Source organism: Rutidosis leptorrhynchoides, chromosome 1 (assembly GCF_046630445.1).
Source record: "Rutidosis leptorrhynchoides isolate AG116_Rl617_1_P2 chromosome 1, CSIRO_AGI_Rlap_v1, whole genome shotgun sequence".
NCBI lineage: Eukaryota > Viridiplantae > Streptophyta > Magnoliopsida > Asterales > Asteraceae > Rutidosis > Rutidosis leptorrhynchoides.
This window is the reverse complement of record NC_092333.1, coordinates 171,959,492-172,031,580: the sequence shown is the minus strand read 5'-3', so window position 1 is coordinate 172,031,580 and position 72,089 is coordinate 171,959,492. Positions and strand designations below refer to the sequence as shown.

General features: G+C 33.5%; 5 protein-coding genes across 5 annotated transcripts; 3 read left to right on the top strand and 2 right to left on the bottom strand.

The window, feature by feature from the left end:
- Positions 1 to 20,789: 20,789 nt before the first annotated feature.
- LOC139867027 (vacuolar protein sorting-associated protein 41 homolog) lies at positions 20,790 to 35,316 on the top strand. Its single transcript, XM_071855342.1, has 19 exons — positions 20,790 to 21,147; positions 22,256 to 22,525; positions 27,217 to 27,396; positions 27,484 to 27,744; positions 28,500 to 28,632; positions 28,702 to 28,792; positions 29,018 to 29,120; positions 29,623 to 29,726; positions 29,828 to 29,921; positions 30,026 to 30,181; positions 30,268 to 30,330; positions 30,835 to 30,900; positions 31,063 to 31,263; positions 32,896 to 32,973; positions 33,411 to 33,530; positions 33,620 to 33,700; positions 33,934 to 34,019; positions 34,173 to 34,254; positions 34,641 to 35,316. Exons 1-19 carry the CDS (start codon positions 20,875 to 20,877, stop codon positions 35,055 to 35,057), a joined length of 2,859 nt encoding a protein of 952 aa, XP_071711443.1. The 5' UTR covers positions 20,790 to 20,874; the 3' UTR covers positions 35,058 to 35,316.
- Positions 23,552 to 25,854, bottom strand: LOC139886414 (uncharacterized). The gene is made up of 2 exons (XM_071870230.1): positions 24,174 to 25,854; positions 23,552 to 23,880 (listed from the first exon to the last, which is right to left on the bottom strand). Exons 1-2 carry the CDS (start codon positions 25,852 to 25,854, stop codon positions 23,552 to 23,554), a joined length of 2,010 nt encoding a protein of 669 aa, XP_071726331.1.
- Positions 35,317 to 35,697: 381 nt separating the features above from the next.
- On the top strand, positions 35,698 to 38,819 carry LOC139891734 (uncharacterized). Its single transcript, XM_071874722.1, has 9 exons — positions 35,698 to 36,081; positions 36,171 to 36,357; positions 36,464 to 36,597; positions 36,671 to 36,783; positions 36,856 to 37,087; positions 38,080 to 38,235; positions 38,337 to 38,416; positions 38,513 to 38,562; positions 38,707 to 38,819. The coding sequence occupies exons 1-9, from the start codon at positions 35,698 to 35,700 to the stop codon at positions 38,817 to 38,819; spliced, it is 1,449 nt and encodes a 482-aa protein (XP_071730823.1).
- A 992-nt stretch (positions 38,820 to 39,811) lies between these two features.
- LOC139891723 (aspartic proteinase 36-like) lies at positions 39,812 to 42,916 on the top strand. Its single transcript, XM_071874713.1, has 10 exons — positions 39,812 to 40,071; positions 40,542 to 40,671; positions 40,760 to 40,995; positions 41,321 to 41,548; positions 41,666 to 41,831; positions 41,975 to 42,048; positions 42,145 to 42,241; positions 42,359 to 42,425; positions 42,560 to 42,631; positions 42,753 to 42,916. The coding sequence occupies exons 1-10, from the start codon at positions 39,812 to 39,814 to the stop codon at positions 42,914 to 42,916; spliced, it is 1,494 nt and encodes a 497-aa protein (XP_071730814.1).
- A 1,256-nt stretch (positions 42,917 to 44,172) lies between these two features.
- LOC139891716 (protein argonaute MEL1-like) lies at positions 44,173 to 50,460 on the bottom strand. The gene is made up of 21 exons (XM_071874702.1): positions 49,963 to 50,460; positions 49,018 to 49,211; positions 48,758 to 48,907; positions 48,540 to 48,670; positions 48,349 to 48,455; positions 48,140 to 48,246; positions 47,387 to 47,522; positions 47,164 to 47,280; positions 46,953 to 47,063; positions 46,785 to 46,856; positions 46,575 to 46,694; positions 46,190 to 46,480; positions 45,979 to 46,104; positions 45,738 to 45,880; positions 45,554 to 45,616; positions 45,392 to 45,455; positions 45,176 to 45,311; positions 45,015 to 45,088; positions 44,829 to 44,923; positions 44,707 to 44,738; positions 44,173 to 44,587 (listed from the first exon to the last, which is right to left on the bottom strand). Exons 1-21 carry the CDS (start codon positions 50,458 to 50,460, stop codon positions 44,415 to 44,417), a joined length of 2,940 nt encoding a protein of 979 aa, XP_071730803.1. The 3' UTR covers positions 44,173 to 44,414.
- Between the last annotated feature and the right edge of the window lie 21,629 nt (positions 50,461 to 72,089).

Below are 72,089 nucleotides of genomic sequence, written 5' to 3'. Positions count from 1 at the left end.
TGTTGGGATGATTGTTATAGTTGCTGTTGTTGTTGTTGTTGTTGTTGTTGTTGTTGTTGTTGTTGTTGTTGGGCCGTTTGTTGTAGTTGCGATTGATGTTGCGATTGTTGGGATAATTGTTGCGATTATTGTTGTAATTGCTGTTGTTGTTGTATTGGTGATTCTTATCACCGTTTTCCTCCCACTTTCTTTTGACTTGCTTCACATTGGCCTCTTCAGCAGTCTGTTCTTTAATTCTTTCTTCAATCTGGTTCACTAGTTTGTGAGCCATTCTACATGCCTGTTGTATGGAGGCGGGCTCGTGTGAACTTATATCTTCTTGGATTCTTTCCGGTAATCCTTTCACAAACGCGTCGATCTTCTCTTCCTCATCTTCGAATGCTCCCGGACTCAATAGGCACAATTCTGTGAATCGTCTTTCGTACGTGGTAATATCAAATCCTTGGGTTCGTAACCCTCTAAGTTCTGTCTTGAGCTTATTGACCTCGGTTCTGGGACGGTACTTCTCGTTCATCAAGTGCTTGAATGATGACCACGGTAGTGCGTACGCATCATCTTGTCCCACTTGCTCTAGATAGGTATTCCACCATGTTAACGCAGAACCTGTGAAGGTATGCGTAGCGTACTTCACTTTGTCCTCTTCAGTACACTTACTTATGGCAAACACCGATTCAACCTTCTCGGTCCACCGTTTCAATCCGATCGGTCCTTCGGTTCCATCAAATTCCAAAGGTTTGCAGGCAGTGAATTCTTTGTAGGTGCATCCTACACGATTTCCTGTACTGCTAGATCCAAGGTTATTGTTGGTATGTAGCGCAGCCTGTACTGCGGCTATGTTTGAAGCTAGAAAAGTACGGAATTCCTCTTCATTCATATTCACGGTGTGTCGAGTAGTCGGTGCCATTTCCTTCAAAATAGTTAAATGGAACAAGTTAATCATACAGAATATTAAGAGTAGTTAATAGTATTTCGTAGCATAATATGAACTCATTTATAAAAGCTTTTTCTTCATATTAGCGTTTTATAAGTTTAAATTCGGGTAGTACCTACCCGTTAAGTTCATACTTAGTAGCTAATATACAATTCAACTACTACAATTCTATATGAAAAACTGATTGTAATAATATTTCGCGTTCAAACTTTTATACAATATTTTACAAACTTACAATACCGCTTATTTTACATAAAGCATGAAATATAGCACACAATAACTTTGATACAAGATAGTTGTGAAGACAATTCTAGCTAGTACACAAGTCGTTCGGCAAAGGCAATAAAGACACGTAATTCATACGTCCAGAAACAAGTCATGCATTCTGGTTTTACTAGGACTACTTCCCATCCTTGGTCTTGTGCAACATAACCGTTATGGCCGTTGATAAGACAGCGTGTTGTAACGTCATCAAAGGGACGAGGGTTATGTAATGTCCAACAGTCCCGTAATAATCTAAAAACCTCATTTCTTACCCCAATTACCGACTCCGTCACTTGTGGAAACGTTTTGTTTAATAGTTGTAGCCCGATGTTCTTGTTCTCACTTTGGTGAGAAGCGAACATTACTAATCCGTAAGCATAACATGCTTCTTTATGTTGCATGTTAGCCGTTTTTTCTAAATCACGAAGTCCAATATTCGGATATATTGAGTCAAAATAATTTCTTAACCCGTTGCGTAAAATAGCATTTGGGTTCCCCGCAATATATGCGTCAAAGTAAACACATCGTAACTTATGGGTTTCCCAATGTGATATCCCCCATCTTTCAAACGAAAGTCTCTTATAAACCAAGACATTCTTGGAACGTTCTTCGAATGTCTTACAAACTGATCTCGCCTTAAATAGTTGTGCCGAAGAATTCTGGCCGACTCTAGACAAGATTTCATCAATCATGTCTCCGGGTAGGTCTCTTAAAATATTGGGTTGTCTATCCATTTTGTGTTTTTAAACTGTAAAATAGACAAGAGTTAGTTTCATAAAAAAATACTTATTAATACAAGCAATTTTTACATATATCATAAAGCATAAGAACACTATATTACATATATTACACCACACGAATACAACTATCTTATTCCGACTCGCTCGTTTCTTCTTCTTCGGTTTTGGTTCGTTTTGCCAAGTTTCTAGGGATATATGATGTTCCCCTAATATGAGCCGTCGTTGTCCACATTGGTTTAGAAAAACCTGGTGGTTTAGAGGTTCCCGGGTCATTGTTACAACTTAAGGACTTCGGGGGTTGACGATACATATAAAGTTCATCGGGGTTGGAATTAGATTTCTCTATTTTTATGCCCTTTCCCTTATTATTTTCTTTTGCCTTTTTAAATTCAGTTGGGGTAATTTCTATAACATCATCGGAATTCTCGTCGGAATCCGATTCATCGGAGAATTGGTAATCCTCCCAATATTTTGCTTCCTTGGCGGAAACACCATTGGTCATAATTAACCTTGGTCGGTTGGTTGAGGATTTTCTTTTACTTAACCGTTTTATTATTTCCCCCACCGGTTCTATTTCTTCATCCGGTTCCGATTCTTCTTCCGGTTCCGATTCTTCTTCCGGTTCCGACTCTTCTTCCGGTTCCTCTTCGGGAACTTGTGAATCAGTCCACGAATCATTCCAATTTGCATTTGACTCTTCATTATTATTAGGTGAGTCAATGGGACTTGTTCTAGAGGTAGACATCTATCACATAATATCAAACACGTTAAGAGATTAATATATCACATAATATTCACATGTTAAAAATATATAGTTTCCAACAAAATTTGTTAAGCAATCATTTTTCAACTAAACACGGTCGAAGTCCAGACTCACTAATGCATCCTAACAAACTCGATAAGACACACTAATGCAAAATTCTGGTTCTCTAAGACCAACGCTCGGATACCAACTGAAATGTCCCGTTCTTATTGATTAAAAACGTTCCATATTAATTGATTTCGTTGCGAGGTTTTGACCTCTATATGAGACGTTTTTCAAAGACTGCATTCATTTTTAAAACAAACCATAACCTTTATTTCATAAATAAAGGTTTAAAAAGCTTTACGTAGATTATCAAATAATGATAATCTAAAATATCCTGTTTACACACGACCATTACATAATGGTTTACAATACAAATATGTTACATCGAAATCAGTTTCTTGAATGCAGTTTTTACACAATATCATACAAACATGGACTCCAAATCTTGTCCTTATTTTAGTATGCAACAGCGGAAGCTCTTAATATTCACCTGAGAATAAACATGCTTTAAACGTCAACAAAAATGTTGGTGAGTTATAGGTTTAACCTATATATATTAAATCGTAACAATAGACCACAAGATTTCATATTTCAATACACATCCCATACATAGAGATAAAAATCATTCATATGGTGAACACCTGGTAACCGACAATAACAAGATGCATATATATAAGAATATCCCCATCATTCCGGGACACCCTTCGGATATGATATAAATTTCGAAGTACTAAAGCATCCGGTACTTTGGATGGGGTTTGTTAGGCCCAATAGATCTATCTTTAGGATTCGCGTCAATTAGGGTGTCTGTTCCCTAATTCTTAGATTACCAGACTTAATAAAAAGGGGCATATTCGATTTCGATAATTCAACCATAGAATGTAGTTTCACGTACTTGTGTCTATTTTGTAAATCATTTATAAAACCTGCATGTATTCTCATCCCAAAAATATTAGATTTTAAAAGTGGGACTATAACTCACTTTCACAGATTTTTACTTCGTTGGGAAGTAAGACTTGGCCACTGTTGATTCACGAACCTATAACAATATATACATATATATTAAAGTATGTTCAAAATATATTTACAACACTTTTAATATATTTTGATGTTTTAAGTTTATTAAGTCAGCTGTCCTCGTTAGTAACCTATAACTAGTTGTCCACAGTTAGATGTACAGAAATAAATCGATAAATATTATCTTGAATCAATCCACGACCCAGTGTATACGTATCTCAGTATTGATCACAACTCAAACTATATATATTTTGGAATCAACCTCAACCCTGTATAGCTAACTCCAACATTCACATATAGAGTGTCTATGGTTGTTCCGAAATATATATAGATGTGTCGACATGATAGGTCGAAACATTGTATACGTGTCTATGGTATCTCAAGATTACATAATATACAATACAAGTTGATTAAGTTATGGTTGGAATAGATTTGTTACCAATTTTCACGTAGCTAAAATGAGAAAAATTATCCAATCTTGTTTTACCCATAACTTCTTCATTTTAAATCCGTTTTGAGTGAATCAAATTGCTATGGTTTCATATTGAACTCTATTTTATGAATCTAAACAGAAAAAGGATAGGTTTATAGTCGGAAAAATAAGTTACAAGTCGTTTTTGTAAAGGTAGTCATTTCAGTCGAAAGAACGACGTCTAGATGACCATTTTAGAAAACATACTTCCACTTTGAGTTTAACCATAATTTTTGGATATAGTTTCATGTTCATAATAAAAATCATTTTCTCAGAATAACAACTTTTAAATCAAAGTTTATCATAGTTTTTAATTAACTAACCCAAAACAGCCCGCGGTGTTACTACGACGGCGTAAATCCGGTTTTACGGTGTTTTTCGTGTTTTCAGGTTTTAAGTCATTAAGTTAGCATATCATATAGATATAGAACATGTGTTTAGTTGATTTTAAAAGTCAAGTTAGAAGGATTAACTTTTGTTTGCGAACAAGTTTAGAATTAACTAAACTATGTTCTAGTGATTACAAGTTTAAACCTTCGAATACGATAGCTTTATATGTATGAATCGAATGATGTTATGAACATCATTACTACCTTAATTTCCTTGGATAAACCTACTGGAAAAGAGAAAAATGGATCTAGCTTCAATGGATCCTTGGATGGCTCGAAGTTCTTGAAGCAGAATCATGACACGAAAACAAGTTCAAGTAAGATCATCACTTGAAATAAGATTGTTATAGTTATAGAAATTGAACCAAAGTTTGAATATGATTATTACCTTGTATTAGAATGATAACCTACTGTAAGAAACAAAGATTTCTTGAGGTTGGATGATCACCTTACAAGATTGGAAGTGAGCTAGCAAACTTGAAAGTATTCTTGATTTTATGAAACTAGAACTTTTGGAATTTATGAAGAACACTTAGAACTTGAAGATAGAACTTGAGAGAGATCAATTAGATGAAGAAAATTGAAGAATGAAAGTGTTTGTAGGTGTTTTTGGTCATTGGTGTATGGATTAGATATAAAGGATATGTAATTTTGTTTTCATGTAAATAAGTCATGAATGATTACTCATATTTTTGTAATTTTATGAGATATTTCATGCTAGTTGCCAAATGATGGTTCCCACATGTGTTAGGTGACTCACATGGGCTGCTAAGAGCTGATCATTGGAGTGTATATACCAATAGTACATACATCTAAAAGCTGTGTATTGTACGAGTACGAATACGGGTGCGTACGAGTAGAATTGTTGATGAAACTGAACGAGGATGTAATTGTAAGCATTTTTGTTAAGTAGAAGTATTTTGATAAGTGTATTGAAGTCTTTCAAAAGTGTATAAATACATATTAAAACACTACATGTATATACATTTTAACTGAGTCGTTAAGTCATCGTTAGTCGTTACATGTAAGTGTTGTTTTGAAACCTTTAGGTTAACGATCTTGTTAAATGTTGTTAACCCAATGTTTATAATATCAAATGAGATTTTAAATTATTATATTATCATGATATTATCATGTATGAATATCTCTTAATATGATATATATACATTAAATGTCTTTACAACGATAATCGTTACATATATGTCTCGTTTAAAAATCATTAATTTAGTAGTCTTGTTTTTACATATGTAGTTCATTGTTAATATACTTTATGATATGTTTTCTTATCATAGTATCATGTTAACTATATATATATATCCATATATATGTCATCATATAGTTTTTACAAGTTTTAACGTTCGTGAATCACCGATCAACTTGGGTGGTCAATTATATATATGAAACATATTTCAATTAATCAAGTCTTAACAAGTTTGATTGCTTAACATGTTGGAAACATTTAATCATGTAAATATCAATCTCAATTAATATAAATAAACATGGAAAAGTTCGGGTCACTACATCGTTGGCGTTGCACATACGTTTTATGACCTTCTTCCATAAGGATTTTATGTGTGCAATACGAAGGACTTATTCCTTTAATATCATGAATTTTTCATGCAATAGCTGGTTTATGAGCTTTTAGCACAGAAATGAGTTGTGATTTTTCATTTTCAGTAATAGAAGACGATATTATTACAGGTAATTCAGACTCACCATGTAAATAAGCATATTCCAAATGGTTTGGAAGTGGCTTTAACTCTAATGTCGGTGGTTCTTCTATCGATGATTTGTATCGATATCTGTCTTATTCTTTTAGCATTTGAATTTCTTCTGTTGTTAGTTCATATCCATTAGCCATAAGTGTAGCTAACATTTCAGTTTCATCAATTGGTTCAGTTCCTTCTCCTAAAGAACATTCTCCTGTTCCTTGTAATTCTGGAAATTCTTCTAATAATTCTGCATGTGAATCTATAGTTTGAATATAATAACATGTATCATCTGCAGATTGCGGTTGTTGCATGGCTCTATCAACAGAAAAGGTAACACTCTCGTCCTCTATACTTAGGGTCAGCTTCTTACCAAACACGTCTATTATTGCTTTGGCCGTGTTTAAGAATGGTCTTCCTAATATAAGAGGTACTCGAGAATCTTCTTCCATATCCAGAATAACAAAATCTACTGGAAATACTAAAGTACCAACTTTAACTAGCATGTTTTCCATTATCCCTCTAGGATATTTTACTGATCGATCGGCTAGTTGTATGCTTATTCGTGTTGGTTTCAATTCTCCAAGGTCTAGTTTAGTGTATAGTGAATACGACATTAAATTTATACTAGCACCTAAATCTGCCAATGCTTTTATTGAACTAAGACTACCCAGAAAACATGGAATTGTGAAACTTCCTGGATCAGATAATTTTTCTGGTATCTTATTCAACAGCATTGCAGAACAATTAGCATTCATTGTAAGAGCCGAGAGTTCTTCCATTTTCTTTCTATTTGTGATTGGATCTTTCAAGAATTTAGCATATCTAGGCATTCCTGAAATCACATCAATGAAAGGAAGATTTACATTTATCTGTTTAAACATATCCAAGAATTTGGATTGCTCGGCTTCAAGTCTCTTTTTTTTCATTTTACTCGGGTAAGGAAGTGGTGGTTGGTATGGTTTAACATAAGGTTTAGCCTTAACTGTGTTATCTTCATTAACCTTTTCAACTACCGGTTCTTTTTCCTTATCTTGTTCAGATTGTGGTTCTTGTGGAGTAGGAATAGCATTATCAGAAATTACAGGTATTTCAGGTGGTTTAAGTGTGATACCACTTCTTGTGGTAATGGGTTTAGCTGTTTCATTCCGGGGGTTAGCATTAGTATCACTAGGTAGATTTCCCGGTTTTCTTTCACCTATCAACCTTGCTAGGTTGCTCACTTCTTGTTCCAGATTTTGAATAGAAGCTTATTGATTTCTAAATGCTTGAGCATTTTGTTCATTAGTTTGTTTCTGAGATGTGAAAAATTGAGTTTGAGATTCAACTAGCTTCGACATCATGTCTTTTAAATTTGGCTTTTTATCATCGGTTTGTGGTGGTTTGTTTTGAAAATTAGGTCTTTGCTGGTTGTAAGTATTATTGGATACTTGTTGATTACTTGGACCTTGTTGGTTGTTGTATGGACATTTCGGTTATAATTCTGATTTTGATTGTAGATTGGTCTTGGCGGTTGATAATTATTCTGATAATTATTTCCAGGCCTTTGGTTTATGTATGAAACATTCTCTCTTTGTTCTATTGTTAGTTCAATACTGAGACAATCTTTTGTCAAATGTGGTCCTCCACACTGCTCACAACTAATTCGTATTGAGTGAATATCTTTAGTCATCTTTTCCATTCGTCTCTCAACAGCATCTATCTTTGCCGAAATGGAATCTAAGTCATGGCTAGAATCAGCTCTAGCTGCTTTAGATGATCTAACGATATCTTTTTCTTGGCGCCACTCATGTGAGTGGGAAGCAGTGTTATCAATAATTTTATAAGCGTCAGTTGCTGTTTTCTTCATAATGGAACCACCAGCTGCTATGTCTATGTCTTTTCGTGTAGTGATGTCGCATCCTTGGTAGAATATTTGTACTATTTGACAAGTGTCTAAACCATGTTGCGGACATCCTCTTAATAACTTTCCAAATCTGGTCCACGCCTCATATAGAGTTTCATTTGGCTTCTGTGCGAACGTAACAATTTCTCCTTGAAGTCTTACGGCTTTAGATGCCGGAAAGAATTGTTTAAGAAATTTTTCAACTAAAACGTCCCATGTATCAATCGCCCCTTCAGGTAACGATTCTAACCAATCTTTGGCTTCTCCCTTTAAAGTCCAGGGAAATAACATGAGATATATCTGTTCATCCTCCACTTCTCTGATTTTAAATAGAGTGCAGATCCTATTAAAGGTACGAAGATGTTCATTTGGATCTTCCTTCGGCGCACCACTAAATTGGCATTGATTTGTTACCATGTGTAGGATTTATCCTTTGATTTCATAATCTGGTGCATTAATGTCAGGTTGAGTAATTGCGTGACCTTGGCCAGTGTGTTTAGCTCGCATTCGGTCTTCCATACTTAGAGGTTCGAGATTCTCCATGATTGAATTTGTTGAATCTGAATCACTATAGGATTCTGATTTAATGGTTGGTTCCTCAACAATCTCTGTTTGAATGATTGGTGGTTCCGGAGGAAAGATTAATGGTTCAGGATCTATGAATTGTCCCTGAACATTCTCCGGATTCTCAATTGTGAGGTCGGGTTCAAAAATGGATTATCGGAAATTTGAATTGGAGTATTTGGTCGACTGGATGACGATTCTAAAGAAAAATCAACGGCGACAATATTTGCTAGATGTCTTGATCGAGTTACAGGCGGTGAACGTATAAAAGGTGGTGATCGTTTTGCTCGGTGCATTCACTGAATATCCTATTAGTTATAAAAATAAGAAAAATTATATAAGTTATCAAATTAATAGACTTTTCTGATTTTGCCCACGTTTCGAATAGCCAAAAGATGCAGCAGAGGGGAAGGATTCGTTTGGTCTCAATATAATTGAGTACTATTTGGCTCCAATAACCCGGTCCACGTACAAATCCAACTATTACTACGAACCAGAAAATTTTGATGTCTATCAATTTAACCACTTAAAATAATTTTTCGTTTAAATTTAAAGAAATTTTAAATAAGAAATAAAAAAAAATCTAAGTCCTAAAAACTAGAGCGTCGAGAAATAAGAAAGAAAAAGAGTGCGTCGAAAAACGTCGAAAAATAAAAAGTCGAAAAATAAAAATAAGAATGTAGCGCGTCGAAACTTAAAAAGGAACTAAAAACTAAAAATTAAAAGTTGCGTCTAAAAATATTAAAGTTTAAAAGAAATTCTATATCCCAAATGGCAATAACTTAAAAAGGTACTAAAATATAAAAACGGCGTCGCAAAACTCTAAAGCACCTAAATCTTAGTCTAAAGAAAAAGTACTTAAGGGATTTTACGGCAAAGCCTAAAAATCTATAAATAAAAATAACTATGGCAAAAACTATGATTTAAAACTAAATACGAGTGAAAAATACAAATATTATGCTAAAACGAATACAAAGATACAAAATATAAAAATAAACTTAAAGTTGTAAAAAGTACAATTTTTATAAAAAATATTATTTTTATATTATTTATTTAATAAAACTATTAATTTTGTAATTTTAATTAAACTAATTAAACTTAAAATACAAATTAATAATAACTAATACTAAATAATTAAATAACTAAACCTAATTAGGGTTATAATAATAAATATTTATAATATACTCCGTAATTAATGCTGTTTTAGGGTTTACTGTGGCGTGTCAGACAGCTTCTTGCGATCGCATGAAGTTTTACCTTCAGGCTCATGCGATCGCATGAGCTAGAGTTTCGGGCCTGATATTGGGCTGCTACAATACGGGCCTCGAGTGTTTTTATTATTTTTTTTCTATTTTAATTTTCTGTTTTATATTAATACAAAATATTTAAATAAAATTTATATTTTTACAAACTAAAAATAAAAATACTTTACAGTTTTATACATATATATTTAACAAACTATTAAAAATATTTATATTTTTCTTTTTCTTTTTATATTTTCGTACATTTAAAACGTATTTTTACAAAAGCGTATTTTTATAAAAGGAAACTAAAAATTAATAAAAATCTTTTTTTTATAGCGTTGCGCTTCCAGCGTTTAAGCAAAAATTTCCCCGGCAGCGGCGCCAAAAATACTTGATGTATGCGAGGTGTACTAGGAAATAGTATTATTTTTATAACGAAATACTATTAAATATGATACAATTTTACACAAGATATTTATTTATTTATAGAATGGATATACCTAAACCTTGATACAACACTTATAGACAAGAATATTTATGAAAATATCCTCAGAAATATCGAGGATATTTATGATGATATTTTTGGAATTTCTAAGTTCGAAGATTGATGAAGAAAAGTTTTCCTCAAGATTTTAACATGACTTCGGAGAAAGATATTCTCTAAAGATTTCTGCGGATCCAAAATTACCTGGATTCTTTGAATATAGGGTTTGGTCCTTGTATTTGTCCTTGCCTCCTTGGTCTCCTTCATGGTTAGCTCAATCCGTTTTTCAGTACCAAATTTTTAATCGAGCGTTCCCAACACTCCATTCTTTATCATCAACCTCTTGGCTATTTAGACCATCTACAATTTTACTGTTTCCTCTGCATTTAATGCAGCTATATCTGAATCGTCAGTTATCAATCCGAGGTGGTTTCAAGAGAATTGTGTTTTTAGATGATTAAACGCTGATGGTAATACGGTGAAATATAAAAGGTTTCCCGATAACAATAAAAGAGTACGCATATATAACAAGATTATAATATGTTTGTTTCGAACGAAAAGTCGAAGTTGACTTGCTGGAGCTGTGACAAAATTTGCTACCTTGAAAGGGATTACCAAGTTATTTTGGGTAATAATAACACTAAAGGAATTAGCACAGCTACGTGTTAAACGTTTACTCAGTTTCCGAGAATTTTTCAGGTGCATAACTATATGCATAAATCTTTCCTTCCGTAGATGAAGTGCGGTTGGTCCATCCTCTCGATTGAGGTGTTTTTAAGAATCATGAAAAGTTTGAACGCAGATTGTAATCGTCAAGATACAAACGAGGTTTAAGATGAAATCAAGTGGCAAACTTAAAGAATTGTTTAGTTTCATATGTTATAATCAATATTTTTATTCATTTTAATTGTTCAATATTGGTAGTCCACAGTTAGCAGTCCACAATTAGTAATTCAATAATTCATATATAGTTTAATATATAATATTCGAATTAATTAATACGTATCGTGACCCGTGTACATGTCTCAGACTCGATCACAACTCAAACTATATATATTATTATATAATCAACCTCAACCCTGTATAGCTAACTCCAGCATTACTTCATATAGAGTGAGTAACATCCTCAATCGGGCCTAGATGTAAGATTACTAGATTGCCCTTAAGTTAGTATTGTGCTACTATATGCTTTTATTTTTATTCAATATTTATTATTATTATTATTTGATGATGTGGTTAGGACCAGTTTGTGACAAGGGTCACAGAACAGGTTTGATTATTTAATTTGGACTCCGTTTGGGTTGCCAAATGACGTACGAAAGATATCAGATAACTGATAAATACCCGTGTGTTGCACAGTGTGGGAAATTAACCTAAATTAAGTAACTAGTGCTGTCTCTCTCTTGCATTTTTTCCAGATCCTTCCCAAAACACTCCCGTACCTTCACTTCCATTACCTACCAAACCCTAATTCCCCATTGTTGATCTTGAGCTCGAATTGGTCTTGAAATCACGTTCTTTACACTCTACTGATTCTTTTAAGGTATGAATCATGAGCCTTCATAATCAATTTAGTGTTAAAATGGTGTTTTTAAGTGTATTTATTCAAAAGCTTGATTTTGTGTCAAAATCCATGGATTTGATGTTGTTATGGTCCAAACTTTGTGAGTTTACAGTCTATAACATGTAGTAATTGAGTTGTGGTAAGTTTTGGTTTCGAAAACGAGCTCTAGATCGAGTTTTGGTGAATTTAGCTTGAAGTCCGTAGGTTGTGTTCAGAATCTGCAGATGATGAACACAGTCGGTCGACTGTCGGTTGACAGTCGACCGACTGATGTAGTGGACTGACCGACTGACAGACAACCGACCGACTGGCGAGTGAACCGACCGATTGAGTTTGACTTTCGGCCGACTGTGGAAATACCAAATAAGTCGACCGACAGGGAAGGTCAGTTGACCGATTGTATAGACAGTCGACCGACTGTAAGAGTCAGTCGACCGACTGATTGTCCAGGGCAGAATATTTTACCTAAGTGTTGATTTTTTAGCCGTTATGCTGCCCGTTTGTATTTTGATGTTTATGATGTAAATTTTGAAAGTGCACAAGTGTTAAGGAGAAAATTTTTAGCGGACAGTTTTCTGACAAAATTTTCTGTATTGTGTTATTTGGCGTTTATGGACATAAACTAACTCGTGTATATGTATTTCTCAGGAGAAAAGGAGAAAGAGAAGGTTCAGTGATTAGATAGCTGAACACCTTCTCGTTTGCTGGTAATCGGTGAGTGGGACTAACTGAAGAATATAGTATATAGAAGCATGTTATATTATGATTGCCATGCTTGTTAGATATACTTATTGTTGTAGATAGTTAGTACATTGTGATGACTGCATGTTGGTTGATGCTTGTCTGCTGGAGCCCAGTGCGTCCCTATTGTGTGGTGGCCTCGGTAGGAGAGATCAACCTGCGGGTTGGGTTCCTCACGTGGTGGCCTAGACAGCCGTGGTGTATATATATGTGAATGACGCGTCCGTTGCGTGTAGATTATGTATATACATACGGTGGTGGAGGAACTTCTGGTAAGCCCCAGTCCGATCAGCTGGTGGTTAATGGTTTGGCCGAGCCGCCAGAGTCTCTGTAGACGGCACTTGGGTGATGTTTGTGTGTTAGACTATTGTGACATGATTAGTATAACACTTATGTATGCTATGGTCTGTAGTTAGTTGTACTCACTTAGCTTCGTGCTAATTCCCCTCCATCTCCTCCCTGCAGGTTGATAGCTTTTGTAGATAGTGCTTTTTGGGAGAAGACGGGCATGGTGATGTTATGTTTGACAGGGTTAACTCTGATGTGGTCTTTTAGAATATGAACCATGTACTTTTGAAAACAGAATGTATTTACGTCTCTTCCTGCTAATATGTAAATTGTTTTAATGACACGTGACATCGGTTTGTACAAATGTCGATATCGTATTTAATTAATATTATGCTTCCGCCACGTATGTAAAAAAAAAAAAAAATTTAGCGGTGTCACAGAGTGTCTATGGTTATTCCAAATAATATATATATATAGATGCGTCGATATGATATGTCAAAACCTTGTATACGTGTCCTGATATTTAAAGTGCGTAAAATAAATAACAGAAATTAAATGACGATAAATAAAATTGCGAGAATTAAAATTGCGATAAATTAAATTGCGATAAATAAATTGCGATAAATAAAAGGTAATACGGAATTAACAGTTAGCTAGGAACAGTTAGCTAGGAACAGTTAGCGTGGATTCTTAACAAAATTTCTCATAGTTAATTTGTTTGTTTCTAACAAATTTTATTTTGTCCAATGTTTTCTTCATTATGCCACTTGTTGGATTCTGATAAATCAAAATCCAAATATGAAATTGGATGAAAATAGTTATTCTGCGGTGAACGGATTCGTATATCTGTGTATGTAGGTAGAATAGTAAATGACTGTTGAATCGGAATTGAAAGAATGTACAGTGTAACTTATTAATGTGAAATCTAAATATTCCTCGGGTATTACCTACCCGTTAAAATATTTTCACCATTATTAGTTTGTATGAAAGAATTTTTAATTACAATCTTTATGAAAACATATATACATATATATATTTTCTTCAGATGTAATCATGGATTTTAATGAGTCAATATGATATTAATCTCATTTGATTTATCATTAGAACTAGAATACATAATCTCTGAAGTATTAGAGATTACATAATCATCATGAAGAACGAAGATAACCGATGTAAAACAAGATGTAGAACGAAGATTGTGTTCGAGGTATATATTGCGATGTTGAGGCGTGTGATGTTGAGGCTTATGTTATTGGTAGTACTGGTGTTGCCGGTGTTGTTGCTGAAGCTGGTAGGGTTTGCACTATATTTCCAAGGCTACAACTCGGTCACGAAGCTCGTTGACTTCTTCTATTATACCGGGGTGATTGTCGGTTCGGACGAGTGGATGAATAAGATTTAGAATTTTAGATAGAATATAATCGTGGCGAGATACTCTGGAAATGAGTGTGAAAATGGTGTTTCGGATAGGTTCGCCGATAAGTGCATCAGGTTCTTCACCAAGAGGTGAAGTTGGTTGGTGGAAAGGACCGCCTTCTTCTCGTCTCCATCGGTTAAGTCGACTACGAACCCATCAGATGAATTGGTTGATTCATTCTGGTGACACTGCTTTCGGAGCTTAGGTGAAACACCATATCGAAATAGCTGTCGGAATCCGAGGAATTCGAACTGGTTGAGGGATCCATCTCGTACGATCAGATGGAGGATTTTCGATAAGAAATAGATTATAGGACGTAGATTAGTACCCTGCAATACATAATTTACATATGCATATATAATACTAAAATCCCATACGTTACAGAGGAATCTACGAAAGCTGTCAGGCAAAGGTAACAATAACAGATACACTAAGATATGAATTTATCTATACACTGTCTATGCAATAGAGGCAGTAAGATGTGTCTAGACTTTAAGGATGATAAGCAAATAATTTTTGACACTAAATGATAAGCAAAACTTTTGACATGCAGACACGGTCAAAGTCAAGACTCACTAATGCATCTTAACAACTATCAGTTAGATACACTAATGCAAAATCTGGTTCGCTAAGACCACCGCTCTGATACCAACTGAAAGGACCCGTCCTAATCCATCCGGACGAATACATTACATTTGGTTACATCGCGAGGTACTTGACCTCTATATGATACATTTTACAAACATTGCATTCGTTTTTAAAAGACAAACTTTCATTACATCAAAAGTTGACGGCATGCATACCATTTCCTAATATATCCAACTATGAATGACTTGATAATAATCTTGATGAACTCAATGACTCTAATGCAACGTCTTTTGAAATATGTCATGAATGACTCCAAGTAATCTCTCTAAAATGAGCAAATGCACAGCGGAGGATTTCTTTCAGACCCGAGAATAAACATGCTTTCAAGTGTCAACCAAAAGGTTGGTGAGTTCATAAGTTTATCGTAAACAATAAAATTCATCATTTTGATAGACCACAAGATTTAAATGCTGCATGGTACAAATGGGCCCGAATCCTATGCCCGCCTGTAATGTACATGCGATATCTTTTAAATACAGTACACCTTTCTTGTGTACGAAATCATCTTTCATAAATCTTAGCAACCGTACACATATCTTGTGCACAAAAATAACATACACATAACCTGTGTATAAAATCATTCTCTCGATACATAACATTCACTTTTCATTTCTTTCATAGCTTGGATTGGTAACCGACCTTAACATATAATGCGCATAATAATATCCCCAAAACAGAACATCTCGTCTGTAGAATAATCATATAAACTTTGAAGTACTAAACACCATGCCCACTAGCCCTTCCGTCTAGTGAACATTCTGGGTGGGGGTGTTAAACCCGGTAGCTACCTTTAGGATTCGCGTCAATTAGGCGTGCACTAATTCTCAAAATTAGTGATGCTCCCGAATTCTTAGGTTACCAAGCAATAATAATCAGGGAAAAAATATTCATATCAATTGTGGCAATTATCACGTCCACATAATTCGATGGTGGCAATTATCACGTCCACATAATTCATTCGAGGAATGTTTTGCTTGTGTCTATCTCGTCAAACATTTATAAAAGCATTTCATGTATTCGTAGTTCAAAATGTATTTCAAAAGCATTTAATAAAGCAGTTGTAAAAGTAGCGCATGTATTCTCAGTCCCAAAAATGTAAAGAGTAAAAGGGAATCAAATGAACTCACGCATATAAATATTGTAAAACAGTTATTAAAACATTGCATGTATTCTCAGCCCAAAAATGTAATGAGTAAAATGGAGCAAATGAACTCACCGTAATGTATTTTGTAGTAAAAATACACATGACAATATTGAACAATTGAACAATGCAGGGTTGGCCTCGGATTCACGAACCTATATCATTTGTATATTTTATTAGTATTCATAGTTGTAATTTTTGAACACACACACACACAGATATATATATATATATATATATATATGTTTTATATGCTCATTTTGTATATAAAAATATTAAATTTGGTGATGTTATATATATATATATATATATATATATATATATATATATATATATATATATATATATATATATATTTATGTATTTCATTTGGTTATCAAAACAGTAGTTCTAATTATACTAAGTTAATATTAGCAAAAATAATGATAATACATTAATAATATACTTATGTTAATAATAACTTTATTAGTGATAGTAACATTGATATTAATGATAATACTTGTAAAAATATTAATTTTACAGTCGATGATAGTTATGATGGTAATTTTAATGATAACAGTAATAATAATAATAATTATAATATCTATAATAATAATCCTTTCATTATTAGCTGTAATAATAATATTAACAATAATAACAATACTTATGTTGATCATAATCTTAATCTTCATGTTTAATCTCTAAACTACTAACTAAAGCTGTTATAATCTCGATTTGCGATTCTGGTCATAACAATACTTATAATAGTAATAATTATAATACTACTTAAATTGATAAAATTAATAATAGTAATTATATTAATGATACTTATAATAATATTCTAATAAAATTAAAAATAAGGAAAATATAAATCATGATAATACATAATTATGATACTAAAATTAATAATAATCTTAGTAATAATCATGTTAAGGATAATTATAATAACAATAATAATAATATTTATTTATATTCATAATAATAATAAAACTAATAATAATAATAATAGTATTAATATTAGATTGATATGTGACTACCTTTAAAGGCTAAAAAAAAACAATGGTAAACTGTCCAGGCAAGGACTCGAACCCTCGACCTCTCGCATACCCGACACACAATCAAACCACTCAGCTGTAGTTGTTTATATGATTTTAAACCGATCCAAATATATAAAAACCCGTATAACTCCTGTCTCCTTTATCTTCTTCTTCATCCTATTTCACGACCAGGAATCCAATCAAACTCGAAACACCTAATTACCTAGTTTGGTCTATAACTTGAATTAAGACAGAAAGAATCGTTTGTTACTGAACTGATTAAGCAAAACAATTAATTTAAAAGAAACAGACTGCACAGCAGTCGTGAACACGAAAGGGAAAAAAAATAAATATGGTTTTTGAGTTCAAGATCATTTTAGACAAATATTATAAAACGAAATAGTTTTCAATTCATTCGTTGAAACTATTGGAATCATGAATTCAACTTAATTCTTCTCAGAAAATTCAAATTTGAGTGATGAACACAGGTTTGACTTTTTGTTTTTAAAACTTTGACTTCAAAATTCTTGCTCGTTTCTTCGAATTAGCTTTTGTAATTTTGAGGAAAGTTTCAAGTAATGAATTAAAAGGCTTCTGCATTTCCACTTTCGTTCAATTTGTTTTGAATCAATAATACCATCAAATGGGTTTCGGATTGTTTTGACAGAATGAAGAAAGAAAAGAAAAAAAAATATAAAGAACTGAAAGATAAATTAGCTGTGGAGGATTGGATGGTACGGTTTGTATGTTATCTTCCAAAGTATATAAACGATCAAAGTTGTTATGGCAGGGTAGATGAATTCGACAAAAGGTCACAGGTAGATAGTAATACCAAATAATGGAGTAGATATTTGATATCATTTAATATGTGTACGAATCTGTTTTTATATATAAGCTGTATCCGTAGCTTTATTTATTTATCTATATCTGTATGTAATTTTGTATATAAATCTGTATTTTATGTATGTATATATGTATATATATATATATATCTATCTATAATTATATATCTGGTTTATATATCTGTGTGTATATAAATATATTAAATTCTTAATTTTTAAAACTAGCCATTATAAATATATCAATACTGTTAATAGTTAATATTTTTAATAATAATATTATTAATAATATTATTATTGATGAAGACTAATAATGAATAATGATAAATAATAATATAATAATATAATAATATAATAATGTTAATACTATAACAATGATAATCAACAATAATGATATTAATACATAAATGATAATAATAATCTTATTAGTTATAATAATATTAATAATAATATTACTAATACTAATAATAATGTTAATATTAATAATATGAATAAGAGTAATACTAATATTATTGATGTAACAAATTATGCTTATCAAATCTTATTTATATATTTTATATTTAAATTAATAATACTGGTATCAATATTAATAATGAAAGTAATATAATAACTATATTTTAACTTGTAATTAAGTTTAATATATTAATATTACATATATTAATTATATTTTTTTTATAATAACATTTTTGGATATTTAATATTTATATGTATTATATATATTATAACATACGTATATTGTTAATTGTATACAGAATTCATATATACATTTATATATATATTTATTTTAAATAACATCTTACTTATTTTGCATTCAACTCTACATATTTAATTCAAATGATTAAATGATATTACATTAGTTCAAATTATTATATACATTTATATTTATATTTATATTTATATACATATTTATTTACAACAATTGTTCGTGAATCGTCGGGCATAGATAAAGGTCAAATGATTACATGAACACAGTTCAAAGTTTTTGAGACTTCAATATTACAGACTTTGCTTATTGTTTCGAAATCACATTAAGATTAAGTTTAAATTTGATCGGAAATTTTCGGGTTGTCACAGGACATGTCGACCCGATAGCTTATGTGTGGTTAATTTGAGCCCGTACGCTATTTTCAATACGTTATAGTTGGTACTATTTGAAACTGTAGATAAAATGGTAATGAGTTTGATTAGTTGACCAGATCAAAAGGGTTAAAATTTACCCATTTTGTTATTGATTCATTAAAATATTCTAAACGTGTCTTTCAAATAATTTGTTACATTATATTTTGACCACCACAAATAACAGAGAAGAATCAATAAGGTGTAAAATTGGGTTTTGTAAAATATTTTAAATAAATAGGTACATATAGTAGTTTTAGTATTTAAATTGGATATATATGATATTATAGGATTTACGTGGGTAAATATGTGATTTAAAAGGTTGATAATGGTATATATGAATAATTGTGACATGTGGAAATTACATTTGGCTTAATATGCAATATTTAAGGAGCTAATGACATGTAATCAAATAAAATCTTTCTTTTATATAAATATATAGATAGATTGTTATTATTTATCACGGTGTATTTATTATTTATGTTTAATAGTAATTTATAACCCAAAACATCACAGATTGATAAGTAATTAATATTTATTATTAATAATTAATTAGAAGATAAATTAACTAATTTGAAGGAAGAGTATAACTAACTGAAAGGACGTCTATCTAATTTATGAGACAAATAATGTTTTGAATAAAACTCAATTTTTTGGGAAAAAAAAACCAAGAACTTATATAAAAACTCGTGGACTTTCATCGAAAAGATGAAGTCACGAAACAATTACAATCAAAGGCACCAACGCCGCACCACGAAACTAACACAAGCAACAAAAATCACTACACTAAACCAAACACCAAACGGGACCTACGCCAACATAAAGAGCAAAACATTCGGAAACTTATGATAAAAAAAATACCACTACCATACGATTCAAAGACGCAACATGAACAAAGCAAAAAACACCCACAACAATCCAATGATTGAAATCCAAATCAATGGTTTAAGAATAAGAGAAAAACAAATATGATATCATCACTCAAATCATTGGTGAAATGATAATTTAAAATGATGATCTAACGGTTGTAATTGAGTACGCTTAGTAAATTACCACTTTCTTTTTATATACAAGTTAGAAGTTAGAAGTTAGAAGTTAGATTAAAAGCTAAAATCAGATTAGATTGGTTATCAAAAATCTCCATTTAGCTGATTGGTTATCAACAATCTCCATTTAATTGATTGGTTCGCCCTTTTGAATGTTCGTGAAGTCGAAGCATCGCTGTCTCAGTATGTCTTATGATAGTTGTTCAAAGGTGCTTACTAAGAGTGACTACACACATAACATGTTCTATGATATTTGTTCGGTCTTAACATATGGAACGAACATGATCACGTAGTGATGATCGGGTATTGATAACTCCTTTAATGGTAAATGTGGCTGTTCAAAAAAGATTAGATCGGTTATCTCGCTCTTTAATTTAAGCTAGCCTTCTAAACATACGATTAAAGTGAAATTGTTTTTGAAAAGATCTCACTGCTGACCCTCAAAAACACCCCAATTTGTTCCCTAAAAACATAAACACAAACCCGTAGTCAATCGATCATCACACACAAAATCACACTTTATATCCATTTCTAATTCGGAGCTCCGATCAATGTCTCCGAAACCATCAGAAAACGGAACCGAAGGCGACGATGAACGTGAAGAAGACGACGAACAAGACACCGAAGAAGAAGACACAAACAACGAAGAAGCTGAAGATGAAGAAGAAGAAGATGAGCCACGTCTTAAATACCAACGAATGGGAGGTACTGTACCTTCTCTATTATCAAACGACGCCGCTTCGTGTGTTGCCGTTGCGGAACGTATGATCGCTCTCGGTACTCATTCCGGTTCCGTTCATATTCTCGATTTCCTCGGTAATCAGGTATGATTGTTCCATATGATCATATATGTTATTGTTACTGAATTGTATGTGTATTGTTTGTATGTATATCTAGGTTATGAAATTGATTACGTGTTAGGTTAAATTAGGGAATTGAATTGGCGAATTGAGTTGTTTGTGGATTGATATGAGATATTAAGATCTGAAGCTGAATTTGTTGTGTTGTTTTTAGTACTGTTATCACATTTCAGTTTTGAAGAATGTGAAGAGTACTAGTTGACTTTATCGAATCCAGTTGTATGGATTAGGAAATTTTATTGGATGATTCGGTTTTGTGAGTTTGTTTAGGGCATTAGGTTATATTTTGTTTATATATGTATTATTATTAGTGGAGGTGTTAGAGTTAGGTTCGAATTTCTGTACGTGTTAGGTTAAACTAAGATTTTGAAGCTGGAATGTTTTGGCTTTTCTGCTTTTGGCTATCTGAATGTGGTAGAGTTCACATGTAGATACTTTTTGGAGTAACGAGCTGTTTTTATATCTGGATATTCAGATTTGGTTGAATATGAGTTATGAGAATGGTATTATTGAATCCTGGGAATTATAAAAGTATCAGCATCACTTGTGTAGGTTATTTCGGGGTCTTCGATTTATATGTAGTGATGCTTGTTTTGATCATGTGCATTTGATTTCATTCAGTTCTCAGTTGGTGTAGCTTGGATGAATGACTTTGAGTAACATGAAAACCTGATCCTTAATAAGCTAGTTCAGGTCAGAAAACTTATGCACAAAGCCCTCGAGCCACAGCAATAATTTCTAAAGAACTTAGTTGATCACGGGCTATGGTTCATTTTTTGTCCTCTACAGACATGGCTACTTCAGACTTTAAAAGATAGTCAACTTATAGGATGGCCTGACTGAGTCACTGACATTGTGAATTTGATGGCTTTTAATCTAAATGTACAATGTCTGCAAGTTATCAATCTATCTTCTCGTATGAGTTCTCTTTCCGTGGAATATAACAAGTGTTCACATTTATAGTACTGTTTTTTTATTTCACTTGAATAGCTATAAAGCAAGTAAAAGTCCTGATTTAGTAGGAATAACAATATTGATATTTGAACGATTATATTTCTAATATACATGACAGGTTAAGGAATTTAAAGCTCATACTGCTGCTGTCAATGATCTCTGCTTTGACATAGAGGGTGAATTCATTGGAAGCTGTTCAGATGATGGGTCTGTGGTAATTATCAGTCTTTTTACAGATGAGAAACTCAAGTTTGAATATCATCGTCCTATGAAGGCCATTGCAATAGATCCAGATTATGCAAGGAAATCATCTAGAAGATTTGTTGCTGGTGGTTTGGCTGGAAATTTATATTTTAATGTAAAGAAATGGTTAGGCTACCGTGATCAGGTATTTTGTCATGCTTTTTGTCATTTATTACTCTTTCCTTTTTCACGAGGGTTAGAAAAAGGTTAAGGGTACGTTTGATTAACTCTTAACTGAATGGTTCAACGCTGAATGTTAAACCATTAAACATTCAACGCGTTTGTTTCTGACCTCTAAATGACATATGGTGTGAACCATTTACTCTCTTAGCCATTAAGCACTTAAATTTTATGTAATATACTCTTCAAATTATATCATGGACATTTATTAAAGAACTATAATGTTTTTTAATTCATGCAAAAGGCTAATAAGATAATTTTATATCATTCACATTGTTCATTCAAAAATATTATCAAACGGGTTATTGTCATTTAGAACAAACTTCATTGAGAACCTTTGAATCATTCAGATCATGAACCATTGAGCGCTTAATCATTCAGTTTTATCAAACGCTCTCTAAGGGTGCGTTTGATAAAACTTAATGATTTAGTGCTGAATGGTTCAGAATCTGAATGATTCAAAGCCTCTGAATAAAGTTTGTTCTGAATGAATATAAGCTGTTTGATAATCATTCATAGTGAACGATATAAACTGAGCAAAATTATCTTTTTAACTTGTAACATGAATAAAAAATTCAATATACTTGTTGGCAAGGTTTAAAAAAACGGAAACGTGCCTCGAGGCGTTTTCCATTTGTGAGGCGAGGCGTATGCCTCGAGGCGAAGCGAGGCGTACGTTCGAGGCGGAGTTAAAAAAAATACATAGGAAATTATAAGTTCATTACAAGTTTCAACCGTTTCAAATATAAGTTCATTACATCAACAAATACTCATAAAAACACAAAACAAAGATTATAATCAAGCTCAAAAAACATAAGGATAATCATCAACATCATTCGGGACATCATGATCTCCCACATTCAAATTCACTTCGTCATCATCCTCATCATCCTCATCAATCAAATTAAGTTGAACGGCTTTTCTTTTCCTGGATGATGAGCAACCAACTTCCTCCCTAATTGCACCGCTACTTCCGTCTCCACCAACAATGTTATCTTCCCCCCCCATCTTCTTCGGCATGAGTTTCACTTGACTCACCAATTAACCACTCATCATCAGACATGACATTTTCAATGCATAAAGGATCTTCTTCTTCATTTTTCTTCTTCATGAATTTTTGCTTCAACTTTCTATTGTACATGATGTACACCAAGTCATTCATTCTTTTAGTACCCAAACGGTTTCTTCTTTTTGTATGCACTTGGTTGAAAGTACTCCAATTACGCTCACAAGCTGAAGCCGAACATGTAAGACCTATAACTTTTAGTGCAAAGGCCTTGAGTTCCGGTGTATCATCTCCATATTGGTCCCACCATTGAACTATATATTAAGTTTTTAAAGAAATGTTAGTAAAAACACCTAAAAGGCCAAATCTAAATGATAAGTAGCATACAAGTGACCCAATTAGTATATAATTTCTAACAATTAGTATATAAATTTCTAATCAGTAGCATAGAAGTAGCATAATTTCTAACAATTATTATATAATCAGTAGTATATAAATTTCTAACAAGTACCCAATTTGATCAGTAGGCAATTGGGCATTCACCATACTTTCTAACATACAAGTCAGCATACAAGTAGCATACAAGTGAGCAATAACAATAGCATACCCGGTGGACGTGTCTTGTACGATAGCAAAGATCCTTTATAGCCAAACAACCCTTGTTTCTCTTTGTATTCAATCAATTGATCTTCAATCTTCATGAAGACATTCGTATCCTTGACGAGTCTATTCAAGACACCGTACAACCCTCTCTTTATCTCCGCATGCTCGGATACATTGGGACTCCATCGATATCGTGGATTCAAGTAGTACGCAGCCGCATGCAAGTCACGATGCATTTGAAAATCCCACTTGTTATCAATGATTTCCCATATCTCTTTATAAAATGAGACGTCGCTATTAAAGTTTTTTGCAATCTTTTCTTTGCACTCATCCATGGCTCCATATATAAACCCCATTGCCGGTGTTTTCTCCCCATCAACAAGTCTTAAAACCTCAACAAGTGGCATTGTGGTTTTAATAGAATAAACCACCGAAGGCCAAAAATATGTATCATCCATCACTATCTTCTTTACCTCTTTCCCATCACTTTTCTTAGACCAATCACAATCCCTCCATTCATTTGACACAAACATTTGTTGCAAACGAGCCTTTAATTCATAAACACTTTGGACGGTTAAAAATGCCGTGGCGAATCTTGTGGCGGCGGGTCGAAGAAGATCTTTTTTTAGCATCTTTCGGGCTAAACTCAATACCCATTGATGATTATAAATGAAGTTGCTAATTTTTTTGGCCTTAAGCAAAGCATTCTTGTGTTGAGGCAACTCTCCAATTTTTTCAAGCATTAAATCAATGCAATGGGCCGCACACGGGGTCCAATACAAGCTTGGTCTCTTTTTCATTAACAAGTTTCCCGCGGCCTTGTATGCACTAGCATTATCGGTCACCACTTGCACGACAATGTCTTCACCAATCTCTTCAACAACTTCATCAAGTAGCTCAAAAATTTTTTGAGCATTTTTTATACAATCTGATGCATCAACAGTCTTCAAAAAAACAGTCCCATATTGATTGTTGACTAAAAAGTTGATCAAGCTTCGATTTCTCATGTCCGACCAACCATCAGATAACAATGAAACTCCGGTTTTTTTCCAAGTAGCCTTAATGTCATCGACCATTGCGTTTGTTGTTTTAACTTCTTCATCAAGGATCCATGTCCTTAACTCATGCATAGAAGGGGGCTTGAATCCACGACCAAAATTTCCGACCGAACGTAGCATATTTGTAAAAGAAGGACTAGTTGCTACGTTGAATGGGATTCCATTCTCAAAAAAGAACCTGCCGATATCCATGCACACTTGTTTTCGTTGCTCTTTAGCATTCGGCGATGTCGCTTCCGGTCCATTATCGTTGGGCTCATTTACAAACCGGTCCATTGGTCCTCTCATGCCTCTAGAACCGGTACCACTATTGTTAGTAGGGTTGTAATATGCCCCACTTCCCACATTCTCTTCAAAGTATGATTGTGAAGAAATTTTATTATCCTTGAATTGCTTCAAGTACAAAGTTATTTCATCTTTCACCTTTTGAGGAACATGTTCACATGGTGCAACATCTTTGTGTGTACACGCAAGGTGTTCTTTCATTCTTTTCACTCCCCCTTTGATGGTTTTACCACAAAAATTGCATTGGATATATTTGTAACCTTTTTTCCCAACACCTTCGGGTACATTATGTTCTATTTCTACCCCGTACTTCCATGCGGGATCTTTCTTTTTACTAGCCATTTACCTAGCAAAAGCCAAATAGAGCATTAAACCATTAACCATTTACCATTCACAAACTATTTCATAGCATGTTCATGATCAGTCAACTGTTTCATGTGAGCAAGTGAGCAACTATATTTAATCAAAATATCAAATAACATTACAAGAAAGTGTACACACAATAATCATAGCATAAATAAGTAGCATAAATCATAAATAAGTATAAATCAGTAACATAAAGCATAACAAGTTAACAAACTGTTTCATAGCATAAATTAGTAGCAAGACAAGTTATTAAACCATTAACAAGTTAACAATTGACTGATCAGCAAGCATTAAGCAGCAGCATTAAACCATTATTAGCATAAATCATCACAATTTATTAGCATAAATCAGTAGCATAAACAGTTGACTGATCAGCACAATTGACTGATTGATCAACAAGCATTAAGCAGTAGCATTAAACCATCAGCACAAGTTATCAGCACAATTTATTAGATAAAAGATTGATTTTTGAAGAAGAATAACAGCCATGGAAGAAGAAAAAAAAAGTATCAGAATAAAAGAAGAGAAACAGTGAGCAACAGTTTAGATAACACATAAAAATTCAGGATCAATCTTTTACTTTATACAAAAATTAAATAAAAGAAGAAATTACCTGGACACAGATAGTGATGTTGAAGAAAAGAAACAGCCATGGAAGAAGAGAAACGGCCATGAAACAGAAGAAAAAGAAAATATTATTAGAAGAAAGTCAAGAAACAGAAGAAAAAGATATAAGCCAATCGATGTTGAAATTGAGATTACCTGAAGAGTGATTTTTGAAATTGATGTTTGCTGAAGGCCAATCGATGTTTGCTTAATGCCAATTGATGATTTGTGGAGGCAAAAATAACTTTAATAAGCCGCCATGGTTTTTAGCGGCCCTAATTTAGCCGCCACTTTTTTCCCGCTATTTTTTCTCTGAGGCGTACGTTTTTTATAAAACATTGAGGCGTACGTTTTTTGTAGTGAGGCGGAAGTGTAAGGCGTACGTTTTTTCCCAGCAATGAGGCGTTCGTTTCGAAACGGTGAATTACAATTTCGTAGTGAGGCGCGCCTCGAGGCGTATGAGGCGTACGTTTTTTTAAACCATGCTTGTTGGTTAAGTGTTCAGGATATGATTTGAGGAGAATATTACATAAAATTTAGGCTCTTAATGGTTTAGAATGTTTCATCTCTGAATGGTTCAGCACTGAATTCTGAACCATTCAGCAACATATGTCATTTAGAGGTAAAAAACAAACGCGCTGAATGCTGAATGGTTCAGCATCCAGCGCTGAACTATTCCATTAAGAGGTAAACAAATGCACCCTAAATCTCATGGGTCATCTTCTTGTGAAGGTTTTGCATTCCGGGGAAGGTCCTATTCATGCAGTGAAATGGAGAACAAGCCTAATTGTGTGGGCTAACGACGCCGGCGTTAAAGTTTACGATGCTGCTAATGATCAACGTGTTACTTTTATTGAACGACCTAGAGGTAGCCCACGGCCCGAGATTCTACTTCCTCACTTAGTTTGGCAGGTAACTTGTGTGTCTTCCATAAATGACAATAAGTCAGTTTCTTTTTTGGTACAATGAAACATCTAAACCATGTTTTGTGATGTTTAGGATGATGCTCTCCTTGTTATTGGTTGGGGAACGACTATAAAAATTGCATCGATAAAAACAAATCAGGCTGGAGGTGTGAATGGCTCGTATAGGCAAATTACGTCTTCTAACATGAACCAAGTTGACATAGTGGCTTCTTTTCAAACCAGTTACTTTATATCGGGAGTTGCTCCCTTTGGTGACTCGTTGGTTGTTCTAGCTTATATACCCGGGGAAGAAGATGGAGACAAGGAATTCAGCAGCAGTGTTCCTTCACGACAGGTATTTTAATTCCTCGTGCTATAGCGAGTTTAATTTTGATATTTTATATTCTTTATTTGTTGTTTTTCTATCTATACCTTTTTCACATTGAAGCATTTGAGAATTAGGTGTATTCCTTAGTGTGACAAATAGTTACAACTTACAAGTGTAAAGTGATTTAATGTTTTTTTTTTTAATTTCCATCACCTACTCTTGGTAGGTCTAGTCGTTTTGGGGTAGCTATGAGTTATTGTTCTACCATTGACTCTGTTAAGAAGTTTCTAGAATCTGTTGTTCATGATCTCAGATAATTATACACAAGCCATGTAAATATGTATGTGGTAGTGTGTTAAGATAATGCTGGTATTTATTGTTATATATATTCCAAAAGTAGATGAGGATGTCATTATGTCAGCTATTATCACTGGGCACTAAATATCATGTTCTGTCATGAGATTAAAGAATTATCACAATTCACAAGTAACATTTCCCACATAATATCACATGTTTAGATTGTAGTAATTTCATTATTTTGATACTCTATTATCAGACACGTGACATGTTAATTGTACTACACTCTTAAATATAGTCCATCAGTGCTGGTTTTTATCAGTCCCCTGATACACATCCATATCAGTTTCTAGAATTTTGGATCTCAATGTACTTATCAAATTATTTCTTCAAATATAATATATCATAATATCATATTGGAAGTTTTTGGTAGTACGAAAATTTTCGGGGAAATGGACTAAGATGTTTAAGTCTACTGTAAGCAGGGGAATGCACAAAGACCAGAAGTGCATGTAGTGACATGGAACAATGATGAGCTGGCAACAGATGCATTACCCGTACTTGGCTTTGAACATTACAAAGCAAAAGATTATTCACTTGCCCATGTTCCTTTCTCAGGTACATGTTCATGATCATCTCTAATTATTTGCATAATATAGCAAAAGACACTTACAAATTTCAGTGTAGGTAGCAGCTATGCAGGGGGTCAATGGGCTGCTGGTGATGAACCATTATATTATGTTGTCTCCCCAAAAGATGTAGTTATTGCCAAACCTAGGTAAGTAACAGCTCCTTGATTAAATGTGCATATTAATACATGGTTACGTGTGATGTCTAATCCTTATTAATTTGTAAATCAGTCATCTTGCTTGATATATAAGTGTGTTCTTAACCTTGTGCACACATTTCTTGCTACTAGCTACAAATTATACATGAGATATATCTATTTATATTTAATATATATTGCTAAAAAAGTGCTAGTTAATATGGGACTCTCTGCCAGGGATGCAGAAGATCATATTAATTGGCTTTTACAGCATGGATGGCACGAGAAAGCTTTAGCAGCAGTTGAAGCTGGGCAGGGGCGTAGTGAGCTTCTTGATGAGGTCTTTTTTTTATTAAATTTACTTGATTTCATATTCATAATGTTGAGAGCAAGTTTTGTGATCGTTTTTCATGATAAAATTTATGTGAACCTTGTGACCAACATAGTTGGTGGAATACGTAATTAATTTGCATAGCAAGGATGTAAAAGTCGCTAGTCTGTGACTAGTTGGTCGGGACCTTGTAAGGACTAATTGGCCACGTCGGAGACTTGTTGGGACTAGCTCGCGCTGACCAACTTTGACCGAATAATTTTGACTTGAACTACTTAGGCTGAACTTGACTGATTAAATTGACCTTTTGACAACTTTGACCAAAAATATTTGGTGAAGTCGGAGAATAGTCGGGGACTAATCAGACTACTTCAAATTCCCGACCAGTCGGAGGACTTCTACAACCATGTTGCCTAGTCAGCACTGAATATAATAAAAAACTGACTGCATTATTCTGCGTACTGGTAATAATCATCTTAAATATTAACTTAACTTCAAACTATTTTATTAGGTGGGATCAAGATATCTGGATCATTTGATTGTAGAAAGGAAATATGCTGAAGCAGCTTCTTTATGTCCAAAAGTGTTACGAGGCTCTGCATCAGCATGGGAGAGGTAACTAATGCCGTTTATTCTGAATCAGAAGTTAACTTCTATTCTAGTAATAAAGTTAAAAAACAGGAAGAAGAAAGGTTAAAATATCTAACTTTTCACAGATGGGTTTTCCACTTTGCTCATCTCCGCCAGCTTCCTGTGTTAGTTCCATACATCCCAACAGAAAACCCGGTACTACGAGATACTGCTTATGAGGTACGTGATTTACATAAATTTTATGCGTGTAAGTGTGTCCTATATATAATTTATTTATTTAATTACAGTATTAACTAATGATTTGGTTTGAACTAAAAATGCAGGTTGCTCTTGTAGCTTTAGCAACAATTCCATCTTCCCACAAGGATCTTCTATCTGCGGTAAAATCATGGCCACCCGCAATATACTCTGCATCACCGATCATTGCAGCTATAGAACCCCAACTTAACACGTCATCCATGACTGACGAGCTTAAAGAGGTGAGACCAAGCTCTTTTATTGCCACGTCTACACATTTTTAGCTTTATTACGCGTATCATGTTTCTCAGCTTGTTTTTAATGTCAGGCACTGGCAGTGCTGTATGAAATCGATGGGCAATATGAGAAAGCTTTTGCACTTTATGCTGATGTAAGTGCTCACTTATTAATTTATGGTAATTGCAACTAGAGGTGACAAGATGGGTCGATGTGGAAGGTGGGTTAATTGGGTCATTTATAGTAGCGCTAAAACAGGTCAGAGCAGGTGATCTGCAAACACTTATCTTGTATTAAGACAAATTATTTTATGTGTTAATTATGACTTAAGAGTACACAAACAGCATTACTATACTACATACTCAGAAATTTTGAATATAACAATGTTGGAGGTTATATATGTAAAATAGTCCCTCGGCGACTTTTAGATCATTTGACCTGCTTAACCCATTTGACCCATTCACCTTTTAGCTATTTTTATGTGACCTGGTCCAGATAAATAGAACCCAGTTACACCCATTCATAAGTAAATGAGTTGAAATTGCCACCTCTTTGTTAATAGTTGGATAACTGGAGTTATGCTCTTATAATTCTTCTTTAATCACGCTGTCAGTCTTTCCTATTTGACTCATCGCATCATATGAATATTGGTTTTCAGCTTACAAAACCAGATATCTTTGAGTTCATTGAGAAGCATAACTTGCATGATGTCATTCGCGAGAAGGTGTGTTGTCTATCCTTTCCGCTTTATTAATGTCTAGTTTGTGTCTTTTATCGCATAAAAAATTCACGTTTCATTCTTATATTTCATACTACTATACTGGATATGTTTTCTGTCTTTTTGTTTGATCGTTTGATTTGTGAATTTCCATATATTCTTCTACAGGTTTTTCAACTAATGGTAATTGATCACAAGCGTACAGTGTCACTATTAATCCAGTACCGGGACTTAATTACTCCTGCTGAAGTTGTTTCTCAACTTCTGGCTTCAAAAAAGCAAACCGATTCTCGATACTTTCTGTACGAGTATTTGCATGCGCTATTTGGAGTTAACCCTCACGCTGGTAGAGACTATCATGACATGCAGGTATGTCATGTTGCTTTTTGTTATAAACATTGTGTTAGATTAAATTTTGCTGTCCAATTCTATTTCTAGTATTGCTTTCTGGTAGAGACTATCATGACATGCAGGTATGTCATGTTGCTTTTTGTTATAAACATTGTGTTAGATTAAACATTGTGTTTGTATGTTTTTGTTTGTTTGCGTATGTTTGTATGCTTTTGTTTGTTCTTTGTTTGTATGTTTATGGATGTAGGTTTGTTTGTGTGTATGTATGTATCTGTCTTTGTGGGTAGGTTTTTATGTTCGCTTCTATGTTTCTTGTGTGTATGTTTTATGTATTGTTTAGATACGGATGTTTGAACGTACGTACGTACGTACGTACGTATGTATGTATGTATGTATGTATGTACGTATGTATGTACGTACGTACGTACGTACGTACGTATGTATGTATGTTTGGGTGTATGTATGTAGGTTTATGTCTGTAGATAGGTATGTTTTATGTTATTTTAGTGTAGCTTTTCTCGATATGTCTGGAGCCCTGCTCAGCAGCCTAAGGTACGTTTCTATATATATATATATATATATATATATATATATATATATATATATATATATATATATATATATATATATATATATATATATATATATATTTTGTACTATGTGTATTATTATTATTATTATTATTATTATTTATATATACACACACACATATATATATGGCCCTATTATTGGAGGCAACACCAAGCGTCGATTTATTGGCGACTTGACCGCCGCTTAGAGTCTATATTGAACTCCAGGCTTGATGTAAAACCCATGGAAACTCGCTCCTACCATTTTCATGGCGTCTCGATTTTATTACTATTTATTTATTTATCTACCTTTTTTTTTTTTGGGCCGGAGGTCCTATTGGAAGCAATCTCTTTATCCGTTGAACAGAGAGAGGGAGGACTTTCTCTACTCTTGTGAGTGTTTCACTCGGGGTGGAGAAATGATTTTTCTTTATTCTAGGATAGAGGAAGGGTTGTCTACGCCTCACCTCCCCCATACCTCACGCATGTGGGATTGGGCATGTTGTTGTTGTTGTTGTTGTTGCTTTTTGGGCTGTACAAAATTAATTGTCTACTTCCATAAGATAAGAATAAAAAGGTAGTGTTTCTTTATACTCTTAATGTATGCATATAACACAAAAAGATAGGTAAAAGTAAGATGTAGTGTAAAGTAAACAAAAAGTGCAGTGTAATAATGACATTTTTTAAAATGTGTGTTTTTTGTTTGGAGACAATTAAATTGGGACGGATGGAGTTCTATTTTAGACCCTTAGAATCATTTTGAGGTGTACTTTCTTGAAGCTTAACTACTAAGATAATCTTAAAAGAAATTCATATTTCATTCTCTACTCAACATACTAAAGATTGCTTTAAATAACTTTTGTAGTCGTATGAAATGGTTAGTAATCAACGGTAAAGTTTAGTCCATAATGTGCATCAGTTTTCTTGTTTGAATTTGAAGTTGCTTTGCCATAACCTCCATTGATGATTGTGAGAATAGTTGGGGCACGTTTTCATGATGTTATGTATATTTAGGTTTTTTTATACGTGTGATTGCCTTATTACTACATGCTAACGACACTCTTCTCTCTTACTAAAACAGGTCGAGCTTTATGCGGAGTATGATCAAAAGATGCTGCTTCCTTTCCTTCGGAGTAGTCAGCATTACATGCTCGAAAAGGTTTATGAATTTGATGAATGGGAATACAAGTGGCTAAATGGGCTGGTTGGATTGGTTCAGTAACGGGTCAAAACACGTCTTTTGGAATGGATTGGGTCGGGTTTATAGAAAATACTTCCTTAGTTTGTAAAAGTTGGTGTTAAGTATGATTATAAAAGCTATTTTTGTTTCAATACCATTATAAACTTTGGAATATGATTATTTATGTCAGTCCATTAGAAATATACTATGCGACTTTCAACTTGTGCGACTGTGCAGTCTATTTGACTTATTTCCTAAACAAATTTTTTAATCCATTTGACACGCTGATATAAAACATCCAAATCAAGCCATGCATACATCAATGGGTTGAAATTACCTCCTCTAACTGTGAACTTCTGATACTACCTGATCTCTTTATTGATGCTGACATTATCATCTCCAAAATGTACTATTAGGCATATGAAATTTGTCTCAAGAAAGATTTACTAAGTGAACAAGTTTTCATCCTTGGAAGAATGGGGAATGCAAAACAAGCCCTTGCTGTTATTATAGACAAACAAGGGGATATAGAAGAGGTACTTATTGAATTTTAATTTGTGTTCTTCATTTTGGATTTTTATCTCGTTGATTACCGTCTTAAGCTATCTAACACCTCATTTTACAGGCTGTAGAGTTTGTCAGTATGCAGCATGATGACGACCTGTGGGAAGAACTTATTAGGCAGTGCATTAATAAGCCTGAAATGGTAAAAATTTTGCACTACTCTACCCATAATTGCTATGAAAATGGGTCGATTTTGGGTTATGTTGATCTGTAACGGGTTAAAGCAATTAGTATAAAAGGAAGCAAGTCAAATGGGTCTAATTTTGCCCATGTAGTATTTTTAAAGCATAAAAATCTTAAATATGTTCATCAACAAAGTTAGATTCACTCGTTACACTTTGCTACCTTTAATAATAACTTTTATTTCCTTTGCAGGTTGGTGTTTTGTTAGAACATACTGTCGGAAACCTTGATCCTCTCTATATTGTTAATATTGTACCCAATGGTTTGGAGATCCCTCGGTTAGTATAATCTTTATATAGATATATGGATAAATAAATACAAATAATTATAAATGTATTTCAAAGGAAAAATTATTATTTATTGTTTATTGGTAGCTTCATGTCTTGCTTCATGATGAAAAGAATTTGCTTTTTTTGGCTCACTAATTTCAGGCTGAGGGACCGTTTAGTCAAAATTATCACAGATTATAGGACTGAAACTTCTCTGAGGCATGGTTGTAATGATATACTTAAGGTATTTTTCCAATCTACTATACTGCCAATTGCAATTTATTCCGTAAGATAATCTGTAGAGATCGTACGTGCTACATATATATGTACATATAAATGGGTCGATTCAGGATATGTTTATAGGGAGATTAAATAGTTGCCCATAATGTGTATATTTTAAAAACTTCCATTGGGTCAAATTGGTCAAAAGTTGCCCATAATGTGTTTACTTCAAAGCACAGTTTATCATTGAAGTAATATAGTTTTTGTAATCTTACTTAACAGTACCTGTTAATCAAGTGCTAGATCAACCAACCTGACCCGTTCAATTCATATAAGCTACTTACTTTGACCGGTTCAGTCCTCACATGTTGCCACCTCTAACAAACTCAATTAATTGGATACTGGCAGGCTGATATTGTTAACCTTTTAGTCAAATATTACAAAGAAGCTAGGCGAGCAATATACTTGAGCAACGAAGAAAAAGGAACACGTTCTAAAATTGACGCAGGCACCAACCCAATGGACCGAGCCCCTGTTCTAAAATCCATGGAAGCTAAGTCGAAAACCCGAGCAGGTGGACGGTGTTGCATCTGTTTTGACCCTTTGTCAATTCAAAATGCATCAGTCATCGTATTCTTTTGTTGTCATGCGTACCACTTGCATTGTCTCATGGATTCCACTAATTCTATAACCACCCAAAAAAGGGCAAATACGTCTGGCAATTCGTACGCTAATGGTGATTACATCGAGGATGAAGATGACCAAAATACCCCTTCAGGTACCTCTAGGATGCGATGCATTATGTGTACCACAGCTGCTGGTTGACTTGTGAATGAGTTTGTTCTTTTTTCCTTCCTATTTATGTGCGATTCTTAAATGTAGTATTTGTACATTATGTATGGGTTTAATGTTTAATTTATTTGTCGAGTGCATGTGTTGGTGACGAAATGAGGCTTTTTGTAGTTTAAATTGAGAGAAATTGATTTGTGAGAAGTCATTGCTATCTTTGTATATTGAATACTACTACGTTCATTCCCTTAAATCCCCAACAAAAGGTTGGAATTATACAAGTAAAATTCGTGTGCTTGATATAATTAATCTTGTCTAACCTTTATATATTTGTTGAATTGAATGGATTGTTTAATAAAATCTATGCTATGGTTCTAATGTTTTGTAAAAGGTAATTTTTCTAGTAATCCCATTGATATTGCCGGGTCATATATGTACACAGCAAACAGTTGTGCATCATTTGTTTTTTTTAAAATAAATATTAAGGTCGCAATCGAACTAAGAAATAGTTATATACTATGTTAGTTATATTCCTTTGCCTATATAGACAAAATTATTCTAGATTATTGGAATAAACCATTGTCGTGCCAGATACAAGATGAAAAACACCTATAAAAATCTACAAAAATTTATATTTACCCATATTTCCAATAACCTCAAACATACCAATCTCAAAATGACTCAAACATTACTTCATATATTAGCATTGCTACTCGTGCTCATCGGAACATTTGTTACTGCGATACGTTCCAGTAGACCAACATTGAGTATTCTGAGTAATGAACCCTTCTCCTACGCGGAGTACGATAACCTTCTTGGTCCTGATTTTGAAGTCTTTAATTATACACAAACACTTGATCATTTCAACTTTAAGCCCGAAAGTTACATGACGTTTCAACAACGATATATTATGAATTTTAAATATTGGGGTGGGTGCAATACAAGCTCTCCGATCTTTGTATACATGGGTGCCGAGATAGATGTGACAAAGTTGGTGTTTATTTCGGGGTTTTTTCAAATCCTTTCATCGCGGTTCAAGGGGCTGATGGTATATATAGAGGTAAGTATATTATGTCGCATATAAATAAAAATCATTAAATATATCCTTTTTAATTATATGATAGCATGAAAATTATGATTAATCTACAGCATAGGTATTATGGGACATCAATGCCGTTTGGATCCAAAGAAGAAGCATATAAAGATGCCAATAATCTTGGATTTTTCAGTTCAGAACAAGCATTAGCAGACTATGCACAGTTAATCACAAGTCTTAAACAAAGCCTATCAGCACAAAATTGTCCTGTTATAGCTGTAGGAGGATCCTATGGCGGAAGTAAATTATATTTCGTTACATCTCACGCCACAATTTAGTTCTTTTATAAGATAGCATACTAATACTAAATATATACATAATATATTTTTTGTTCTTTTCATTTTAGTGTTAGCCACATGGTTTCGGTTGAAGTATCCACACATCGTGTATGGTGCATTGGCAGCATCCGCCCCCATTCTCTACTTCGAAGGTCTAACTCCTGAAAACGGATATGCTGTAGTGGTTTCTAACGATTTTAATGTAAGCAAACCAACAATTTTAACTTAAAATTGTCCTTGATAAATATAGCATTGACATAACTTTTGATATACAGAGTACAAGTGAAAGTTGCTACAAAACCATTAGAGAGTCTTGGTATGAAATTGATAGAGTTGCAGATCAGCCCAATGGGCTTTTAAACCTTTCTAAAATGTTCAACACGTGCTTGTAAGTTTTTTACATAACTTTTCTTATTCTTTATTTTTATTTTTATGAATTGTGACTTTTTTTTTTGTTAAGACCACTTAACACGACACAAGAACTCAAGGACAGTTTGGAAAGCCGATACAACTATATTGCTCAGTATAATTACAATAATTCGCTACACAAGTTTTGCAATGCATCTGACGCGCTTGGTAACGAGACATATGTTTTAAGTAAAGTGATGGCAGGGTACAATGCGGTTTTTGGACAACGTTGCAATATGGTAATTAACGAAGGTCTAAGCAAAGATTTTGGCTGGGACTGGCAGGTACGCGTTTTTGCAATAATGAGTTACTCCTTTCGTCCCAAATCTATTTTTCATTACTTTCTTTGAGATATCTCAAATTAATTGCCACTTTCATAAATGAATAGGGGCGGGGTACATGCTCTCAGTGGATTTGAAATTTTCAAGGTTAAAATTTTCAATTTTAAGATTTTGACTCAAGTGGATTTGAAATTTTCAAGCTCAAATTTTAATTTTTGTCCTCAAAAGTCTCCATATTTTGCTCATAAGTCTCCATATTTTACCCCCAACCCAAAAGCCTACTACTCAAAAGGTTATATTTTCATGAAGAAAAAAATTTACAATGAATGTGAACGCTTTTAAAAAAAATTTCGCTCCCGGTGAAAAAATTTATGGTTCTGCCAGTGGGTAAGACTAAAACTAAACAAAAAGTACATGTGACAGTAACTTTTTTTTAAATCTATGTGTTTATTGTCCATGAACAATAAATTTGAGATGGAGAAAGTATAACAAATGCTCATGTAGTATTAGAACTAGGGATATGGATAATAATGCGTGCAACATAGTGCACATATAACACAACAATTATGTGCGTACTCACGGGCGAAACTATATACGGCCAGGGACACCGTCTCCGTCTCAAGTGAATTTGAAATTTTTAGTGTTAAAATTTTGAATTTTTTGATTTTGCCTTTAGTGGACTTGAATTTTTCAGACTTAAAATTTGATTTTACCCTCAAAAGCCTTCATATTTTACCCAAAAGCCTTCAAATTTTGCCCTCAACTTAAAAGTTCATAACCCAAAAGGTTGTATTTTAAGGATGAAAAATGTAGAAAATAAATACAAGGATGAAACAGGCGAAAAGTGTAAAACACAGAGACGAAATGGGCAATTTTTTCTAGATTTAAGTTAGGTTTAACTAAAACATATATGCTACGATAACAATGTCACACTATTTATTTATATTAATGATTAATGATGATGAATTGTTTTTTGTGTTGTACTCCGTAAATAGTCATGTACAGAAATGGTAATGCCAATGGGACGTGGTGAAAATGACACAATGTTTCAAGCCAAGCCTTTTGATATAATCAACTTTACAAAACAATGTGAACTTGTGTTTGGTGTTACCCCAAGACTTTATTGGGCACCAATAGAGTTTGGAGGCTATGTACGTTACCTTTATCTATTTAATAATTTTCATGTCTATCCTATATAATATGCTCTAAATGAAGTTATGGGCTTACGTAGAGTGTTTGAAATGTTTTGTAGGATATAAAACAAGTGCTAAGTAAATTTGGTAGTAACATTATTTTTTCTAATGGATTACGTGACCCATACTGTTCTGGAGGGTAAGAACTATAAAACTTTATCTACATATTTAATCAGACTTAATATAATTTATAATCATCTTAATGATTGTTTGATAATGTCTTTTTAAACTACAGAGTTCTTCAAAACATATCGGACTCGATAATTGCTATATATACACAAGAAGGTATGTAACACTATATGTGCATATGCGTTACTGTATTTATTAGTCAATCTCCGTTCTATAATAATTTACTCGACATTTTTTTATTGATAGATAGATGAATAAGATTTAGTATGATTCTAAGTTATTACTTATGAAAATCATTAGGGCACCATTGCTGGGATTTGCATACTCCGACAGCTAGTGATCCAGATTGGTTGGTTGCACAACGTACGACAGAAATCAAAGTCGTAGAAGAATGGTTAGCAGCATATATATAAACACACTTAATATCAATTCCTAAATATTGTCCCACAATGTTGGAACCGTTGATTTTTCTAAAGCAAAATGAACAATGGCAGGGAAATATATATGTAGTCCATATTTTATTTTGAGTTAATTATACCTTTAGTCTCTACGGTTTACCTAAAATCCCATCGATAGTCCCTATCTTTTTAAAGAAAATAATTTGGGATTTTGAGCCTGCTTGTTTTTTCCAACAATTATCAAGTAAAAAGAAGAAATAAAAAAAAAAAAAAAGATGATAGTGAAGATGGTTCTTGAAGATGATTTCAGGATTTGCAGGATATACACTAATGTTGAAATGAGTTATTTACCCATCATGTGTACAACACATGTCACTAGTTAACTGAGGAGTTGGCAGAAGTTATAAAATGGACCACCACTGAATAAAGTTAAAATCATAGGGACTACCGGTAAAACTTTTAAAAGGTAGGTAATACGATTTTTGGATAAATCTCAAGGACCAACGGTTTAACTCACTCTTTTATTTTTGAAGATAAATTATGTAAGAAATAGAACAGTCATGATCACAATGTCAAACCCATTTGTAAAGCAACAAAATGGCCACAATTTGATGTAGAATTAAATACGAAATTACGTTATTTTATGGATCATTCGTGAGAGATTTTTCAAGCTATAAAACCGGGATTGCAATCGTATTTTTTACTAAAAAAAAAAAGGAAACAAAAAAAAAAGCGTGTGAAATATACATGGCCTGTTCAAATTCAGGGGTTTATAGCATTCATCATCAAACACCAATAATTTATACAAAACCAAAATGGATTCAACATTTCATCATTCTCTTGAATCTTTTCAGATGATCATACATAAAACAATCACAATCCATGCAAACATATGTACATTTTGTGTATGGTATATCAATCAAGGCTTTATAGCATTTATGTTGTTCGATGAAAGTCCTCAAAGAAAAAAAGTAGGATATAATAAAGAATAAAAGGACTAATTAAGAATGACGATTGCGACGACTTTCACATCGTGTAGCATTGTCGTGGCGGTGTTGTTGCAGTGTGTGGTCGTTATTTGCGAGTCTCCGGCCTATCTTAAACTTGAGAGAGCTGTTCCGCACAACGATCAAATAGAGTTGAGCCAACTTAGAGATAGAGATACTTTAAGGCATTGTAGATTCTTGAAGCAGGACGAACAACAACATTTTTCAAAAGATGTTATCGATTTCGCAGTTAAAGGAACTTATGATCCTTATATCGTTGGGTAGTTTTTCTTGATTCATTTCTTCGATATTGCTCGATTATGTTAAATTATAAATGGATCGTCTGTCAAAAATTAAAAAGGGAGCCATTTTTTGGTTTTGAAGATAAATGGCTCCAGCTCCAAAAACAGGAGCCAAACACCTATGAAAAATAATACTCCGTAAGTTTTAGCTACAGCTTCAAAAACAAGCTCCAACTTTAGCTAGTTTCGTCAAAACACACCCAAAGTGTTAAAAGCCAAATACAAATCACAGGGACCATCCGCGTAATATTTTATAATTAAATATCTTTTATGTCCCCATAAACATTTTACTAAATTTTCCCTGTATTGGTTGCAAATTGCAAAAAATATATATATAAAAAATTTTCTTTATCTCTTAAAATAGATGAGTTACTCTTATATGTACTTGTACCTGGTTCTTTTTGTTTTTAAATTTTTAATCTTTTGTAGATAATTTGTTTCTCATATAGGCTTTATTATACAAAAGTCCAATTGGGTTCTCCACCAAAGGAATACTATGTACAAGTTGATACGGGCAGCGACGTGTTATGGGTCAGCTGTAAAGATTGCAAAGGTTGCCCAACATCGAGCGGACTCAAAGTATTATCTTACATCCACCATATCCTTTGGTTATATATATGTGATTCACTTTTATGCGACTAACTAACGACACCTTACAACAAAACAGGTTCCAATTGTGTTTTTTGACCCTGAAAGTTCATCGACGTCTTCTTTAGTATCTAGTTCAGACAAAATGTGTTCTATTGGAATCGAATCTGATGAAGCAGTTAGTACAAAGAAGCAGTGCACTTATACATTTAAGTATGGAGATGGTAGTTCAACGTCGGGTTATTATGTATCTGATTTAATCCATTTGGATATGATGTCTGATAACACAAATGTTTCATCGCAAGTTATGTTCGGGTGAGAGTTAGTTACGTACTTACTTACACATTTGCTAGCGGATAGTCCCTGGCGTTTACCCAAATTTACGCGCGTAGTCCTGAACATTTTTTTTTGCATTAGTAGTCCTTCAAACTGTAATTGTTTGCGTGAATTGTCCCTATGAACGTCAATTTTCTTTGTTAAATTCGGAGGACTACCAATGCAAAAGAAGTTCAGGAACTACGCACGCAAATTTGGGTAAGCCACAGGGACTATCCGCGTAATTCTGTCTACATTTTCCTATCGCATAACTTCTTCATAGTTTCGAGTGAAAACCTATTTAATTTAACTAAGTTATGAACAGTTGTAGCACAGCTCAATCAGGAGAGTTGTCAAGACCCGAAAGAGCGGTTGATGGGATATTTGGGTTTGGTCAACAAGGTTTGTCTGTTATCAAACAACTCGCTTCGCAAGGTGCGGCTCCTGATGCGTTTTCGCATTGTCTTGTTGGTGATGGTGACGGTGGCGGTATTTTGGTTCTTGGTCAAATCTTGGATCCACATATGGTCTACTCACCACTTGTTTCGTCAGAGTGAGTTTTCTTGTACGTGGGCCCGAATTAACCCGGGAAATTACCTTAAAAAGTTTTAGCCTTTTTTGCGTGTGCGTAAAAAGTGTGTTTTATATAAGAAACTGATGTTTTTGGCAGGACACATTATAGTCTAGAGTTGCACAGTATTTCTGTCAATAATCAAACGCTGAAGATCGATTCATCAGTTTTTAGATCATCACATAACCGAAAAGGAACCATAATTGATTCTGGAACAACTCTCGGATATTTAGCAGAACAGGCCTACGATCCTTTTGTGGAAGCTGTAAGTAGCAATGGGTAAATATTTTTAAGCTTTGCTCTTCTCCTATATATTTTAGTCCAAAGGTTGCGAAAATACGTTTATGTTATAAGACTTGTACTCATTAACAGTTTTGCATGATGTGAGTATTGCTTATGTTTGTGCAGATTACGAAGTCCGTTTCTCAATCTGTCCATGCTGTTGAATCAAAGGGATATCATTGTTATATAACTAAGAATAGGTCTATTCGTAATCTGAAATTTTGATTGATCTTAATGAAATCTATTAGTACTTCCTTTTATACGTTGTTAATAATAATAATTAATAATAATTTCAGTGTCTCTGAGATGTTTCCGAGTGTGAGCTTAAATTTTGCTGGTGATGCTTCAATGGTTTTAAAACCTGAGAACTATCTCTTGAAACAAAAGACAGTGGTATGTTTTATACTTAAGATTGTTTTATTTTGTTATAAGTTAGCTGTTGTTAGTAATTCAAGCGAATATGTTCTTTTTCTTACTAATAATTTGAACAAAAACTATATCTGTGTTTAGGATGGTGGATCAGCATGGTGTATTGCGTTTCAGAAGGTCAAGGGTCTAGGAGTCACTATTTTAGGAGGTATGCACATTTTGAATAGAATTTAGCAGTTGCAATTTGGGCACGTTGGGTAATGGGTCAAAACAGGATCGGGTTGAAATAATCAACTCCAGAACTTGTATCCTCAGAGCTATTGATTAGTTTATATTATGCAGACATTGTTCTGAAAGACAAGAGTGTTGTTTACGACTTGGGCGGTCAAAGGATCGGATGGGTTGACCATGACTGTAAGTTCTCTTAACAGTTTTTTTTTTTTTTTTTTTTTTTTTTTTTTTTTTTTTTTTTCTTTTTTTTTTTTAACGGAAAGTAAAAATCACAATTATTTAAACTTATGATTCATTCTGTAAGGTAAAAAACCAGTAAACGTGTCTACTAAATCAAGTGGTCGCAGAAGGATATCAAATGCTAATAATCCGCTGCAAAATGCACGTTACTTGCTGACTCCGATTATGATTCTCACTTCAATGTTACATATATCGATATTTAGTAGTTTCTTCCTTATAACATTATAGTCCTTCACATAGAATAATCTTTCTATATACATATGCATACTATTGTGTTGCATAGTACAGGTGCATTACAGTGATATGTTTTTTCATTCTTACATTAATTCCATTTGTGAAATATTAAGTTTGGTGTGAGTTGAGTTGTTATAAACTTTGCACACCAAGTCCCTAACCATTACACCATTGGTCCTTAACGTAACGAATCTTAACAACCTTTATCCTTCTTGTCCCCCTGATTTGGTACAACTGTACAAGAGAGTAAGAGACATGGCACCACCATTACCTTCCTAGCCAATAGAAATTCACCATTTATTTTTTGGACCAATCAAAGATCGCACTTTACTTTCCATACAAACACAAATACGTACACATGGAAATTTTTGTCCATTCCTTTACTATAATCCAAAACTGAATACACACACACACACACACACACACACACACACACACACACACACACACACACACACACACACACATATATCGTTCTAAATTTAAAGGTTGTGGTTTCCAATACTCTGCTTTTCTTTTTGTGTTTTGTAAATTCAAGGAAACATGGTGCACATTTTGTGTTTAGACAGCTTTCAAATGAAATGCAGAGAAAGTTTTAATGTTATTGATCAAATATTGGCATTATTTTGATGTTTTTACAGTTTATGAACTTATTGGAGTTCAAATTTAAATTGAAAGTTGTTTCAAAATTTTAATAACTAAAAGACTAATTCAATGGTACAAAGTTATTTTTATTTAAGAAATTTGTTGATCAGTGGTACAAGTAGCAAGTGTGATCAAAATATAGGTGTACAAATAGGCCTTGTCTTCCTAGACTAATTCTATTGGTATCCTTGTCTCATAAATTTTGAACAAAATGTTATAAATAATATCTTAATCAAAATCTATTAGAACTTTAAAAGAAAAACCATGATAGAAAGTTTTATAGTATGAAAACCTACTATGTAAACACAAAGCTTTAGTATCTAAAAGCATCATTAGTATTTTTCAAACAATTTTCACAAGTGGTGTTAAACTTCATTATTATCAGTAAGACTTGTTCAAAACAGCATACAGTTAAAAACTACCAATAAAGAACCTAGATCGATCTAAGCCCACAACAGCCAATTGGTCAAATATTTCGATAATCGATAATAAGACTAAGACTAAACCTACTTAAAAACATGGATCAAGCACATAAAATTGACAATAATATATCATATGAAAATTTAGCTAAAATAAAACAGCCAACCATATCATATACTTCAGGAAAAGATACAAGAACCTTCATCCAGCAAAAGGAAATATAAAAGTTACCAATTGTATATGCCATACTAAGACATTCAATCATCAACCGAAATAACCGACAAAAACCTACCCCCGCATAAAAGACCAATGCTCAACCACCATATCACCAATAATTCAAAACGGTGTATCAACCCACCAACAAAAACTTAAGTAAGTTTAAAATTTATAACAAAGTACTAAATTACCCAAAAAGCCATAACAACCTTCAACAGTAGAACATCACCGCCTTCACATTATCACGAACCATTGGAACCGCACGCACTTCTGCTGTCTTTTCACGAGTCGTTTTAACAGCAGAATCACTCTCAGATGCTCCCATACCTTCAGTGTAGTACCTTGCCCTAAACGCAGTCAGATGTGCATAATATGCTGGAGGAACTGCAATAAAACATGTATCACATTATTATTAATATTAATACTTATTATTTCACAATATTCACAATTACAACTTAACAATACTTATATCTTTTATAAAATTACAAAGGATCAGAACATACCTATTGAAACAGACCTTGTGCACCTAGCATATCTGAAACATAAACAAATATCAGAATTTCAATGTATAATTCCCAACAAAAAAATAATAATAATAAATATAATAACGGTTTAAGTGAAATACGTGTAGCACAAGCTGTTGGTAAGCATCTGCAATGCATCAGCACTAAACTTGTTTTCATCATACAAAACATGGTAGTGCGCTGGCCTGCTTGTTCCCTACAAGATTTGCACAAATATCATATAAATAAAACTGTATAACAGAATACATAACAACCATTAACGTTATGTTAAAATCGATATAGTTTACTTGAATTCCAGCATGACTACATAGGTAGAAATCGAACTCAGTTGGGTGACAGATTTTGGTGTCCACAACAGTACCTGGAAGCATATAACAAACACCATACAGAAAGTTATGCAAAATAGTCGTTTTAATCGTTTCTAACACACAAAAGTAATAATACAGACCAGGAAGTATATTGCCACTCCTATCAGTGCTAGCACGATCCCCATGGTTCATCGGAAACAAACGTGTGTGATGCCTTTTTTGAACAACGATAAAAGTAACACGAGGCATATAATCCTCTTCCAGGGACACACAAGCCTGTAACAATGTATAAAACACTTTTTTTAACCTTTAACATACAACAATGACAACAAAATGTAAAAATGAATGTTATTTACCTTTCTGATTTTATCCATCTCATGCACCAACACATCATTGAACTGACCCTCACTAACGCCATCCCTATAAACAAACAACGGTTTATATTATCAGATAATAATAATAATATGTAATTATGAACAGATTGAAAGAAAAATAGGAAATTTAAGTAAATCACCAACCTATAAAAGATGATTCGATGAGGCTTCTGCCCAGTTGCCCTCCTGAACGCAATGAGGTGATCCCTGTAATGCAGGTATTCGGTTTAATATCCAAAAACAATCAGTTCAAATTTGCTGTTAACAAAATTAATAAAATAAAAAAAGAAAATAAGTTCAAACATCTTTAATTGTGTTATATAATTACTTGATCATGCCCTTGTGCACTATGCCTTTCTGCTCATCCACAACAGTTGTATAAAGATCCTCAATTATTTCTTGCCTGTGAGGCTGTGATGATACCAACGCTCGATATTTCGTCACGTGAGGCCAGTCAACTGATGCCACAACCTGTAATAGTATTAAATTAAACGCAGTTAGTACATAATTAATTTAAATTTAAATGACTACTTAAAATATGGTAATCATATAGATAAAGAAAAACTTACAGCTGCAATTGAAGGGCCCGAATCCTCCCCAGGTTGAGGATGGGTTACATCAGCACCAAATATAATCGTTGGACGCTCAGATATCACCTGCAACTGCTTCGACAAAACTGTATTCGTTCCCCCAACCTGTTATTATAAAAAAATGTCATTATACAAACATGAGATTATACATTTGTAAGTTGAAAGTTGTAAGTAGGTTATAGTAGCATACCTTTACGTTTACTTTCAAAGCAACGTTTTCAAAATATTGGCGGTTCATCTTCATAACATGTTTAGGTTGGCAGCATTGCGAAACAATTCCCAGTTCAGTTTCGCACACCTTCTTTATCTTCCCGTAGGACCCGCTCGTTTCAGGTAGAATGACAAACAGTATTTGCAGCGACTGTCCAGGTGCAACCCGCGCTAGTTGACCAGAACTTTGACTATGGATATCATATAACGCCTTCTCGACGTTGTGGGGAGCTGCAGTTTGTGGTGGAATCAATGGTCTCGGATTGAAAGCCTACAACATAAGCAAAAATAAAAATTAAATAATTAACTGTTCTATTTTATAATGATGAATAATAGAAGGAAGTTGAAGATGTACAGTTTATTACCATTCCTTTGTCTTGACACATGGAAATGATTCCATGGACGAAACGATCGACCGCATCTTGCCTGTTTCTTGAGAAATTCACTACCGCCCAGAAGTTGACTTTTCCTCCATTGATCATTTTCTAATTTCGTTCGCAAAATAAAAAAAAAAAAAAAAGTTATTATAAGGTTGAGAAACTGGTTTATAATGAAAGTGAAGTTTGGAATGTTACCAGTTCAATCATATTCCATTGACCAACAGCAGGTAGGATCTCTGATTGACGACCCGATTGGTGATACTTGAGCTGAATCCATGGAAGTTTTTACAATGTCACAAACACAAATAAAAAGAAACAACAAATAATAGGGAACAATAAATAAATATATAAATAATTAATTACAGGAGGTGGTGGAAGGACTCGAGCTTCAATCGAAGTAAGCTGCTCCCTGACTCGCAAACCGAAGTCTTCCTTAACGAGTTTATCTTGATTGTACTTGTTCCCTTTTAGCACCTATAACCACCAAAAATTACAAAAATGATAATAACTGAAAACATCTTGAGACAGTTAAAACGATACAGAAATTAAAAAAAAAGGTGTTTAAATTTTATACCCTGTCGATCTCGCTTTCACGGTCTCTAGGACGTCTGCAAGTAGCCTTGAGCATAGCTGTAACCTGTCTCTCATTCAGTTTCTTAGTGTAACGTTGACTCTCAACAAGCTTGCAAATCTGTATAATATATATATGTTGTTATCAGCGTAAGTTAGTTAATTAACTAACATTATTAGTATTTGAAAGATTGTAAATATATGGAAATGGTAAGTTTGAATTGAACCTCCATTGGTAGATAAGTTGGCTTTGAATCAGTGCCAGCTTGGATAGCAGGTAGGAAAGGATATTTTAGGTTGAGTTTGTACTTTTCACGAAAGTAAGTCACAACCGATATTGTGCTTCCGTCAACAACAGGAAAACTGTAATGAAAAGAAGACAAGTCAAATATCAAATATACAGATGATGTTAAAGACGAAACAAACGTATATACATCAATATGTTGATTGTCTTAATTCAGTTATTAATTGTTGTTAATAATTGAGAACTCAATAAGTAGGCCAGAAAAAATTAGCTTAGAATACAATTCACACACATATAAACATCGAGATATATGTGTACTGATGGATATAGGGTTGGCAAAATGGTCGGGTCGGGTTAAAATGGGTCTGTAACTTAAAATCCTTAAAAATCTTACTTTGAAACACAGCTTCACTCAAGTGATAAAAAACATGTGTTAGAACATATAAACATTGAAATTTATGTGTACTGGTGCATATTGGGTTGGCAGTCGGGTCAGGTCAAAATGGGTCAGTCACTCAAAATCCTTAAAAATCTTACGTTGAAACACAGCTTAACTCAAGTGATGAGAAACATGCGTTGGAACATATATAAACATTGAAATATATGTGTACTGGTGCATATTGGGTTGGCAGTTGGGTCAGGTCAAAATGGGTCAGTAACCCAAAATCCCTAAAAATTTAGCTTTGAAACACCAGCATAATTTAAATGTTTTAAGAATCGTGTGTTGTAAGCTTACGTGAGCTGGTTGATACTCTGCTGTGTTAGGTTCTGAACTTTGTAGCTTCGTTTGTAATCAGCCCCACGAGAAACTTCAACTCTTACGCCTTTCAACACCTTTTTAAGCTGCAATTTAAACACACAAAAGATTAGTAGTTGTTATAAACCATGCATGTATTATGTATATTATATATAAATAATAATGAAAAACTACGTAATAAACAGTACCCGAATTCGATCTTGATCAGAGAGAGGTCTAGTTACATCTTTACCCAGGTAGTCCATTACAAAATCAGACACTAAAGTGCTACTGTAGAACGCCCTTGCAGCCATATCTATTCAAAAACAAAACCAAAAGTTAACCAATACATACGACTAAACGCAAACATAAATATAATTAATCACATTTATGCTCTAACCAATATTCAATGATAATCCCATCTGAGTCGGACGCAAGCTTTGATAAAACCCTCTCCAGTAGTCGATACCATTTCCAAGTGGGCCCTGCTCAAACTCGGGACTAAATATCGACCTCCCAACAATCTCCCTCCTGCATTCCAAACACAAATTGTTCATAAACATCGAAAAAAACATTAAAATAAAAGATGTAACAGTAATAAATCTTATTATTACTAACCCTTTAGAAGCAGTTTCTCTCAAAACGACATCAAGAGCTTGAATCGTTTCTTGCGGATTATCATGCCTTCTACCATTCAAAAACTGTCTCAAATGATCAACCTCTTTTTTTGCAGCAAACTTGATATTGACCTTGAAGTCACGCGTTTTCCTACAAATTTAACATATCACAAAACAATAAGTACTAATTACTAAACATCTGACATAATTTAATCAAGATACAAATAAATGATAATAAACAGAATGGAATAGTGTATATACCCTTCTTTATTATCAGGGACAGTAACGACAAATTCTTTCGACTCGAACGGAAGTGATCCAGCAGCAAACGCACTCTTTTTTCCATCGTACGCCAAACGTCGATTGCCCAAGTGTGAAGTATGATACTTCTCAGTCAAACATTTCAAAATGGCTTTGCATTTTGATTTTGATGTCACTTCAGGAGTAATAGTCACCTATAAAAAACACACAACATTTAAATATAAATTTAAAATATATTTTGCAGCATGTAACAACAGTATATTAATGCCCACAAGTAGAAGGCTATCCATTATGAGTTGCAAACAAAAACAATTTAAACCACGACTTGTAAATATTGTAAACACTCAAACAAACATCATCTTAATCTTAATCTTAATTATACTATTTGAAATTCTAATAATCAATCATGGTTGTAAGACTAGTATAAGTAATATAAAACACACAGTATGAATTGCAAAAATAGTATTTATATAAATTATATAAATGAATAAAATGAAAAACAGGCCCATATAACTTACAAACTGCATACAAAATTATCTGATGTTAAAAAGAACTTAAACTGAAATGATGTACATAAACAAAAATGCATACCTTACAAAGTTACAATATATGATAAAAGTGTAAAATAAAGGGATAATCCTTATATATGTAACAGAGAGCACACATTATGGTATATTTATATTTATTTATAAGTATAATAAATCAAAATTTTTACTCTGTGTATAAAATGATACTCTAAACAACAAACAAAAGTTGCTATAATTAGAATGTTTCCAGCTCTTTTTATACAAAGTCCAAAGTCCAATAGAAACCCACTTTTTTTTTATCAATAAACAAACAAAATATTAGTAGTAACAATTAATATAAACAAACATAAACAAAGACAACACGCATACAGATTTATAGAACAGATTAACGTATGTATAATGTAATAAAACAACTTACATCGTACTGATGCGGATCTTTATTACTGATGTCAACCAGAAAATGATTAGCGGTAATCATGCACTTTCTCCCAATCGTACCAACACCGGGTCTCGCCGGAGCTTTGTGCAATTTTGAAGATGACGGTACGAGCGGTACGGCTACCGGGTCTGGACCGGCGTACCACTGTGGAGCTGGAGCCACCTGAACCGGAGACTGAACCGGCCGACCGAGCGAGAGTTGACTGAGCTCAGTCGACGGCGTCGGTGCGGTTGAAGACGGTTGGGAATGAACCGGAGACGGTTGGGAATGAACCGGCCGACCGAGCTCAGTAGACGGCGGCGGTGCGGTTGAAGACGAAGCACCAGAGTGAGGGTGAAGTGAAAAGGGTTTTGCTCCGGCACGTAGCTGTCCCCGGCCAACGACAGCACCACCGACCAGCGTTTGTTGTACCGGAACAAGCGGAGCTTGTGGTCGGAAACCGTACGGATTGTTTCCTCTACCTCCGGGTCCGGACATATTCCGGTGATTGAGTGTTCACGGTTGATACTGGAAGGAATGTGTGTTTTGTGTGTTTTTTTGAAGGTGAAAATGTGAGCGTATGTGTGTCTGTGTAGTGACAATGGTGGTGGAGCTTATATATAGGCCTAGGGGTATTATTTGAAATATAAGAAAAATTGTCAAGAATGCATGACCAATATTCTTGTTACGGAAATTATGTGGAAAAATAATATTGTAACGGTGATGATATATGATACCAGTATTATGATTATGATTATAATTATAATAATTATAATTATTAATATTAATTATGAACTATGATTTATAATTTTCTAGTATTATATACATATACATATACATAAATAATAATATATATATTATAATTATATAATTTGAAATTAAAATTAAAATTTTTATATTTATAGTTTTTATATTCATCATTTTGATATTAATATTAAGGGGAAAGAAAATATTGTATCGTTATACGTAGTATATCTAAAATTTTAATTTAATGACAAACATATTGCAATATTATATATTTTAAGTGTTTTGTAAATAAACAAATAGAATTTCAATTATTTTCCAATGTCTTTTATGATTAAATACTGATTTTGAATCTCTCGATTTTAATTTGTGTAACCATAGTAATGCTAGGCATGTATTCTTTTTTCGTGTTTTATTTGTGTTATAGAGTTTTGAATGTATCATTAATTTTGTAAAAAAATAAAAATAAAATAAATATTGAATTTAAACGATAAAATTTAAGTTGATTTATAACTTGCATGAATGTCTCAAACACTCATAATTCATAAATAGTAGTTCACTATTTATTGATAGCTAACAAATAGTATTGTCGTGGAGGAAGCAAACGATGAAGTAGGGCTAAATATGGACTTAGACGAGAGGGAAAGTGATTGGTATTCCAGTGATGAATCGGAAACAGAAATCAATTCAGATGAAGAATCGTTGTCGGAATTTGAAATTACGGCCAAAGTCCATAATACAGAAGACGAAACACCAAAGTGCAAAGGAGAACGGGTGAAAAATTCAAAAGTTGTAATAATGAAGTTCCAATTTCCAATAATTCTCCTAACGTCAGTCTGTAAGAGGCAAACTTCTGTCAGGAAAAAGATTGTGCCTAGAATTCCGGTGGATCCTACCCTTATTCCAAATCGTGCGCTAGCAATAATGTGGAAGAAATTGGATCGGAAGTATACGATAAAACACATAGCCCAATTGCAACTAAAAGCGATCCGGCTAATATAAAGGGACATGCTATGATCAATTTTGGGTCAAATCATATTGATGGCCCATTAAGGGAAAGCCTAGAATAATTCGAGAGAAAAACGGATCCTGCCAGCCTAATAGGTGATGATCAACCTACAAGCGCTATTAGGATTTTCAAACTTTTCGATTCCATTTCCCCTAAATACACCTTAGCGCACAACCAAAATAATAAAAAGCATGACAACCACATTAATAGCCGAATTCGAAAACTCTGCCTAATTACTGGGAACCTTGCAAAAGAGCCTGATAACCCAATCCAATTCGAAACCTAAACCTAACCAACTCCCTTCCTAAACAGAAACTTCCAAAACAATTTCCAAACCCTCTTCCTCTAAATTTATCAAAGCTAAGGCTCCATGCACAAGATCGATAAGCAACTCCTCATCCTGCAATCTAATAAAGTCTCGTGATAGTAACCCTAAAAACCTCCAACCTTCACTAACCAATCCTGAGTTTGCCATTCTCAATAGACACCAAAAACCTTCCTCAAAAGACCCTCGTGTTAAACACCGCAAAAATCAAACTTGGAGTTCGATTATGAGTTGGAAAGCCCAATTCTTCACGCAAAGAATGTTGCTAGAGGCAACATGGATATTCCCAATGATGTAAAGGTCAGTAAACTACATTCAAAATTTAAATCCAAATTGTTTTTATTGTGTAAAATCTTAAAGAACGCATCACTTGATTCAAATGGTAGTGTTGGTCTGAAAGAATTTGGTGAAAGGATGGGGGTACTTTAGGTTTCAAAATCCCAATAAATCCCTCTATTCAATTGTAACTTACAGGTTAATCATAAAGGTTTTATAGCTAAACATTCGTGGGTTTGGGTGTGACGATGATCCTTATTGAAAAATTGTTGGTACAGAAGCATACGCTTGTCCGAATTACTTAACGTCGTTGCCATCCAAGAATCTAAATGTAAAGAGGTCTAACAAAGGTGGGTAGAATTTATATGGGGGGAACCTGATTATGATTCCGTGTAAATATATATGGCCGAGAAATCGTGAGGATTGCTGCTGATCTGGGATCCAAGTGTTTTTGTGGTAAATAAAGCGGCTGTTAAACACTTCTTCCTAACCATAAAGGGACATTGGATAGGCAAGGATTCGGAAATAATAATAGTCAACGTCTATGGGCCTCACAATAATGATGATAAGAAAAATATGTGGGATTGTTTGGAACACTTAATGGGGTATCCAAATGCAACATGGGTAATTTGTGAAGATTTCAACGAGGTTCGAGACCAATTAGAGAGACAAAATTGCATTTTCATCGAAAGACGAGCATCCCTATTTAAAGAGGTGGAACCAGTTATTATTGAAACTTGGATTAAAAGTGTCGAAGGTCAAAGAAGCATTGAGAAGGTGGAGTAAGCATAAGTATGGACCCTAGACGTTGAATAAACAAATGGATTATTGGGTTTCCTATGCGTTAACAAAGTATTAATCATGAACTGCGCATGTGTTAAACTTCTGCATTTCATTTTTGTCTTGTAAGGTCACTTGTCAGCCACTGACGCGTGTCCTTTTCTGTTCAAATTCTTCTTTGATGTCAGTTGAATAGTACCCTTTGATGTAAATAACACAGGAAACAATTATGCTTGTAATGGAGCATAATTTATCTAAGTGTTGTGTGCTGCTCCAGTCTGTGATGGTTCTTCTACCGCTGGTTCTTCATGTGATCTTCTTGCTGGTTCTGCATACATCCTATGTTGGTCGTGAAGAAACTTTAAATATTGAACTATCTTGTGCTGATAGTGAAGGCATCACACTAACTCACTCAGACACAACATTCATTGTTCTTATACATAAAAATAACTAAGTAAACTCATGCTGACCTGCACATTACAACTATTGTTTACAAACATGTTTTGTCATAATTAAATCCTTAATTATGTAGGGGACTCAACAGTTAGCTTTGGATATGTTGTTTTCATCTTTTCAATTGCCATTGTATGTGTTGTCTGTTTTGAATTATCTACGTATTTCCTTCGATTCTATCTGATGTTGGTGATTTCTTTTGTGATATGAAATAAATGGCAGTCTTCCAATACTTGTAGCTACTTTATGTTTTTAATCGAATATGATGAAAGGTTATGTCAATTTGCAGTGATTGTATCTTTTTAATTAACTTTGATATAAAGTTCCTTTGACATTTATAACGAAAAAATAGGATGGATATTAGAAACTTTCTTAATATTTGTCAGTTGTTAGTATGAATTGAATGTATATATAAAGTTGTTTTAAACGTCATTCACTTCTGAATTTTATGTTTTTAGTGTATGCTAATTGATTATATATATTCCGGTGCTACTATTACTATGTTGTTAAGCAGTTCTCTGTTTAAATGGCATGTGTCGTTTATTTGCATAACAATATGGAAGGATGTGATGATAACTACTTATAACTTGAGCCTTAAAATGGTAAAAAAGGTCATATCTTGACATGGCAATATATGGATTGCAGGCATGGTGACATGTTTTCTGATATTATTATTATTATTCTATATATCAATAGAACACACATTTACTGTTGATAATGCTAAAAAAGAACATATATTTCATAGCATTATTCCTCAAGAAAGACAAGCTTTTAGTTGCAATTGTTCTATTTACAAGTGATATTCGTTTAAATAATAAAAGGTGAAGACAAAAGACAGATTCGACGAATTGAAGACGCAAACGACCAAAAAGCTCAAAAGTACAAAAGACAATCAAAAAGGTTCCAATTATTGATAAGAAACGTCTCGAAATTACAAGAGTACAAGATTCAAAACGCAAAGTACAAAATATAAAATTGTACGCAAGGACGTTCGAAAATCCGGAACCGGGACTAGAGTCAACTCTTAACACTCGACGCAACGGACTAAAAATTACAAGTTAACTATGTATATAAATATAATATAATATATAATTAATTATATTAATTATATATATATATTATATATATATTATAAAACCGTCGGCAGAGAAAGACTCCAAGGGTGTGAGCTGTAAATTCATTCTCCGCGACTCGCGGAGTTTGAAGAGGATTTTGCCGCGAGTCGCGGAGCCCCAAAAATCGAAAATCCCTATAAAGCCAACCGAATTCTGATCGCAAAATATAATCTAATTTCTCTCTTCTCTCATATATACGATATATATATATATATATATATATATATATATATAATTTATATTTTAATTTTAATTTTAATTCTAATAATAAGGGTATGTTAGCGAATGTTGTAAGGGTGTAAGTCGAAATTCTGTCCGTGTAACGCTACGCTATTTTTAATCATTGTAAGTTATGTTCAACCTTTTTACATTAATGTCTCGTAGCTAAGTTATTATTATGCTTATTTAAAACGAAGTAATCATGATGTTGGGCTAATTACTAAAATTGGGTAATTGGGCTTTGTACCATAAATGGGGTTTGGACAAAAGAACGACACTTGTGGAAATTAGACTATGGGCTATTAATGGGCTTTATATTTGTTTAACTAAATGATAGTTTGTTAATGTTAATATAAAGATTTACAATTGGGCGTCCTTATAAATTACCATATACACTCAATCGGACACGATGGGCGGGGTATTTATATGTACGAATAATCGTTCATTTAACCGGACACGGGAATGGATTAATAGCCACTAGAATAATTAAAACAGGGGTGAAATTACATTCAAGGGTAATTGGTGTAATTGTTAACAAAGTAGTAAAACCTTGGTTTACACACAGTCGATAACCTGGTGTATTCATTAAACAAAGTATTAAAACCTTGTTACAATTCGAATCCCCAATTAGTTGGAATATTTAACTTCGGGTATAATAATAATTTGACAAGGACACTCGCACTTTATATTTATGACTGATGGACTGTTATGGACAAAAACCAGACGGACATATTAAATAATCCAGGACAAAGGACAATTAACCCATGGGCATAAAACTAAAATCAACACGTCAAACATCATGATTACGGAAGTTTAAATAAGCATAATTCTTTTATTTCATATTTAATTTCCTTTATTTTATATTTAATTGCACTTCTAATTATCGCACTTTTATTTATTGTTATTTAATTGCACTTTTAATTATCGTACCTTTTAATTATCGCAAGTTTATTTTATCGCACTTTTATTGCAATTTCATTATCGTTATTTATTTTACGCTTTGAATTAAGTTTTTTATTTATTTAATATTTTACATTAGGTTTTAACTGCGACTAAAGTCTTAAAATCGACAAACCGGTCATTAAACGGTAAAAACCCCCCCTTTATAATAATAATATTACATATATATATATTTGTATTTTTATAAAAGTAAACTAATATAGCGTTGAGCTTTGTTTAAAGATTTCCCTGTGGAACGAACCGGACTTACTAAAAACTACACTACTGTACGATTAGGTACACTGCCTATAAGTGTTTTAGCAAGGTTTAAGTATATCCATTCTATAAATAAATAAATATCTTGTGTAAAATTGTATCGTATTTAATAGTGTTTTCTGCTAAAATTAATAACTATTTTATATACACCTCGCATAACATCAAGTATTTTTGGCGCCGCTGCCGGGGAAATCTCTTAAAAGCCGGAAGCGGAACGCTAATATAAAAAAAAAAGGATTTTTTTTTACTTTTATAAAAATTCGTTTTTGTAAAAATACGTTTTAATTATTCGAAAATATAAAAAGAAAAACAAAAATATAAGTATTTTTTAGTATTTTTTTAAATATTTAAGTTTTATAAGTTTCTTTATTCTTATTTTAATTTATAAAAATATAAGTTTTATTAAATATCTTTTATATATAGAAAAAATAGAAAACAGAAAATAAAAAAAAATAAATAAAGAAAAAACGCGTCGATTCAAACTGTGCCAGAATTGAATTTCTGAACCCCGCGACTCGCGGGGTTTTCTTCATTAATTACCGCGACTCGCGGAGACTTTCTGACACGTGAACAGGAAGCCCTAATTCAGCATTAATTACGGATTATTATTAATTATTATTATTATTAACCCTAATTATTATTATTATTATAATTAACTTTATTTAAGTTTTATTTAATTTATATACTTTAGTTAAATTAGTTTTATTAAATTGTAAAATTAGTAGTTTTATTAAATAAATAATATAAAAATAATATTTTTATAAAAATTGTACTTTTTACAACTTTTTGTATATTTTTATATTTTGTCCCCTTTTAATCATTGTAGCGTAATATTTGTATTTTTAGCTCATATTTAATTTTAAACTTAGTTTTTGCTATAGTTATTTTTACTCCTAGATTTTTAGGCTTTGCCGTAGAATTCCTTAAGTGCTTTTTCTTTAGACTAAGATTTAGGTACTTTAGAATTTTGCGAGGCCTTTTTAAGTTTTAGCTTCTTTTTAAGTTATTTCCATTTGGAATTTAGTTTTTCCTGTAAGCTTTAATATTTTTTAGACACCTTTTACTATGTATCAATTATCATTCCAATTAGTAATTTCAATTTGCGATTATAATTTTAAGTTAGTTGTAGTAATAAGATTAGGTTAATCAAGTATTTTTAAGTTTTTATAAGTTTCTTTTATTTTTCCGTCACCTTTTATTTTTTTCAACCATTTTTCTTTTTCGACCTTTTTCGACGAACTCTTTTTCTCTCTTATTTCTCGCTATTCTAGTTTTTAGGACATAGATTTTTATTCTACTTCTTATCTAAATTTCTTAAAATTACGAAAATTTATTTTAAGTGGTTAAATTAATAGACATCAAAATTTTCTAATTCGTAGTAAGAGTTGGATTTGTACGTGGACCGGGTTATTGGAGCCAAACAGTCCTCAATTATATTGAGACCAAACGAATCCTGCCCCTCTGCTGCATCTTTTGGCTATTCGAAACGTGGGCAAAATCAGAAAAGTCTATTGATTGGATAATTTATTATAATTTTTCTTTCCTTTTTAAAACTAATAGGATATTCAGTGAATGCACCGAGCAAGACGTTCACCACCTTTTGTACGTTCACCACCTGTAACTAGATCAAGACATTTAGCAAATATAACCGCCGTTGATTTTTCTTTAGAATCGTCATCCAGTCGACCAAGTACTTCAGTTCAAATTTCCGATAATCCATTTTTTGAACCCGACCTCACAATTGAGAATCCGGAAAATATTCAGGAACGGTTCATAGATCCTGAACCATTAAACTTTCCTCCGGAGCCACCAATCATTCAAACAGAGATTGTTGAGGAACGAACCATTAAATCAGAATCATCTAGTGATACCGATTCAACAAATTCAATTATGGAGAATCTGGAACCTTTAAGTATGGAAGACCGAATGAGAGCTAAACGCACTGGCCAAGGTCACGCAATTACTCATCCAGACATTAATGCGCCAGATTATGAAATCAAAGGAAAAATTCTACACATGGTGACTAATCAATGCCAATTTAGTGGTGCGCCGAAGGAAGATCCAAATGAACATCTACGTACCTTTAATAGGATCTGCACACTATTTAAAATACGAGAAGTGGAGGATGAACAGATATATCTCATGTTATTTCCCTGGACTTTAAAGGGAGAAGCCAAAGATTGGTTGGAATCGTTACCTGAAGGGGCGATCGATACATGGGACGTTTTAGTTGACAAATTTCTTAAACAATTCTTTCCTGCATCTAAAGCCGTAAGACTTCAAGCAGAAATTGTTACGTTCACACAGAAACCAAATGAAACTCTATATGAGGCGTGGACAAGATATGGAAAGTTGTTAAGAGGATGTCCGCAACATGGTTTAGAAACCTGTCAAATAGTACAAATATTCTACCAAGGATGCGACATCACTACAAGGAAAGACATAGATATAGCAGCTGGTGGTTCTATTATGAAGAAAACCGAAACTGATGCTTACAAAATTATTGATAACACTGCTTCCCACTCACATGAGTGGCACCAAGAAAAAGATATCATTAGATCATCTAAAGCAGCTAGAGCCGATTCTAGCCATGACTTAGATTCCATTTCCGCAAAGATAGATGCTGTGGAGAGACGAATGGAAAAGATGACTAAGGATATTCACTCAATACGAATTAGTTGTGAGCAGTGTGGAGGACCACATTTGACAAAAGATTGTCTCAGTATTGAATTAACAATGGAACAAAGAGAGAATATTTCATACATAAACCAAAGGCCTGGAAATAATTATCAGAATAATTATCAACCGCCAAGACCGATTTACAATCAAAACCAGAATTATAACCGAAATATTCCATACAACAACCAACAAGGTCCTAGCAATCAACAAGTATCAAATAATACTTACAATCAGCAAAGACCAAATTTTCAAAACAAACCACCACAACAAACCGATGATAAAAAGCCGAATTTAGAAGATATGATGACGAAGCTAGTTGAAACTCAAACGCAGTTTTTCACATCTCAAAAACAAACTAATGAACAAAATGCTCAAGCATTTAGAAATCAACAAGCTTCTATTCAAAATCTGGAACAAGAAGTAAGTAACCTAGCAAGGTTAATAGGTGAAAGAAAACCGGGAAGTCTACCTAGTGATACAAATGCTAACCCCCGGAATGAAACAGCTAAAGCTATTACCACAAGAAGTGGTACAACACTTAAACCACCTGAAATACCTGTAACTTCTGATGAAACTATTCCTACTCCACAAGAACCACAACCTGATCAAGATAAGGAAAAAGAACCGGTAGTTGAAAAGGTTAATGAAAATAACACAGTTAAGGATAAACCTTATGTTAAACCATACCAACCACCACTTCCTTACCCGAGTAAAATGAAGAAAGAAAAACTTGAAGCCGAGCAATCCAAATTCTTGGATATGTTTAAACAGATAAATGTAAATCTTCCTTTCATTGATGTGATTTCAGGAATGCCAAGATATGCTAAATTCTTGAAAGATCTAATCTCAAATAGAAAGAAAATGGAAGAACTCTCGGCTGTTACTATGAATGCTAATTGTTCAGCAGTGCTGTTGAATAAGATACCAGAAAAACTATCTGATCCAGGAAGTTTCACAATTCCATGTTTTCTGGGTAGTCTTAGTTCAATAGAAGCATTGGCAGACTTAGGTGCTAGTATAAATCTAATGCCGTATTCACTATACACTAAACTAGACCTTGGAGAATTAAAACCAACCAGAATAAGCATACAACTAGCCGATAGATCAATAAAATATCCTAGAGGGATAATGGAGAACATGCTAGTTAAAGTTGGTACTTTAGTATTTCCAGTAGATTTTGTTGTTTTGGACATGGAAGAAGATTCTCAAGTTCCTCTCATATTAGGAAGACCATTCTTAAACACGGCTAAAGCAATGATAGACGTGTTCGGTAAGAAACTGACCCTAAGTATAGAGGATGAGAGTGTTACCTTTTCAGTTGATAGAGCAATGCAACAACCACAATCTGCAGATGATACATGTTATTATATTCAAACTATAGATGCACATGCAGAATTATTAGAAGAATTTCCAGAATTACAAGGAACAGGAGAATGTTCTTTAGGAGAAGGTAATGAACCAATTGATGAAGCTGAAATGTTAGCTACACTTGTAGCTAATGGATATGAACCAACAACAGAAGAAATTCAAATGCTAAAAGAAGAAGACAGATATCGATATAAATCATCGATAGAAGAACCTCCGAAATTAGAGTTAAAGCCACTTCCAAACCATTTGGAATACGCTTATTTACATGGTGAATCTGAATTACCTATAATAATATCGTCTTCTCTTACTGAAAATGAGAAATCACAACTCATTTCTGTGTTGAAAGCTCATAAACCAGCCATTGCATGAAAGATTCATGATATTAAAGGAATAAGTCCTTCGTATTGCACACATAAAATCCTTATGGAAGAAGGTCATAAAACGTATGTGCAACGCCAACGAAGACTAAATCCTAATATGCAAGATGTAGTTAAGAAAGAGATTATTAAACTGCTAGATGCAGGTTTGATATATCCAATTTCTGATAGTCCATGGGTAAGCCCAGTTCAATGCGTACCTAAGAAGGGTGGCATGACTGTCATTACAAATGAGAAAAATGAGCTTATTCCTACTAGGACTGTAACAGGATGGCGTGTATGTATTGATTATAGAAAATTAAATGACACCACCAGAAAAGATCACTTTCCCTTACCTTTCATAGATCAAATGTTGGAAAGATTAGCCGGAAATAGTTACTATTGTTTTCTAGATGGATTTTCCGGATATTTTCAAATTCCAATAGCACCCGAGGACCAAGATAAAACCACATTCACGTGCCCTTATGGTACTTTTGCTTACAAACGCATGCCATTTGGACTTTGCAACGCCCCTGCAACCTTTCAAAGATGCATGATGGCGATTTTTCATGACATGATAGAAGAATGCATGGAAGTATTCATGGATGACTTTTCAGTCTTCGGTGATACATTTAAATCATGTCTAGTTAATCTGGAACAAATGCTAATTAGATGCGAACAATCAAATCTAGTACTTAATTGGGAGAAATGTCATTTCATGGTTAAAGAAGGCATCGTTCTTAGACATAAAATTTCAAAAGAAGGAATTGAAGTGGATAGAGCTAAAGTGGATGTAATTGCTAAACTTCCACATCCCACCAATGTTAGAGGAGTTAGGAGTTTTCTAGGGCATGCCGGTTTTTACCGACGTTTCATAAAAGATTTTTCTAAAATTGCCACTCCTATGAATAAACTCCTAGAAAAGGATGCGCCATTCATCTTTTCAGATGAGTGTATCAAATCTTTTAATATTCTTAAAGAGAAACTCACTAATGCACCGATCATGATAACACCAAATTGGAATCTACCATTTGAACTAATGTGCGATGCAAGTGATTTTGCAATGGGAGCCGTTTTAGGACAAAGGATTGAAAAACGATTTCAACCTATATATTATGCTAGTAAGACATTACAAGGAGCACAAACGAACTATACAACTACTGAAAAAGAACTCCTTGCTATTGTCTTTTCTTTTGACAAATTTCGATCATATCTCGTTCTAGCAAAAACGGTGGTCTATACCGACCATTCTGCTCTTAGATACCTATTTTCAAAACAAGATGCTAAACCAAGATTAATCCGTTGGATCTTACTCTTACAAGAGTTTGATATTGAAATCCGAGATAAAAGAGGAGCAGAAAATCTCGCCGCTGATCATCTTTCTCGTCTTGAAAATCCCGAATTAGAAGTTCTAAATGAATCAGCCATACAAGACAACTTTCCTGATGAATATCTATTGAAGATAGATTATAAAGAAATCCCATGGTTTGCAGACTATGCAAACTACTTAGTTTGTGGATTCCTTGAAAAAGGATTATCGTACCAAAGACGAAAGAAATTCTTCAGTGATATAAAACACTATTTTTGGGAAGATCCACATCTGTTTCAAAGTTGTCCCGATGGAATAATACGCCGATGTGTATTTGGAGATGAAGCTAGTAAAATTTTAAACCATTGTCACACAGGACCAACAGGAGGGCATTATGGGCCTCAACTAACAGCAAGAAAAGTTTATGAAGCTGGATTCTATTGGCCTACAATTTACAAAGACGCACACCTTCTTTGCAAATCCTGTGATGCATGTCAAAGGGCCGAAAAAATAAGTCAACGTGATGAAATGCCACAAAATGTCATCCAAGTATGTGAAGTATTTGACATTTGGGGTATTGACTTTATGGGTCCATTTCCAAAATCTCATAATAATCTATATATACTCGTAGCCATTGATTATGTATCTAAATGGGCGGAAGCACAAGCTCTCCCAACTAACGATGCACGAGTTGTAGTCAACTTTTTAAAACGTCTTTTTGCAAGGTTTGGAACACCGAAAGCTTTAATAAGTGATCGGGGTACTCATTTCTGTAATAATCAACTTGAGAAAGTTCTTAAAAGATATGGAGTAACTCATAAAATCTCCACCGCATATCATCCACAAACAAGTGGACAAGTTGAAAATACCAACCGAGCTTTAAAACGTATTCTAGAGAAAAGCGTAGGATCAAATCCGAAGGAATGGTCCATTAAATTGGAGGATGCACTCTGGGCTTTTAGAACAGCCTACAAAACTCCAATTGGAACCAAACCTTTTAGACTTGTTTATGGAAAAGCATGTCATCTTCCAGTAGAAATTGAACACAAAGCATTTTGGGCTTTGAAAACATGTAATCTTGATTTACATGAAGCCGGACGTCTACGATTAAGTCAACTAAATGAATTAGAAGAATTAAGACATGAAGCATACGAAAATTCGTTAATCCATAAAGAAAGAACGAAGAAATGGCATGATAAAAGAATCAGAAGTTCAAAAGAATTTAAAGAAGGAGACAGAGTTCTTCTTTTCAATTCACGATTCAAGCTATTTCCTGGAAAATTGAAATCAAGATGGTCTGGACCATTCATAGTCAAAAGAGTTTTCCCATACGGAACGATAGAATTAATAAATTCAAATGGGATTGAATTTAAAGTTAATGGTCACAGAGTTAAACATTACATACATGGTCCGATGGAAGTCGACAACGAAGTTAATCACAATTTCGACACCACAGCTAACTAAGTGTGGGGAGAATCAAGTCTTTAAAGGATAATATGTATTTCTGTTAGAGTTAGATTGTCTGTTTTCGTGTAGTTCTCGAAAATGGAACTCGAATGGTCTTTCCCTAGCAGACCCTAAAGAACTAGTCTTCTCCCCCCATTCTGAATTTTTATTTTTTTTAGGTTTTTACGAAATGAAGACTGCCTGTGAACTAAACCATGGTCTAATGCTACATGCTTTCATCACTAAACGTAATAATGACATACTACCGAGTGAAATAGTATCAGTAATCAGAGAAAGAATGGACGGAGTTAGAAAAGAATCCAGATGCGAAGATAATAAGTTACAATTTGGTAAAGGAAAATCAAAATTCGCAGCGAAAAGAAGAGCACGACACCTAGAAAGATGTCACAAATGCGGAAAATGGTCACATGGAGGTAAATGTTCAAATAATCAAACCTATTCAAATATCGAATTTGTTACTTTATGCAGAGACGGACCGTTCATATGTTTAGAAGAAAAGACACTGAATGCTCGAGGTTACGCCTATATAGCCATGGAAAACCAATTAAACCGACTATCTTATGAATGGGATAGATCATATAACTAAGAAATCTATTTCACAGGTATGTCTGTACAGTTTTTATTTTTATTTTTATTTTTAACCTTTTGATAATAAACGCTAATTTGTTCGCTAAAAAGTATTAAATTGGTATTGAATAAAATTAGGTTTGGCGACCGAAATTATTGATATCATTCAAAAATTTATTACATCACTGCGAACTTTAACGTTTATTCTTAAGGTATAAATATCTTTAAACAATCAACCCAAAATATTTCAAAAATTCGTCATGAGTTAAATTAGGTCTTGGAACCGAAATTACTTTACCGAAAAGAGGGGCGCATATTTTTGATAATATTTGATTGATTAAAGTGGGATAAAAAGACAAAAAGATTTTTAATTTTATTTTTACCATTTTTTTTTAAAATTAATATTTAAATCCTTTATAAATATTGTAAACTTTGTAATATCAATATTTTTAAAATTGTAAATATTTGAAAAATTAATATAAATTTGATATGAATTTATAAATTTTTTAAATTAAGTTTGGTGTGAATTTTTAATTTTTAAAATATAAATTTTTAATTTTATGCATTTCAAATTTTAAGTTTGGTGTGAATTTTTAATATTAATTTTGAATTTTATATTTAAGTTGTGTGAATTTAAAAACAAAAATTTACTTTATCTCATTAAGTTAAGAATATGATTTTTAAAATTTGTCGTAAGTTGAAGACTAGGTCTTTGAACCGAAATTGCTTTACCCGAGGGAGGGACGAGAACTTTTATTATCATTATTTTTAATCTTATTGAATTAAAGTATGCCAAAAACATTGAAAAAACCCAAAAATCTTAGCTTTTAAAACAATCGCTACAAAAAGACAAATTTTAAAATTTTGTCGAGAGACGGACTAGGACATCGATCCGAAACGACCTCGTCCTAAATAATAAGGGAAACAAAATTTTAAAATTAATTTCTTAATTGTTTTCAAAAGTTAATGATTATAAAAAAAAAAAAAAAAAAAAAAAAACAAACTCCGCGAGTCGCGGAGTTTGAAGTGCATTTCGCCGCGACTCGCGGAGGGACCAAAACCCAGAAAAAAAAAATAAACACCCGAACTGATCAGTCCACAACCTCAAAAACGAAAAACACAGCGAAAAAAGACTCCGAAAATACACCCAAAAACACCAAAAAAATCCCAATTTTTAACCGTTAATCACCAAATCTTTTGCTAAAATCATGTTGAGAAGGATGCTATCTAAGAATTACTCAAGAAAAACGGTAAATTTCTACACCTAAACACCATTTAATCCGAAATTTGGTGTTCTTGAGCTATTTTTTCCCCAAATTGATTTTGATGCTTTTTAGTGTAATTAGACTTAAATTGTTTATGTATTATGCTTGTATAACCTAGATTGATGCTGTTTAAAATGATTAGAAGCCTTAAACTTCAAATTTTGAATAATCTAGGGTTTGTGTTCTTGAGCAAATTTGGGGCTTTTTGATATAAACAGGTTATGGCCGATTTTTGTCATGAATTGTTGCTAAATTGAGTAGTGTAACATGTCTAGGTAGTTAAATGATCCAAACTTTGAGCCTAAATATGATTTTGAGAATTAAAGTGGACTTTTTCAAGTCTAAAATTCATGAACTTGATTTTTGAAAGATAATGCCATTTGAGACTTGTTTGATTGCTAGTAATGATTATTTTGACATGTTATTTGAGTTGAATGCTTATGAACTTGGCGAAAATTTTCGTATATGCTTATTTGAAAAATTGTAGATTTGATAAAAATGTGAAAATGAGCTTAAGTTTGATATAAATTAATAATGTCATTTTAATTATTTTGATTGATGATTTTGCTGACACTAATGCATATTTGGATGCACAAAAATTGTGTTTGATGTGTTTTGCAGAATGAAAGGGGTGAATCTTCATCCCAAGCCCGCAATGCTCCTGCTGAGAATTTGGAACAACAGGAGGTGGATAACTACTACAAGCAGGATATACCTCATCCAGTCATGACCTTTTCCGATATGCATTTGGAAGAGTTGCACCCGAACCTGAGATTTGACAAACTTTGGATAGATTATCCAAAATATCAAAGGGGTTTGCATACTCTTCATTCTAAGGTTGTTGAGGTACCGAGGGTCATAGAATGGGGACCCTTAGAAGCTGTAGAATTGGCCGGGCCAATTAGGGAATTACTTGTACAGAGGTATGGTAATTCTTCTTTTAATGACTGGGTACGTTTATTCACCATACGTAGACCTGTATATAAAGTATGATGTGAAGAATTGTTATGTAGTATAGAGTTGAATGATCGGGTAGCTAGTTTAACCGATCGTTCTTTTATTAGATTTTTGTTAGGCGGTTCGATGCGCCACATGTCTTTACTGGACATGGCTCAGGCTTTACGTATATATACGCCTGAGGAGTTAGCGTCTGCCGATTGTAGAGGATTGATACTAAACGGTAGAAAGATAGATGAAAATTTTGATACACACGGTGTGTGGAGTCAAATGACAAGCCATCACCGTTTCAAAGGGGGAAATTACTCTTATTTGGATATAGATAGAGCCGAATTAAGAGTGATACATAGGTTTTTAGCTAATTCGATTACACAAAGGGGTAAGAACAAAGAAAAAGTAAATGAACAGGATTTGTTTTACCATATGTGTATTCGAGACCCACAAAGCGCTGTAAGTATACCATATTGTGTGGGTTATTATTTATCAGCTATGGTTCGGGGGATGCGACCACATAGCATAATAGGAGGTGGTATTTTTATTACTTTGATTGGTGAATATCTCGGTGTGGATATAAGTCGGGGGGGATTATTACTAGAAGAGCCGGAACCCCGCGATACTATAGGTTTAAATGTATACCATGGTGCGAAAGTTTTGAAGAGGCGAAATAACGCCGCAGTACGATACCATGGTAGACATCCACAGGTGGAGAGAAACCAACAACAAGGTAATGTAGGAGGGGGGAATGAGATGCAAGAAATGCATAGGTTTATAGCTTCTCAGGAATACGAAAATGCTAGACAGAGAGCATTTGAAGATTGGCAAGTTCATCAGAACCAGATCATAGCTCATTGCCAACATATAGGTAGAAACTATATTCCTACACCGAAACCCATCTTCCCTCCTTGGTCTATAGAGATGCAGCCACCATATCCTACGTATGACCCTGCCGAAGCATTCTATAGCACCTATGGTTATGCCTGGAACCCCTATTGGTACCAATATCATCCTTAGTTTACTTATTATTATTTTTTTTTTTTTTGTAATTTGTAATTATTGGTATGTTTAATACTTTTGTTAATATTGTAATCATTTTTATAATTATCTAACTTTTATCCTTAGATTTTAATAATTTTTGAATGTGGGGTAATATACCAAACTTCAAAAATATGTATATATGTTTGCAGTTTATCTTATGTACACAACAGGGTAAAACAACGCATTTTCAAAGACTGGCATTAAGTTCAGCAAAAGCAACTAATTTTGACGACAAGATGCAAAATATATGTGAAATAACAACAAGACGGAATGAACAAATGATGTGCACCATTTATCATTCAGCAAACAAACGCCAATATATTTGGAAACTTTGGTAAAAATTTAATCATTTTCACACAAATCACCCTCAATAATTTAAATTGTTACTGATTTCTTGCAAATGAGGGCATTGCAAGATCTTAAGTGTGGGAAGGGGTTAAATTCTTTCGGATTTTAAAATTTTTATCTTAAACACTTGGTTACCATTAAAAATACTAGTAAAGCAGTAGTTGTATTAGAATCTAGTGCTCTCTGATAAAAAAGAACAGCCCTAGTCTTATATACTGACTACCCAATTCTAGTAAAATTTTTCAAAATTTTCAATTAAATGAATTCAAATTATGTTTATACATATTTATGAACGATAAAACTAGGTTTTAACACCGAAATTATTGTTACCTCGGAAAGGACATAAATTGAGAAACAAACTAAAATGTTAAAATTCATTTAAAATGGAATAGAGGACGATAAAAAGGAAAATAAAAGCCAAGTGTGGGAAAATTTACCAAGTTATTTTAAACATATGTCACATATATCTGTAACAAATAACTGAAAATACTTTTGCTTTGAACTAAACTAAACTGTTTTACCCAATAAAAGAAAAGAAGAGATGGATCTACACGATGAATCAATTCCATCATTAAAAGGAAGTAAAGTCTTCCGAAAAAGAAACGCGCTTCTTGATTTAGGTCATGAAGTTGTCATCCAGACCAGCTGTAGGTTGACGAAAAATCTAGAAAAGTCATCACTAAAATCAGCAGGAAATCCACGGACCTCAGCATTAAACAGGGTCGCCAAGTGGTCAGATTTATCCTAACCATGAGAAGGATTTATCTCGTACAATGGGGGGGGGGGCACCATGCAAATTAGCTGGATAAGACTAATGAATCAGATCCCCAGAAAGGATAATCTCCTTAAAGATTAAAAATCAGCTTTTAAGACTGATATTACTCAATCCTAGAGATTGACCTTAAAGATTGAGAATTACAAACTCATGGAATTCGATGATATCTAAACTCGAGCTTAAACGAGAAAATATTTTGATCAAAATTACAAACCGATTTGTTTTCTGAAAACCCTATTTTCAATGCTTTCATTACCATTGAACGTAAAATCCTAGGAATTCACCTGGAATTCATTAGGTCACCTGAACTAAATCGGGTGTCAACCGTAAGAACGGTGGTTGCATAGTGGTCAAAGACAGGACCTTGTGCCATACCGAAAAATTATAAGGGTGAGCTTTACTATTGCTCCTACCAAGGATAGTAATTGCGTCCGACACGTTATAGACCATAATTAAAAGCATGTCACGGGACATTGCCTTAACAGTTGCTTGTTCAACGCTTTCCTTTACAACCGAACGGTAGTTTACCGAAAGGTAATATACGGGACAAGTAAACTGGACGTGTTGCTTTCCAAATACAAGGTTAGCAAGTGGGTGACACAAAACCGCAGGTTTTGAGCAAAAATTTTCAAATCTAAAACCCACCAAACCCACAAAAATATTTTGCAAACACCGGTAAAGGGTTATCCCGGAAAACTTATCTAGGGTAAAAACTAGATTTAATTTTCAAAAGATCAAATGTTTTCATAAAGATCCATTTTCCTTAATGGATCTAAATTTTTATAGTCATGTGGGACTGTAAACCATATCGTTACTACCATTGTTTATACCGCCGTATAGAAATCACTGATGTACAAAGTGTGAATAATAAAGAAGTGATTCTAGTATTTCAGGACGATATTGCTTGAGGACAAGCAACGCTCAAGTGTGGGAATATTTGATAATGCTAAAAACGAACATATATTTCATAGCATTATTCCTCAAGAAAGACAAGCTTTTAGTTGTAATTGTTCTATTTACAAGTGATATTCGTTTAAATAATAAAAGGTGAAGACAAAAGACAGATTCGACGAATTGAAGACGCAAACGACCAAAAAGCTCAAAAGTACAAAAGACAATCAAAAAGGTTCCAATTATTGATAAGAAACGTCTCGAAATTACAAGAGTATAAGATTCAAAACGCAAAGTACAAAATATAAAATTGTACGCAAGGACGTTCGAAAATCCGGAACCGGGACTAGAGTCAACTCTTAACACTCGACGCAACGGACTAAAAATTACAAGTTAACTATGTATATAAATATAATATAATATATAATTAATTATATTAATTATATATATATTATATATATATTATAAAACCGTCGGCAGAGAAAGACTCCAAGGGTGTGAGCTGTAAATTCATTCTCCGCGACTCGCGGAGTTTGAAGAGGATTTTGCCGCGAGTCGCGGAGCCCCAAAAATCAAAAATCCCTATAAAGCCAACCGAATTCTGATCGCAAAATATAATCTAATTTCTCTCTTCTCTCATATATACGATATATATATATATAATTTATATTTTAATTTTAATTTTAATTCTAATAATAAGGGTATGTTAGCGAATGTTGTAAGGGTGTAAGTCGAAATTCTGTCCGTGTAACGCTACGCTATTTTTAATCATTGTAAGTTATGTTCAACCTTTTTACATTAATGTCTCGTAGCTAAGTTATTATTATGCTTATTTAAAACGAAGTAATCATGATGTTGGGCTAATTACTAAAATTGGGTAATTGGGCTTTGTACCATAAATGGGGTTTGGACAAAAGAACGACACTTGTGGAAATTAGACTATGGGCTATTAATGGGCTTTATATTTGTTTAACTAAATGATAGTTTGTTAATGTTAATATAAAGATTTACAATTGGGCGTCCTTATAAATTACCATATACACTCAATCGGACACGATGGGCGGGGTATTTATATGTACGAATAATCATTCATTTAACCGGACACGGGAATGGATTAATAGCCACTAGAATAATTAAAACAGGGGTGAAATTACATTCAAGGGTAATTGGTGTAATTGTTAACAAAGTAGTAAAACCTTGGTTTACACACAGTCGATAACCTGGTGTATTCATTAAACAAAGTATTAAAACCTTGTTACAATTCGAATCCCCAATTAGTTGGAATATTTAACTTCGGGTATAATAATAATTTGACGAGGACACTCGCACTTTATATTTATGACTGATGGACTGTTATGGACAAAAACCAGACGGACATATTAAATAATCCAGGACAAAGGACAATTAACCCATGGGCATAAAACTAAAATCAACACGTCAAACATCATGATTACGGAAGTTTAAATAAGCATAATTCTTTTATTTCATATTTAATTTCCTTTATTTTATATTTAATTGCACTTCTAATTATCGCACTTTTATTTATTGTTATTTAATTGCACTTTTAATTATCGTACTTTTTAATTATCGCAAGTTTATTTTATCGCACTTTTATTGCAATTTCATTATCGTTATTTATTTTACGCTTTGAATTAAGTCTTTTATTTATTTAATATTTTACATTAGGTTTTAACTGCGACTAAAGTCTTAAAATCGACAAACCGGTCATTAAACGGTAAAAACCCCCCCTTTATAATAATAATATTACATATATATATATTTGTATTTTTATAAAAGTAAACTAATATAGCGTTGAGCTTTGTTTAAAGATTTCCCTGTGGAACGAACTGGACTTACTAAAAACTACACTACTGTACGATTAGGTACACTGCCTATAAGTGTTGTAGCAAGGTTTAAGTATATCCATTCTATAAATAAATAAATATCTTGTGTAAAATTGTATCGTATTTAATAGTGTTTTCTGCTAAAATTAATAACTATTTTATATACACCTCGCATAACATCAACTGTTCATCATAAAATTGTCCTTTTACATAAGGGTTTCTTCGTCTTTTGGATGTCACAAAAATTTTATGGTTGTTAGGCAATATGTGACGCCCCGTACTAAATCAACATGTACGGGCCATCAACAACAGGATCATTACAAGGTCAAACACTATATGCGTTTTCAAAACAAGTTTGCATTCATGATAAAAGGTGACGTCATAACTAACGTCGAATGTTTTACATCAAAAGTATGCTTCTATGAATAGAAGCAAAGATAATAGTGCGTGACCCTTAGGTCGTTACAAATTATTGTTTCAAAAGTATTAAAGTTTGAATGCAAGATAAAGTGTTTCATGAGGTGACATCTCTAATAGGCACAGCGGAAATCTACAAGGCATGACTAGTACAACAGCGGAAGCAAGCAACCTTAAGCACCTGAGAAAAACATGCTTAAAACGTCAACACAAAGGTTGGTGAGCTATAGTTTAAGTATAACAGTAATGTAAGGTAGGCCACGAGATTTCAGTGCTACAAAGAGCGTTTCAAAACAGTATGTAAAGTATATGTTTAACCGTGGGCACTTGGTAACTAACTTAACGTTTATAACCCCCTGAAAGTACACTTGGCGATTGCGTATGTTTACGAAGTATTAAACACCCGTTAAATGCTAGCGCGACTAGCCCGAGTGGGGATGTCAAACCCTATGGATCCATATCTAAGATTCGCGTTCACCGGTTCAAAAACCAATGACTAAACGTTACCGAGCTAAAGGGAATGTTTATGCCGTTGTATAACCCACACATATATAAAGTTTAAGTACTCGTGCCTAGTATGTAAAACGTAAAATGCGCATGTATTCTCAGTTCCCAAAATAGTTAAAGTAAAAAGGGATGATATAACTCACAGTGGTAAAGTAGTAGTAAAGTTGATTCGGGAAAAGTAAGCAAGTATGTAGGTCCGGAAGGTC

Coding starts and splice junctions, on each gene's coding strand:
- LOC139886414 (XM_071870230.1), bottom strand. CDS start 25,854: ATGGCTAGTAAAAAGAAAGATCCCGCATGGAAGTACGGGGTAGAAATA. Junction 23,881..24,173: donor GTACAAGACACGTCCACCGG/GTATGCTATTGT, acceptor CTTAATATATAG/TTCAATGGTGGGACCAATAT.
- LOC139891716 (XM_071874702.1), bottom strand. CDS start 50,460: ATGTCCGGACCCGGAGGTAGAGGAAACAATCCGTACGGTTTCCGACCA. Junction 45,312..45,391: donor AGATGGATAAAATCAGAAAG/GTAAATAACATT, acceptor ACATTGTTACAG/GCTTGTGTGTCCCTGGAAGA. Junction 44,924..45,014: donor GTAGTCATGCTGGAATTCAA/GTAAACTATATC, acceptor CAAATCTTGTAG/GGAACAAGCAGGCCAGCGCA.
- LOC139891723 (XM_071874713.1), top strand. CDS start 39,812: ATGACGATTGCGACGACTTTCACATCGTGTAGCATTGTCGTGGCGGTG. Junction 40,072..40,541: donor TATGATCCTTATATCGTTGG/GTAGTTTTTCTT, acceptor TTTCTCATATAG/GCTTTATTATACAAAAGTCC. Junction 41,832..41,974: donor ACGATCCTTTTGTGGAAGCT/GTAAGTAGCAAT, acceptor ATGTTTGTGCAG/ATTACGAAGTCCGTTTCTCA.
- LOC139891734 (XM_071874722.1), top strand. CDS start 35,698: ATGACTCAAACATTACTTCATATATTAGCATTGCTACTCGTGCTCATC. Junction 36,082..36,170: donor GGCTGATGGTATATATAGAG/GTAAGTATATTA, acceptor ATTAATCTACAG/CATAGGTATTATGGGACATC. Junction 38,236..38,336: donor CAATAGAGTTTGGAGGCTAT/GTACGTTACCTT, acceptor AATGTTTTGTAG/GATATAAAACAAGTGCTAAG.
- LOC139867027 (XM_071855342.1), top strand. CDS start 20,875: ATGTCTCCGAAACCATCAGAAAACGGAACCGAAGGCGACGATGAACGT. Junction 30,182..30,267: donor TGACTGACGAGCTTAAAGAG/GTGAGACCAAGC, acceptor TTTTAATGTCAG/GCACTGGCAGTGCTGTATGA. Junction 31,264..32,895: donor GAGACTATCATGACATGCAG/GTATGTCATGTT, acceptor TTACTAAAACAG/GTCGAGCTTTATGCGGAGTA.